Raw genomic sequence first — 72,089 nt, 5'->3', positions numbered from 1 at the left:
ATGGGGAAAGTGTGACTTCCTCATCTTGTACTTCAACAGTCTTGTCTGTACTACTCAAGGTTTAAAATGAGTGTGTTGATAGCTACAAAATAGCTTGGTGATGTTTTTATTGGGTTTGCACTGGATCTTTTCAACATTTTAAGAGAATTGACTACTTAATATTTTATTTTTGATCATGAACAAGTGATATATTTATTTTGTTTACATCAATTTCAAAATATATGAGTTTTTCATATATTTTGGTCCTCAGAGATGTGTAGTGTTTTCTTTGGGAGAGGAGGCAAATGGGAGACCGGTGAAGAAGGTGAAGGGGAATCCAGTCATTAATAGTTTGCAAGGTGACAAGTGAGTACTCGATTTGGTATGGTGATCCCTTGTAAGGTATGTAAATATTGGGTCACTATATTGTGGTTCTGAAACGAATGCAATATTATATATCAACTCTATTTAAATAAAATAAATGAATTTTTTTTTTTTTTTTGAAAAAAATCAGCTGCAATGAGAAAACTGTCTGATTTGAACTTCCTGTGATGCACCACTCGGCCATCAGGGGGCGCAGGCCAGTCATTTCAGTGGAGTGCATGTGTAGTTGTCTGCACAAGTCAGTATGGATCGGAAGGGATGACAGAGCGTCCTTTCCTCAGGGGAGGAGGTGCTGCCAGGGCTTCAGGCCGACTTGAGGCCACATGCACCTGAGCCCAGGGCCCTGAAGTCTGAGGGAGGGGGCTTTCCTGTGGCTTCTCCAGTATGTTCTGTATAGTGAGTGTAGAACTTTTTATTACCAAGAAACCTTCCTCCGGCTTCGTACTTCACGTTCTCATGTAATGTTGATGTACCGATTGATTGTTATTGTGATAAAATGGGCCTCTGAGATTTTACATATTCCATGCAGACAGCATTAGGATTCCGTTGTCCACACCACAGTGTGATGCCAGTTATATTCATCACCGTGAAATTGATCCCCTCACCCCTCTTGCTCTTTCAGCGTCCTTCTCATGGAATATTTTAGCAAGATTTTATTTGCAAATCAATCAATTTATGATGGTTTAAACATTAAATTCATAACATCCTGTATTATTTCTTTTGGATTAAGAATTGTTTATTGGGCCGGGCCAGTGTGGCTTACTGGTTGAGCGTCGACCCAGGCACCAAGAGGTCCCTGATTCGATTTCCCATCAGGGCACATGCCCAGGTTGTGGGCCTGATCCCCAGTGGGGGGCATGCAGGAAGGCAGCCAATCGATGTTCTTTCTCATTAATGTTTCTATCTCTCTCTCCCTCTACCTTCCTGTCTCTCTAAAATCAATAAAGAAAAAAAAAGAATTGTTTATTGGGACAAATCATAACACACTTTTAGACAGACAGAAACACACACACACACACACACACACACACATATATTGGAGAAGGTAAGATTAAAAATGGGTGCATGGCCCTCCCCAGTTGTGCTGTATCTTGGCCTGAAGCAGAGAAAGTGTAGCAGCTAGTCTATTCTTTGGCTCATCTGTATTCTTAATTTTATTATTTTTTTTATAAACTGAAAAATCTTTAAAAATAGAAAAGTGGGAAAAGTGTATTAAATACCACAACCTCATTTGTTTTCAATGTTTTATTTATATTAAATCAAAATTTATTATTTTTTTAACATCCTGGCTGTAAGGAAGCTAACTTATCTGTACTATTTTAATATTCCTTTTTTAATTTCTCTCATTTTAAATCAGATAATTACCATGTTTGACATATTTCCAGGAACCAGTGATGAATACTTTTATTTTAAAATTACTCTCAGCTTACTAATATGTTCTTTGCTGATCTTCTCTATGAATCAATTTAAATAAAATATAATAAAATAAAGGAAACTTCCCAATTTGTCATGTGATTTTAGTAAGCAGAATTCATGAATCAGGTTTAGAGGATGAAAATATCATGATGTATTTTTTTTTTATCCTCACTCGAGGACATTTTTCCATTTTTTGTTCAGATAGAGTGGGAGGGAGAGAGAGAAAGAGAGAAACATCGATGTGCAAGGGACACATCGAGTAGTTGCCACCCGCACGACCCAACCAGGGCCGGGGACAAATTGCAACCAAGGGATGTGGCCCTAGTGGGAATCGAACCCCGGTCTTTCTGGACCGCAGGCTGACACTCTAACCGCTGAGCCAAAACAGCCAGGGCTCATGATGTATTTTTTAATTGGAGGTTCATTGGTTAATAACACTGTATATTTCAGGTGCACAACTCTACAATACAGCATCAAATACTTTATTGTGTGCTCACCGCCCAAAGTCTAGTTTCCATATCTCACTGTATATATGATGCCCTTTACTTTCTTTGCCCTCCCCCCACACTCTCCTACTTCTCTGATAATCGCCATTCTCTTGTTTATAAACTTTTTAAAAATCCTCACTCGAGGACATGCTTTGAGACAAGAAGGGGGAGAGAGAGAGAGAAACATCAATGTGAAGGAGAAGCATCGATCAGTTGCCTTCCACAGGTGCCCTGATCAGGGATGGAACCCACAACCCAGGTATATGCCCTGACCAGGAATCGAACCGGCAACCTTTTCAGTGTATAGGACAATGCTCGACCAACTAAGCCACATCATTCTCTTATTCTTATCTACGAGTCTTTTTTGTTCGTTTATTTGTTGGTTTTGTTTTCCACCCCATGTCATTCATACCGTTCTTGCCCTTTTCAGTCTGACATTCTTCACTTAGCATATTAGGCAGGGGAATGGATGCAAAGCACCAGCTTCTCAGAATAATTAGAAGAGGTTTATGCCTAGTGAGTGGCAGAAGCTGGAGCTCCTGGCTTAAAGGAGCCCTGAACTTCTAGTGCTTGTCTGGTTACTTCCCATAGCCAGCCAAAGATCTGGTCTCTGGACCAGCCACACAGCTGAGGGCGGAAGTTTTTAGCATTAGGGCCAACAGAGCATGCAAGGGCGCCACCTCTTGGATGGAGACAGAGGTCCATGGAAGCTAGCTCAGGGCAGGCTCCCAGCAGCAGGCGTGAAAACCACATTTTCTGAGTACAATGTAATATGTATTTTTCATGATATAAAAAATACACTGAGTGGGGTTAATCCAGGTTAGACATTGCCAAGGAGAAACTAATAAATTGAATAACAGTAAAAGAAACTATTAAAATGAAAAAGAGAAAGTGTCTCAAAAAAGAAGAAAGAGCCCTGGCCAGTTTGGCTCAGCGGTTAGAGCGTCGGCCTGCGGTCCGGAGAGACCCAGGTTCGGTTCCTGCTAAGGGCACGTACCTCGGTTGCAGTTTGTCCCCGGCCCTGGTTGGTCGTGCGGGTGGCAGCCACTCGTGTCCCTTCACGTCGATGTTTCTCTCTCTCTCCCTCCCACTCTATCTGTACAAAAAATGGAAAAATATCCTCTGGTGAGGAAAAAAAAAAAAAAAAAAAAGAAGAAAGAATAAAGCATTAGGGAATGCGGCTAATATGCATGTGATTGGAGGTATTGGAAAGATAAAGGCACCAAAAATGGAACAAATCATAACCAAATTTCCCCCAAAATTTGATGGAAATTATATAATCCAAATCCAAGAAGCTCAAGTATTAGAAATATTAAGAAAACTAAAAGACATCACAATGGCCTTGGCCGGTTTGGCTCAGCAGTTAGAGCATTGGCCCACAAACCAGAGTTGTGGGTTTGATTCCGGTCAAGGGCACATACCTCAGTTGCTGTTTGGGGTCGTCAGAAGGCAGACAGTCAATGTGTCTCTCACATCAATGTTTCTCTCTCACCCTCTCTCCTCCTCCAATTCTGAGATAAATGGAAAAATATCCTTGGGTGAGGATTATATATATATATATATATGTATATATATACATAACAGTGTATCAATCGTGACAAATCATTGTTATAGAAATAATATTTTTTTTATCCTCACCCAGGGACATTTTTTGTGCATTCATCTTCAGATAGAATGGGAAGGAGAGAGGGAGGAAGCGAGAGAGAGAAACATTGATGTGAGAGAGACACATCGAGTGGCTGCCACCCACACGACCCCAACCAGGGCCGGGGACAGACTGCAACTGAGGTACATGCCCTTAGCGAGAACCGAACCCAGGACTCTCTGGTCTGCAAGCCAATGCTCTAACCACTGAGCAAAACTGGCCAGGGCAGAAATAATTTAAAAAATCTTAAAAGCCTTCAGGAAAAACGCAGAAACAATACAAATGAGGAAAGAAGAGTATAGCAGAGTCTACATCGAAACAATTCAAGAGTGATGACAGTGGATCAACATCTGTCAAGTAGTGAAAGAAGAAAACACTCAACCTAAAATTCTATACATGAAGAAAACACTTTTATTTTTTATATAATCTTTTTAAATTAACATTTTAGAGAGAGAGGAAAGGAGAGGGGGAGAGAGAGAGAGACATCGATGAGAGAGAACATCTATTGGCCTCCTCCTGCATGCCCCCCACTGGGGATCGGGCCCACAACCTGGGCATGTGCCCTGACTGGGAATTGAACTGGTGACCTCTTGGTGCATGGGTTAATGCTCAACCACTGAGACACACTGACTGGGCAAGAAAACACCTTTTAAAAATAAAATAAAGTATTTTTCAGAAACAGAAAAGCTTAAAAAATTTGACAGCAGACCTGCACTGCATGAAAGAAAAATGATACCAGGTAGAAATAGGGAGCTACACAGGATAATATACCACAACACATGCAGAATTTCTCCTAGTGCTGCAAGCTTAGTTTAAGATTTGAAAATTAATCAGTGTAATATACGATATTAGCAAATTAATAAAAAGCCCACATGATTATCTTAATAAAGAAAGAAAATGCATTTGACAAAATGCTCTAACTGCTGAACCAAACTGGCCAGGACCAGATTCAGTTTTAATAATTACTTTCCAGACTACTGTCCACTTCATTTGTCTAAAATTAACATAAATAACATTAAAATAATTCTCTACCATATTTGTAGTTTCATTTTCATTCCTAATATTGTTCACTCGTGTTTTTTCCTTTTTTAACATGTCTTGGAGAAGTTTGCCTAGTATATATTTTTTCAAACTCAGGTTTTTTATTGATAATTTCCAATCCTTAATTTCTGCTTTTAATCTTATTAATCTCTTCCCTCTGTATACTGTGAGATTGCTTTGTTTCTTAGGCTCAATGTTTTACATCTTTTTTTTTTTCTTCAGTCTTTTTGTTCTCTAACACATGTTTTTTAAGGCTACACAATTTTTTTTTTTTAATCCTCACCCGAGGACATTTTTGCATTTGTTCAGACAGAGCGGGAGGGAGAGAGGAAGAGAGAGAGAGAGAAACATTGATGTGAAGGGACACATCGAGTGGTTGCCACCCGCACGACCAACCAGGGCCGGGGACAAACTGCAACCGAGGTACGTGCCCTTAGTGGGAACCGAACCCGGGTCTCTCTGTACCGCAGGCCGACGCTCTAACCGCTGAGCCAAACTGGACAGGGCTTAAGGCTACACATTTTTGCTTAAGTAATTCTTCAGCTGCATTGTACAAGCATTTCAACTGACATACATGCGAACGAGTTGGCCGGCCACGTGTTCATGGGTGCTGGGAAAGGATTCGAGACTCAGCATCCAAATCTTTTGCCAGTTCCCCAAGCCCCAAATCCCACAGAGTGATGTGACAAATGCCAGGTAATAACCCCACACATGGAGGTTTTTGTTACAGAAAAGGGGTCCTGAGTTTAGCGAATTTGGATCTTTTACAATGGGCTAGTTACTGCAGGGAGGCAGTATCTCTTCCAAGGCTGCTCACTAGTGAACATCTTTGAGAAGATAGTCCAAACAGAGGGTCGTCAGGGCCTCATTCACAACACATGCAGAAACAGGAGCCACCCAGGAGAATTGTTGTCTAACAATCTACAGATCCAAGTTGAGGAGCAGTGCCATCTAAGCAATACTGGGTCTTCTAACTCGGGAATGTGGTGTATTTACCCTTCTTTGGAAGTGGTCTTTACCTTCACAGTCATATTTTGTAGTTTTCAATGGGAAAGTCTTGCATATCTTTCATTAAATGTATTCCTAGGAATTATTATTATTATTTTTTGCTAATGTAAATGGTATTTAAAACTTTTATTTTAAAATTATTTATTGCTAATATTTAGAAGTACAATTGATTTTTGTATATTGTAATTGTGACGTTGCTAAATTAACTTATTCTAGTAGTTTGTAGATGCTCTTGGATTTTTCCATGTACACAATCATGCCATCTGTGAATAAAGACTATTTTATTTTTTGCTTTCAGATTTTTAAATTCCCTTTTCTTCCCTCATTGAACTGGTTAGCACCTCCAGTGAAATGTTGAGTAGCTGTGGTTAGAATGTAAAATCGGTGATTTATTCCTACCCTGAGGGAGAAAGTACTATTTCACCATTATGTATCATTTTAGCTGTAATTTTCCATAAATGTCCTTTATCATTTCTAGTTTACTGAGAATATTTACCAAAAAAAGGCTGTTTAATTTTATCAAGGCTCTTTCTGATCTTTTGAAACAATGGAATGTGTTTTTTCTTCTTGATTCTGTTAATGCAATGAAATACTTGGATTGATTTTCAAACATTAAACCAGTCTTGCATTCCTAAGATCAACTCTACATGGTCATATTACATGTACATATACACACACGTATAATATTAATATATATTAATAAATTAATATAGTTATAATATATTACATATACAATTGTTTGTAATGTATAATAAAATATTGCAATTTTACAAAAAAAGAACATTACATAATGATAAAGGGGACAATCCAACAAGAGATATAACATTTATAAATTTTATGCATCCAACATAGGAGTACCTAAATACATCAAGCAAATATTAACACACCTAAAGGGAGAGAGAGCAATACAATAATAGGGGACTTTCATACCTCACTTATACCTATGGGTAGATCATTCAGACAAAAAAAAAATCAGTAAGGAAACATTGGCCTTAAATGAGACAATGGATTAGATGGACAACAGATTAGATAGATATCGTGTTACATTTAAAAGGAATGTTTTATTTCTATATATATGTATATATATAAAATATATTTATAGTTATATAAATATAAAATATATGTTTATATATATATAAAACATTCCATCCAAAAGTAATAGGACACACATTCTTCTCAAGGGCACATGGGACATTCTAGGATAGATCACATGTTAGGCCACCAAAAAAAAGTCTTAATAAGTTAAAGAAGACAGAAATCATCTTTTGCAACAAATGCTATGAAACTGGAAGTCAATTACAAGAAGAAAATGAGAAAATTCACAAATCTGTGATTAAACAACATGCCACTGAACAACCAATGGTTCAAAGAAGAAATCAAAAGAGAAATTTTAAAAATGCCTTGAGCCCTGGCCGGTTTGGCTTAGTGGTTAGAGGGTCGGCCTGTGGTCCAGAGAGACCCGGGTTCGGTTCCCGCTAGGGTCACGTACCTCGGTTGCAGTTTGTCCCCGGCCCTGGTTGGGTTGTGCGGGTGGCAGACACTCAATGTGTCCCTTTCATGTGGATGTTTCTCTCTCTCTCTCTCTCTTCCTCTCTCTCCCTCCTGCTCTGTCTGAATAAAAAATGGAAAAATGTCCTCAAGTGAGGATAAAAAAATAAAAATAGCCCTGGCCGGTTTGGGTCAGCAGTTGGAGCATCAGCCTGCGGTCCAGAGAGACCTGGGTTTGGTTCCCACTAGGGGCACGTACATTGGTTGCAGTTTGTCCCCGGCCCTGGTTGGTCATGTGGGTGGCAGCCACTCGATGTGTCCCTTTCATGTTGATGTTTCTCTCTCTCTCTCCCTCCCACTCTATCTGAACAAAAAATGTAAAAAAAATGTCCTCGGGTGAGGATTAAAAAAAAATAAAAATAAAAATAAAAATAAAAAGATAAAAAATGCCTTGAGACAAATGCAGAAGGAAATATAACATACCAAAACTTCTGAAATGCAGCAAAAGCAGTTCTAAGAGGGAAGTTCAGAGCAATAATAAATGCCTACATTAAGAAAGAAGAAAGATCTCAAATAACCTAACATTTTGCCTCAAAGAACTAGAAGAACATACGACGCCTAAAGTCAGCAGAAGGAAGAAAATAAAGATTAGAGCAGATATGCAAAATAGATACTAAAAGGACAACAGAAAATTTAAACTCAGAGCTACTTCTTTGGAAAGAGAAACAAATTGACAAACCTTTAGCTGGACTCAAGAAAAAAAAGAGAGAAGACTCAAAATCAGAAAAAAAAGAGAAGACATTACAACTGTTACTACAGAAATACAAAGAATCAGCCCTGGCCGGTTTGGGTCAGCGGTTAGAGCATCGGCCTGCGGTCCGGAGAGACCCGGGTTTGGTTCCCGCTAAGGGCACGTACTTCGGTTGCAGTTTGTCCCCGGCCCTGGTTGGTCGTGCGGTGGCAGCCACTCGATGTGTCCCTTTCACATCGATGTTTCTCTCTCTCTGTCTCTTCCTCTCTCTCCCTCCCACTCTATCTGTACAAAAAATGGAAAAATGTCCTCGGGTGAGGATAAAAAAAAAGAAAAGAAATACAAAGAATCATTACAGAGTACTATGAACAATTATATTGCCAACAAATTTTGACAACCTAGAATAAATGAATTTATTAAAATTTACAATCTAAGTAAGAAATCCTAACAGACCAATTACTAGTAAGGGAATTGAATCAGTAATCAAAAACCTACTAACAAACAAAAGCCCAGGACCAGACGCCTTCACTGGTGAATTCTAACAAACATTCGGAGAATTAATAGTAATTCTTCTCAAACTCTTGCCAAGAAACACTAACAAACTCACTCTATGAGGGCAGCATCACCCTGACACCAAAACCAGGAAAGGATTCCACAAGAAAAGAAATTATAGGTCAATATCTCTGATGATCTTGGATGCAAAAATTCTCAACAAAATATTAGCAAACAAAATTCAACAATACTTTAAAAGCATCATATACCATGAGCAAATGGGATTTATTCCAAGAAAGCAAGTGTGGTTCAACATCTGCAAAGCAATCAGTATGATACACCACACAAATATTAATCATATGATTGCCCTGGCTGGGTAGTTCATTGGTTAGAGCATTGTCCTATACACCAAGGTTATGGGCTCGATCCCCAATCAAGGCACATGCAAGAATCAACCAATGAGTGCACTAATAAGTGAAACAACAAGTCGATCTCTCTCTCTCCCCCTCCCTCTCCCTTCTTTCTCTTAAATCAATTTTAAAAGCCCAATCATATGATCATCTCAATAGAAGAGAAAACGCATTTGACAAACTTCAACATCCAGTTATGATGGAAAAAGCTCAACAAATTAGATATACAGGAAATGTACCTACGAGTGAAGTTGCTGGGTCATGTTAATTCTGTTCAACTTTTTTTTTTTTTTAAATATGTTTTTATTGATTTTTTTTTTTTTTTGATATTTTATTCAGATAGAGTGGGAGGGGGAGAGAGAGAGAGAAACATCGATGTGAAAGGGACACATCGAGAGGTTGCCACCCACACGACCCAACCAGGGCCGGGGACAAACTGCAACCGAAATATGTGCCCCTAGCGGGAGCAGAACCCGGGTCTCTCTGGACCGCAAACCAACGCTCTAACCGCTGAGCCAAACCGGCCAGGGCTAATTCTGTTCAACTTTTGAGCAGCTTTATCTAGCCTAGACTTTTTTTTTTTCCTTTATTGATTTTAGAGAGAGAGGAAGGGAGAGAAAAAGGGAGATAGAAACATCGATTGGCCGCCTCCTGCATGCCCCCCACTGGGGATCAGGCCCACAACCTGGGCATGTGTCCTGACTGGCAATCGAACCAGCAACCTCTTGGTGCATGGGTTGATGCTCAACCACTGAGCCACGCCGGCCAAACTAGCCTAGACTTCTAAAAATAATTGTTTCTACAGATGAATCTCAGAGGGAAGGGGAAGGTGGGAAGAGATTAATCAAATAATTTATATGCCTATATGCATAACCCATGGACACATAATAGTGTGGTGAAGACTGCGGGTGGGGGAGCGGGGTGGAGGAGGTCAATGGCAGAAAAAAAGAGGGGTATCTGTAAACAATACTTTCAACAATAAAGTAAAAATACTGTTTCATGCCACTTTTGTTTAGTTTTATCCAAGAGTTTACAATTTCCCTTGTGCACTGTTTTTTTCCTTGCATGATGTGGCATAATTTTCGTCCCTAAGCATGTCTTTAAAAGTTCCTTCAGCAAGGGCCTGAAAATATTTATCTTTTTGTCTAAAATTGTAAAGAACAGGGAAGAGAACTTTTCTGTGTCTAGACATTTGTTTTCAGCCATGTTGTGAACATATCTGAACATTAAGAATGGCTTCTAACCAGGCTGGCATGGGTCAGTGGATTGAGTGTTGTCCCATGACTGAGAGGTCCTGGTTCGATTCCTGGTCAGGGCACATGCCCAGGTTTCAGGCTCAATCCCCAGTAGGGGGCGTGCAGGAGGCAGCTCCCTTGTAGGTAACTAACTGCTTTTTCTCTTGCTGCATTTAAGATTCTCTCTTTGTCTTGAACCTTTTGCATTTTGATGATGATGTGTCTTGGTGTGGGCCTCTTGGGGTTCATCTTGTTTGGGACTCTCTGTGCTGCCTGGACTTGTATGTCTGTTTCTTTCACCAGGTTAGGGAAAGAAACTTGTTTCAAATAGGTTTTCAATTTCTTGTTCTCTCTCTTCTCCTTCTGGCACCACTATGATGCAAATGTTGGCACGTAGAAGTTGTCCCAGAGGCTCCTTACACTATCCTCATTTTTTTGGATTCTTTTTTCTGTTCTGATTGGGTGGTTTTTTTGTTTTGTTTTTTTCTTCCATATAATCCAAATAGATGGTTTGCTTCTTGGCTTTACCTACTCTACTATTGAATCTCTAAATTATTCTTTATTTCAGTTAGTGCCTCCTTCATTTCTGACTGGTTCCTTGTTATGCTCTTGAGGCCCCCACAAGGGCATTGAAGTTTTCACTAAGTTCATCAAGCATCCTTATAAGCAGTTTTTTGAACTCTGCATCTGTTAGATTGCTTATTTCCATTTTGTTTAGTTGTTTTCCTGGAGTTTTGTTTTGTTTTGTTCTTTCATTTGGGACATGTTTCTTTGTCTCCTCATCTTGGCTGCCTCCCTTTGTTTCTATGTGTTAGGTAGAGTTGCTATATCTCCTGGACTTCCGAGAGTGGCCTATTGTAGAAGGTGTCCTGTAGGGTCCAGTGGTACAGCCTCCCTGGTCTCCCATCTGGGCCCTCAAGGTGCACCTCTCATGTGGACTGTACACCCTCCTGTTGTAATCGAGTCTTGATTGCTGTTGGCACACCAGTGAGAGGGTTTTACTTAGGCTGATCAGCTGCAAGGACTGGCTGTGCCCACTATCCACTGCCCTCTGACTATCTTGGATAATCAGCTGTGCAGGGACCCACCACACAAAGCTAGACGTACTTCAGCAAGACTCTGGTACCTACTGAGTCCACTCCTTGAGTGTGTCATTTGGGGAGATGGTTGGATGGTGGTGCTTCACAGTGTTCTGAAGCTGTCCACTGGGTGTGCTGGCTCTGGGGCAAGGTTAGCCACCACCTGTGTTCTGCCCAGGGCCACCAGGCATAAGTTACAAAGTGATCTGAAGATGGCTGCTTCTTGTGCTGGGCTTGGAGGCGCCCAGGCAAAGCCAAGTTGTGAGCCAAGGCTGGCTGCTCCTAGTGCTGGGCCTGGGGCCACTTAATGAGAGGTATGGTGCTCGCTGAGACCAGATGCTGCTTGTATGAAAGAATTTAAGAAAACCTGAAGCAGGATCCAAGACAGACCAATCCCATGGTAAAGCAACTGGGAACAGCTTGGGTGGGCCTGAAAGTTGGGTGGGGCGGGGCCTCAGGGAATCACCAGGGCGGGGCAAACAGTGTGAGCCAGGTTGCTGGAGTCCCAGATATGGCAGCTGTCTGCCACCCCAGGGAAGGACTCACCAAAGGAACAAAGGCCTCTGACAGCACGTTTGTCCCGGAGAAAGCCCCTTCTCCAGCGCTCGCTCCAGTGCCAAACAGCTCAGTTCTTCCCTGTATGTCTCTGGTGCCTGTGGAGCTGCCTCCCCCATGCTGGAGCTCAGAGGGAGCAAGTCTGAGTAAGTCCATGCGCGGGCCCTTTAAGAGGAACTGCCTGGGGCTTCAGCAGCTTCAGCCTCCCTGAGCCTCAGTTCCACTGGTTTTACAGCCCGAAGTGATGGGGACTTCTCTTCCTGGCACTGGAACCCTGAGCTGGGTGCCTGGTGTGGGATGGGGACCCCTCACTCCTCAGGGAGGACTTTCCCAGCCTAGGGGACCCTCCTGATTGTTATCCGCTGCATGTGGGTGTGGGATCAGCCCCTCTGGGCCTCTGCTCCTCCTACCAGTCTCCATGTGGCTTTAATTCTGTAGTTGTGGGACTTCCATTCAGCTCGATGTCAGGTGGTTCTGAATGATGGTTGTTCTATAGTTGTAATTTTGATGTGGCTGTAGGAGGAGGAGATACTGCGTTTACCTATGCCTCCATCTTGACCGGAAGTCCTGTTGCTTTTTTTTGAAAATCATGTTTTCCCTGCCTCTGGCTGCTTTTAAGAACCTGTCTGTGTGAGGCATTCTTTAAATTTGTTATTATACATTGTGGATTTTAAAATTTATTTTGCTTCATTCATTCGTCTTGCTTGGGCTTCTTCAATCTGATGACATGTCATCAGTACCGCACGTTTGGTCTCTTTACATCAACCCCACCATTCTCTTGGCTCTGTCACTGGTTACCAAACGTTAATTTTTGTGTCTTGACTGTAAGGTAATATCTTTGTAGTTTCTGTTTTTCAATGCTGTATTGTGTATTTTTACCAGTCTTCCAGTTTATACAAGAACATTCTTATTTCTTTATTGATATTTTAGGAGAGGGAGTGATAGAGACATTGATCAGCTGCCTCCTGCACACCCCCTACTGGGGGTCGAGCCTGCAACCTGGGCCATGTGCCCTGACTGGGAATCAAACCAGGACCTCTCAGTCCAGGGGACGACACTCAATACAAGAACATTTTTCTGTTAATTCATCTGCTAAATTTTAACCATTATGCCAGCATTTCAATTTACAGAGTAAATTCTATTTGCCTTCCCAAATCTGATCATTTCTGATTCTTTCATATTTCCTATACTCTCATTTGTTTGAACATTAACATTTCAGAGTATAAAATTACTGGATTATTTCAGAATCTGCAAACTTTGCAAGTTTAATATGACAAATCTGAATGTCCTTTTGATTCTTGTTCATGGTGGCTTTGTTTTTGTTACAATGTATTTGATTATGAATAATAATCCCTGGATTTATATGACTCTTTTGAGGTCTGACTTGAAGGGGGTTTCCTCTAGAGGATCCAAGTTTTCCTCCTCTTTTGGCTTAGCGGGATTTCTAGGCAACAGTGCCAGTTCTAGCTGTAGACCAGTGTAGAGGGGCGTCAGTGCTACCACTGAACTGTATTCTTAAAAAGGAGGCTTTTCTTACAGTTAGGTAGATGTATCTACTTAATCTTTTCAGGAAATTTTATTTACATTTTTGAAAGTTCATTCATTAAAGGTTTTGGCTGAAAGGGGGCTGGCATTAGGTAGGAATATTTGACCTCCACTCTGAGCACATAGGTAAAAATCCAGGCTCTAAACCTTGTTTATACTACTTGGTTTCTATTTTCTTTCTTTTAGTACATACAGATATTGCTGTCTATGCGAATCTGTGAGCTGTAGGAAGGTGGATTCATGATTTTTGTCCATTCATAGAGATAATTATTTTAGGTAATATTGTTTTAAAACTGTTCTAATTTCATTTTTCTTTTTAAACTTTTACATTATGAAGGGCCAGAAGAGAGACCAAGTATTTCCATCTTTTTTATAGAACCATTTGACCAGTCATGATTTTTTGTTGTTAATTCCCACTTCTAAACTAATTTGTTGGTGGTATTTCTTTGCAAAATGGTGACAGGGTTACCACCTGGCTGGGGAGAAACTTATTTCCATGCTAACACTGTAAGAATCACTAGGAAATCACTATAGCATCTAATTTCTTTTTTAAATATTTTTTTTTCTTTATTGATTTTGAGAGAGAGAGGAAGGGAGAGATAGAAACATCGATGAGAGAGAACATTGACTGGCCGCCTCCTGCATGTCCCCCACTGGGGATCGGGCCCACAACCTGGGCATGTGCCCTGTCCAGGAATTGAACCAGCGACCTCTTGGTGCATGGGTCGACACTCAGCCACTGAGCCACACTGGCCGGGCTAATTTCTTTGCTTTTAAGATGAGTTCCTGGAGTAATGTCTTCTTAAAACTGTAACATTTCATGAAAGATGTTTGGAATTCACAACCAGACAATAATACCAATAAACAGAGACAAAATATTATACGAATATTTTAATGCAAAATGCTCAACATTTAAAATTAGCAAAGCTTCATTTAAATTAAAATTCCATTTCACTAAAGATGGTTAACCCCAAGAATTGTAAGTAGTTGATTTCGGCTATATAATGCCAGTCCTATGCAAAACGGTGAGAACGGCATCGTTAGCTGTCATTTCCTCCGTGGCTCTTCTAAACCCTAAAAGGGGCCGCGGGGGGGCACTCAGACAGACACAGAACAAAACACAACCCAAATAAACTGTGCAGTTATTCCTAACATTTTCACCCATTTTGACTGAGCTGTCTACCCAAACAGCGAGAGAATAACTGCAGTCTTGTTCCAGAGCTGAAAGGTTGTTTTATTTTTACAGCGTGGTAGAAGTCCGCACTAGGTAAGAAGTCACAGTTTAAGGATGCATGTTCTGTAAATAGTTACACTACATATACACATTTAGTGCCTGTAAACACTAGAAATATACATTAGACAGAGTACCCTCACCAGGTACAGTTTAAAAAAGAAGATGAGGTAACATGAATCTCAAAGTCCACAGGAACCCTGCCTGAAGAGTTTGGACAGCTGCCAGTATTCACTTCCAACATACAGAGGTCAAGGTGCCTCCAGGACCCTCAGGGTTTGCCCAAGCCGGATTCACTGGCTTTCAGCATAGCAACTGCATCTTTGACTGCATGGTAGATAACATTCTTCACCTAAAGGAATGATAGAAGATATGGTCAGTTCACTGTTAAAACGAAAATCTGTCACTAAAACAAACTTTCCCCTACCAGTTTTAATATCATTTTCTCAATCACTATAATGTCAGTACTTGCAAGGTCCCTGGGTTCTTTTGGAACAATATTTCATATACATTTTGAACTCACGCCTCCTTTGAAGAATTTAGAAGGCTCACTCTGTAACAGGCTTTAATGCCACAGGGCCCTACCCCTAGCAAGTGCAGGGAGAGGCAAGTCCAAAGGTAGTTTTATTTTTCAGAGTATATTTTCCCCTAGTTTTCAAACATGAAATTACGTTACTCGGTTGACTATTAAAAGCCTGTAAAAACCCCACCCTCTCAGGCCCTCTTAGGGTCCTAGATTCTGTTCTACTCTGGCCAAGGTTGAGAATACTGCAGCACTACAGGTCTGTGTTCAAGGGCCCCGTCTGGTAGCTGAGCCAGGATCAGAAGTCAGGTCTGTTCATTTTTAATACTAAAGACTTTCTCTTCAGACACAGTCCTTTACAGAATCTAACCAACAACATGTCAAGGTGAGATTTCCTGCTTGTTCCTCCTTTGCCTAAGTAGACAGTTCATCAACTCACTGGACCAAGTATTAGTTCACTGCCTCTTTACAAGGTAAGTAACACCAGGAACCAGTGCTATTTTTACCTGTAATTTATCTTCATGATTAGTATGAGTTTGCGACAGATAACGGAATTCCTGAGTAAGCCAGAAGCAGTGTTTAACATGTTCTGGGGAAACAAAATCTTCAGCCACTTTGATACAGCTATATAAGTTATGAACCTGAAAAACACACCAAGCCCCATTAGTAACAAACATGAAGTTCGTAGTAAAATGAGAATAAAGGACAAAGTAATGGTTCTTGCCTGATGTGGAGCTCCTGCTGGGATGAACACTACATCCCCAAGAAACTGTACGATAGCCCAGCCTTGAACTCCATATTCTTGATGAAGACGCTTCCTTAGGGATCGATCTAAATACCAGCTCTGATCATGAATGGGATCATGGTCAGCTGGGTTTTCTTGACCTTGCTCTTCTGATACCTAGAATATATTAAAAATCTATGAAACTAAACAACAACAGGCCCAGTAAGGGTGTTCCTCCCCTGCTCCCCAACAGTGTAGGCGGTCAGAAACTGTCAGGCCTTCTTTAACCCAAGTGCCTGTTGGCAGAGATGAGTGGTCCTCAAAGACATTAACTGAAGAACTAAGGAAAGACGGAAAGAAAACATGGCTTCCCTTCTGTCATTACCTATAAACTGACAATTTGGACAATATTTTGGTCTAGACTTTTAAATATAAGTTGGCACAAGCTCCAGTTGGCTTAAACACCTGAATTCACTTAATCTGAGTTACGGAACAGTCACAAAGATAGCTATAGATTAAACCTGTTTATTCAAGACCCAGTATCAGGCAGCACAGACTCAGGGTGACACTATCACAGAAACAACATGGTAACCAACAGGTTTTCTTGAAGTGTCAAATGATCCTTAGCCAGAAATATTTTGATTTAAAAAAAAATGCTGGTTAAGGGCTAGGAGTGTTCATATACATTACTCATGAACAAGTGGAGAATATCAACCACAGATATCTGAGCTGCAACCAGCAGCCTCATTGGCGACCAGGTTAAAAACAATACACTCGCCCTGGGCAGTATGGCTCAGTGGTCGGAGCGTGGGCCTGTGGACCAGAGAGTCCCAGGTTCAGTTCCCGCTAGGGGCACGTACCAAAAACAAAAAAACAAACTGAATACACTCATCTTTCCAGTTGCCCAAAACTTCCACATATAGCCCTTTGTGGATAACCTGCCAACTACAGGACTCTCTCAGAATGACCCTTCACAAGCTAGCAGCCACAGGCAGGGCCGGAAGCCTTACTGACCTGCTACTAGGTGAGGGTGGATAAAACCAACAGGGTCTTTTGTAACTCACTCAGAACATGGTAACCAAAGGCCAAGGATTGATACAGAACTTGTGAAGTGCTTAGATTTTCAAGGCAATAAAAACAAATAGCATGCTAAGAGATGATCACAGGAACTAATAGAGCACAAAAGACCTCCAAATGTACTATAATATAAAACACAGACGTAAGAAAAAAGACAAGGGCTCTTCTTTTCAGAGGTGTGAGCCTAGTCATTTAGCAATCCTTGTTCCTTAGCAATAACCCTATGCAATCTGACATGCACGGATTTAACATTTGAGGTTGTGGGAATTTCCCCAGTAGTAGCCAGCCACATTGTAGTAAATTGATGATGTAGCTATTCTTCATGCCCTCTTCAGATGCCACAGGGTAAGGAACACACCTTTTTAAGGAATTCTCGTATCTTCTCCGTGTCTTTAGCAGCATATATGTGCCACAGGGCCCCTGGTTTCTCTTTTCCTTCAATAAATCGCTTTATTGTGAGTTCATCAGAGTCTCCGTCTTGAATAGTTTTAAGGACTTCTGGAGTAAGGGAAAGCAAACATCAGACCCCGCCTCCAGCTTAGAGTAAGCCCCACTTTTATGCTCAGCACCCTACCTTCTTCTTGGTCACACTGTCCTTTGGGAATTCCCACATAGACCATGACATTAGCTGCATCAGAGACATCTAGGTGAAGATTTGTTGTTCCGTATTTCCGATCTTCTGGAGTAATTAATCCTGCAAACAGAAACTGCCTTAAATTTACTGAAGATAACACAGGCTGCCATGTCTTTCCCACTCCCTGGTCACAAAATTTAAAAGCTGCTTCTCTAATCACATAAAAGAGAACAATATTTAATATTAAATTATTTTATCCTTTCAACCATAGCACACTGCTGATGGGAATGCAGACTGGTGTGGCCACTATGAAAACAGTATGGTGTTTCCTCAGAAAAATTAAATATGTTAACTGCCATTTGACCTAGTGATCCCACTTCTTGGAATATATCCTAAAAGCCTGAAACATCAATTAGGAAGATTACATGCACCCCTATGTTCATAGCAGCACTATTTACACAATAGCTAAGATCTGGAAACAGCCCCAAGTGTCCATCAGTAGATGAGTAGATAAAAAAGCTGTGCTATATTCACACAATGGAGTACTATGCAGCTGTAAGAAAGAGAGCTCTCTTACCCTTTGAGATGACATGGAGAAACCTGGAAAGTATTATGCTAAGCAAAATAAGCCAATCAGGGAAAAACAAGCACCACATGATCTCACTTATTTGTGGAATACAATGAACAAAAGAAGCTGTCGACCAAAAGGGATCCAGAATCAAGGAAGTAGGGAACAGACTGACAAACCTCAGAGGGATGGGGGGGTGAAAGGGGAGGGAAGAGATAGACCAAAGAACTTATATGCATATGTGCGTAATCAACAGACATGGACACTAGGCTGGGTAAAGCAAGAGGGCAGTGGGAGCAGGTCAATGGGGAAAAAAGGGGGACATCTATAATGCTTTCAACAATAAAAAAAAAAAAGTAATAAAAAAAGGAAAATCATTTCTTATTAAATAGTCAATCATGAAAATAATAAAGGAACTCTTATTACTAAAACTTTGGTTTCTGGTGATAGAAAAATTAGGTTCCTTACAGACTCTCCTGCTGAGAACAACTAAAAATCCAAGATCAAACAGTTGAAAAAAAAATTTTTTTTAAATGAACAATACGTTAGCAAGAAAAGAAGAAATACTCAGAAGCCAGAACTAGAAAGCAGGACTCAGGAATGGTCAAGTGGACTAAGTGGATCACCCACGGTCGATGCTGATCGGGGCAAAGCTACAAGATCACACCGAGAAGTCACGGCTCAGACACACAATCTTTGACAAATGACCATTCTTTAATGATGTTTATGATAAGGCATAAGGTGTTTGAAAATGAATACATCTTTCTTACTTACTCTGGATGGAAACAAGTTTGTCACAGGAAAAGCTTTTACAGAATAAAACTGCTATCTACCTACTGGTATCTAGAGGGAAAAGATCGCTGCCAAACTAAAACAAGCAAAGAATGTATTTTGAAAACTCAGATGACTGCGTCTACCCTATAAAGCTTCATTTCAGTGAAACAGGGGTAATCACATTATGCAACACTACACCATTTACTTTAGTGGAAAAATGTTCCATTTACATAAATTCACTGTGAACAGAGTATGTCCTAAGATCCTGACCATCCAGCTACTTTGCAGGGCTTGAGGAAAGTGAACTCAATCAGGGAGCACAATACAGACCAACGGATATATTCAGGGTTCTCTCATCTGCCTGTCATGTCCTCTCTCCCACAGACCCATTTCTCACCTTACACTGGCAGAACTATCTTGGGTATCTAGTCTGTGGGAGTTTCCCCAACCCTGTTCCTGGTGGTGCCCTGGGCTGACTCCACTGTAACAGAATGGTGGTACTGAGGTCCAAGCACTTGCTCCCCACCCTTCCCCAAAAGTCTCTGAAGAACATGGCAAAGACACCAAAGACTCTGGAGTTGGGAGTAATAATGGGATGAAAAAATAAAAAATCAAAATAACTTATAAAAGGACTTGAAAAATGGGGGCCAAATAGTATAAAACACTAAATTAAGTGTACCAAATGATTCAAACAACTGAAACTTCAATTCAACAATAAATTCATAAATAACCCTTTCAAAATTGCCAACTATAATCCAGATCTGAACGAAGACCCTACATAAAAGCGGTCAATGTCATAACAATAATGACAGAAGCAGCTGGTAAGTATAGAAACCAATCTCTATCCTGAGCAATACTCCTTGTCGGACAGCTTATTGGGTCATGGCCAAACAATAAAACACCAATTCAAAGGGTACTTTAAATACTAACTTAAGTAACTAACTACTATCCACCAACACAGAACACTGCATGTAAGAGTGGATGCTACCAGCTAGAATGCTTGCAGAATGACCTAAATGCCCAGCAACATTGAAATGACTAATAAAATCCCATTAATTCAATAATGTACCATGCAACTATTAAATATTACCTTACTAATGATTGTTAAGTACTAATGATAGAATGAAGTCAACATCATGGCAGAGTAAGAAGACTCCTCTGTTTCTTCCCTTAAGTTTACAAGTAGGATGACTATAACTCAACAAAGGATACCCTCCCCTTCCTGCTCAACACACAAACATGCCTGCAAGATCCACCCACTGAAACATCTGAAAATGGACAAGATTGGAACAAGTAGGGGAGATGGGATGGGGGTAAGGATAGGAAGTGTGGCCACAGATAGAGTTGGGCACCCACCATGGCTCCAGTGAGCTCAATAGCCAAAAGAGTGGTGGGGACGGAGTCAGACTGAAGCCCTCACACTATGGCCTGGATTGTAAGAAAGGCAGGAGTAGTAGTCCCCCCAAGAAAAAGCATCTCATGGGACTATATCAAACTCAAAAGCTTCTGCACAGCGAAAGATACAATCATCAAAACGGAAAGGCTACCCACTGTATGGGAGAGCATAATTGCCAATGATATATCAGATAAGGGGTTAATTTCCAATACATATAGAGTGCTCATACAACCCCACAAAAGGAAGGCAAAGAATCCAATTAAAAAATGGGCAGAGGAACTAAATAGACACCTCTCCAAACAGGACATACAAATGGCTAAGAAACATATGAAGAAATGCTCATCATCACTAATCATCAGAGAGATGCAAATCAAAACAACAATGAGGTATCACCTCACACCTGTCAGAATGGCCGCCATCAACAAATCATCAAACAACAAGTGTTGGCCAGGGTGTGGAGAAAAGGGTGGGAATGCAGACTGGTGCAGCCACTATGGAAAACAATATGGTGTCACTTCAAAAAATTAAAAATTGATCTTCCATTTGACCCAGTGATCCCACTTCTAGGAATATACCCTAAGAAGCATAAAACACCAATCAGAAAGAATATATGTACCCCCATCTTTGTAGCAGCACTATTTACAATCGCTAAGATCTGGAAACAGCCCAAGTGTCCATCAGTAGACGAATGGATCAAAAAGCTGTGGTACATATACACAATGGAGTACTACGCAGCGGTAAGAAAGAAAGATCTCTTATCCTTTGAGACTACATGGAGGGACCTGGAAAGTATCATCCTAAGTGAAACAAGCCAAACAGAGAAAGACAAGTTTCATATGATCTCACTTATTTGTGGAATATAATGAACATAACAGTCTGAGGAATGGGGTAGTCCCAGAGACGCGGAAGCGGGGTACAGACTGACAATCCCCTAAGGAGCGGGGAGGTGGGAGAGGAATGAACCACAGAACTTATACGCATGTATGCATGAACAGTGGACATGGACAACAATCTGGGGAAGGGGCAGGGAGGGAGGGGGAGGGGGGAATCAGTGGGGGGAAAAGGAGAAACATCTGTAACAAAAATTAATCAATAAAAAAAAAAAAAGAAAAAGAAAAAGAAAAAGCATCTCCCTTCTGCCTTCCCCATTGTAGCAGACCCTGGTAGAGGTGGCCGGGAGGCTTAAAACAACACAGAACTGCCAACAGCCATTATTGGTTAGGGGGGCAGAGCCATGAATGTTCAACTTGCCTTCATAGCCCCACCCATCCAGGCAGAGACTGCTAAAGAAAGATGAGAAGCCCAGACAGCGTGGGACTACCCACGGCTGATGCTGGCAGGGGGGCAGAGCCACAAATTCAGAAACTTGTACCCCCATGGCTCATTCATCCTGCAGAGCCCAGTTGAGGCAGTGGAGACACCTCCAAAAGACACATCAGGGTCAGCGATCATTAGTAAAAAGGTAGTGCTGGGAGCTCACTAAACCAGTTCTACACTGCCTGCCATATACCCCCCACTAGTGGTAGTGTCCCATAACTAAAGTGAGCTGGTCACAAAAGAGACACCCATTATTCCAGTAGGTATGCAATATTTTCCTTAACCAAAGTGATGATGCTTCACCTCTATCCCAAAGGCACAAAGAGTTCAGGAGGTAAGTAAAAATCAAACGAACTGTAACACCATCAACCAGAAAAAAACAAAGTACCCTATCAGTCTGCTAAACTGTTGAGAATAAAACAGCATCTAAACAACAAAAGAACTCACACCTCAAATGCATAGGCAGAGAAATAATCCATCAAATACCACGGACAACTATGGCAACATGGGAGCACAGAAGAAAAACGAAGTCTCCAGGCACTAAACTCAAAGTCATAGAAGGATGTGACTTAAATGACAGATTTTTTTTTTTTTTTTTATCCTCACCCGAGGACATTTTTCCATTTTTTGTTCAGGTAGAGTGGGAGGGAGAGAGAGGAACAGAGAAAGAGAGAGAAACATCGATGTGAAAGGAACACATCGAGTGGCTGCCACCCACACAACCGACCAGGGCCGGGGACAAACTGCAACCGAGATACGCACCCTTAGCGGGAACTGAACCCGGGTCTCTGTGGACCACAGGCCGACGCTCTAACCGCTGAACCAAACCGGCCAGGGCTTAAATGACAGATTTTTTAAGATTGCAGTTGTGGGGAAAAAAAAGATTGCAGTTCTGCCCTGGCCGGTTTGGCTCAGTGATTAGAGCGTTGGCTCATGGACCAATGAGTCACGGGTTCGATTCTGGTCAAAGGGCATGTACCTTGGTTGCGGTTTATCCCCGGCCCTGGTCGGGGTCGTGTGGAGGCAACGGGTCGATGTGTCTCTCTCACATCTCTCTCTTTCTCTCTCCCCCCTCCCTCCCACTCTATCTAAAGATAAATGGAAAAATGTCCTTGGGTGAGGATTAAAAAAAAGATAAAAGATTGCAGCTACAAAAAGCTCAACAAGATACAAGAGAACTCTGAAATAAAATGAATGAACAAAAGAAGTACCAAAAATATTTAAACCATAAGAAAGAACCAAACAGCCCTGGCCAGATTGGCTCATGGGTTCAATCCCTGATCAATGGCATGTACCTGGGTTGCAAGTTCGATCTCTGGCCCCAGTCCAAATTCTGTGGGAGGCAACAAGTCGATGTATCTCTCCTACCCTGATGTCTGTCTGTCTGTCTGTCTGTCTCCCTTCCTGTCTAAAAACCAATGGAAAGCCCTGGCCGGTTTGGCTCAGTGGTTGGAGCATCGGCCTGCAGACTAGAGTCCTGGGTTTGGTTCCCACTAGGGGCACATACCAAAAAAACCAATGGAAAAATATGCTCAAACAGAAAAACTCAATAAATGAGATGAAGAATGCATTAAAGAGCACTAAAAACAAAGCAGACCAGATGGAAAAGAAAATTAGTGAGCTCAAAGATAGAAACCTAAACATGACCCAGGGAGAAGAGAAGAGCTAAAAGTTAAAAAAACTAAAGAAAGAACTCTATAGAACTATCTGATTTCATTAGAAAAAGCAACATAAGGATAATGGGCATACCAGAAGGAGAAGAGAAGGAGAAAAGAACACAGAGCCTACTCAAAGAAATAATTAGAGAACTTTCTAAGCCTTGGGCATCAGATGCCAAACAGCAAAAGTAATCTTGAGAAAGACAACGAAATTGGAGGTATTACACTACCTGATATCAAACTACAGTAAAAGTCAGAGAAAGACAAGTATCATATAGTTGCACTTAAATGTAGAATAAAAAAACCAAAATAAATGAACACAGAAAACAAAAACAAACCCATAGATAAATGTAGTACACACTGATGGTCGCCATTCCATACTTTAGAAAGCAAACAAAAAATGTTTTTTCATGAATAGGAGGAGGACTGGAGGGCTGGATAAAAAAGGTGAATGGGAATTAAGAAGTACGAATAGTCACAGGGATATACAGCACAGCACAGGGAATATAATGAGTAATATTGTAGTAAGTATGTATGGTGTCAGGTGGGTAGTCAACTTATCGGGAGGATCACTTTGTAAGTTATATAAATGTCTAACTTACGATGTATAACTTATGCAGTACACCTAAAATTTATGCTTTTAACCAATGTTACCACAATAAATTTAATACTAAAAAAGTTTGGAAAGGACTATAAGCAACATGTAAAGATTTCCAATGTAAAATTAGGTGTAGAACAGAGAAAAATCAAGAATTGCATGTGCCCAACAACTACAACTATGAAAAGAAAATGCACATACAAGTGGCCAAGGAATGAAAAAAAATATACAAAAATGAAGCATAGTACTGTGTTAAGTGTTAGGATTATAGATGTTTTTCATCTCTCCCTCCCCCAATAGCAATTTTCCAAACATTTCGATTTGCTTTATTTCCATTATAATTTTTTCAAGTTAGTAATTTCCTCCTTACCGTAAGCATTATACATCTTGGGACCCAGATCGGGCCTAACAAAGTAGTTTGGCAGCCTCGAGGCCAAGTTCAGTTTGCCATCTCTCCGTGTGTACTCAGGTAGTGGAATGTTGGCCATCAGGTCATCAAACCTGGTACAAAACAAAGAATTTGAAAAGGCTGCCTTTCTAATTTATTATTGTGTGATTTGTTTTGTTCCTTCTACGCAAAAGGAACAAACAAAAATACTGTGTTCATGAAGTTGGAGACAACTGAACATTAACAATATTTAAAATCAGAATTATAGAGGTTATGAATAAGGACGGCTAATCCCGTCCTTCACCACAGAAATGTATCAAAATGATTTGGAATTTCTCATACGAAAGACCTGAGCAACGAATTCTGGATGCTCAGATTTATTTATTTGTTAGTTCTAAGGAACCTTTTCAAGGTTCAAGCTCAAATCAGGCAAATGCGTCTACCACTGAGCTGTCTTGACATCTAACACAGACGTGACTGTATCACACTGACCCCGGTGTTCTGACCCCACTGCTACCTCCAGTTTGGCCCCTGTGCACCTGAGCCAAACACACCGAGCTTTCACGAGTCAGCCAGATCTACAAGTCAGTCACTCCATGTCACTTAGAAATACTCATCTTCAAAGTTTGTAAGAGTAGAAATGAAAAATCAGCCTCAGTAAAACCATGGAAACTCATTATTTCCCTGAGAACTATTTTCTCACCATCTCGAAAAAAGAATTTATTCTACCAAGCCAAGGACTGAACCATCTACCCCCAAATTTTAATCATACCTGGAAGGCATCATATCTCTAAAATCTTCTCCTGGTGGCCAGTCCTTAAGTTTCAACACCATTGGTTCTTTATCACTTTTCAATCGGTCTGAAAAATAACCAGAATAACTGAATTGTTCCCCTTCTTAACTCAGAAATAGACCAAAATAAACGGCAAATTAGCATTTTATGCTTAACAATGCAAACAAAATTCATCTCTGCAAAATCTTCACAGTCTGATACATTTTGTATAGAAATGTTGTTTTTCTTTAATATGAAACCACATCGACTCGTGACCGTTTTCTCCAGTGCCAAGAAATTCTTTCATACCCTGGAGGCAGCAAGGGGGAGGAAAATAACGATCACAGACTCATCTATATAAGAACCTTGTCTTATCTAGATGCTTATTAAACTGCTACTCATTCTTTGAGATTTCAGACACTCCCTTTTGCCCTGACATCCAGGTGGGGTTTGACAGTGTCTCTCTCACTCAGAGCCAGTCTCCTCCTACAGAAAGAGAAGTGAGCAGCTCCCCAACTAATAAACAGCAGTGCAATTTAACTATCAAAGGCCACAGGAGGGTAAAAAATTTTCTCAGACTAGCATGAAATAAAAATGACTTGTTCTACTTGGAGAAAGAAACCAACTGATGTTCTGTCCAAGGAGAACTAGGGCCAGCTGGGCCCACTCTCTGGCTCCCCCTCCCCCCATCTTCTGGATGATACACACAGGGTTTCTCTTTCCTTGTAACAGTCAGAACTACTACCGGTCTCAGGTAATGCCAAGGAACCAAGACCCAAGGAGCTCTGATCAGAAATGATACACTGATAATTATGATTAACAGCAATGACAACCAACCAATGTTTCACTACTTGCTGTGTTCTAGTCTCTGCTAAGTGTATTAATGATTTAATCCTTAGAATTAAACCCAATATCCCAATGAGATTAAGAACTATTTATTTTTTATATTTATCTTTATTGTTAAATGTATTAGATGTTCCTCATTTTTCCCCCATTGACCCCCCTCCCCCCTCCCACCTTTTCCCACACTATTGTCTGTGTCCATTGGTTATGCATATAAGTTCTTTGGTGTATTTCTTCCCACCCCCCAACCCCCTTCTCCCTTTGAGGTTTGTCAGTCTAGCAATGAATTTGTACTTCTTAATCCCTTCACCTTTTTCACCCATTTCCCCAACCCACCTCCCATCTGGCAACCAACAAAATGTTCTCTATCTATGAGAATGTTTCTGTTCTGCCTGTTCATTTTGTTTGTAGATTCAATTGTTGAAAGATATGTATTCATTGCCATTTTGTTTGTTCATATTTTTTATCTTTTTCTTCAAAAAGACCCTTCAACATTTCATATAATAACATTTTGGTGGTGATGAACTCCTTTAACTTTTTCTTGTCTGGGAAACTCGTTATATGGCCATCGATTCTAAATGACAGCTTTGCAGGATAGAGTAATCTTGGTTGTAGGTTCTTGCCTTTCATCATTCTGAATATTTCTTGCCACTTCCTTCTGGCCTGCAAAATTTCTTTTGAGAAATCAGCTGACAGTCTTATGGGAACTCCCTTGTAGGTAACTAACTGCTTTTCTCTTGCTGCTTGTAAGATTCTCTCTTTGTCTTGAACCTTTTGCATTTTGATGATGTGTCTTGGTGTGGACCTCTTGGGGTTCATCTTGTTTGGGACTCTGTGTGCTTCCTGGACTTGTATGTCTGTTTCCTTCACCAAGTTAGGGAAGTTTTCTGCCATTATTGTTTCAAACAGGTTTTCAATTTCTTGTTCTCTCTCTTATCCTTCTGGCACCCCCAAGATGCGAATGTTGGCACGCTTGATGTTGTCCCAGAGGCTCCTTACACTATCCTCATCTTTTTTTGGATTCTTTTTTCTTTTTGCTCTTCTGATTGTTTTTTGCTTCCTTTTATTCTAAATCGATGGTTTGCTTCTTGGCCCTACCTACTCAACTATTGAATCTGTGTAAATTATTCTTTATTTCAGTTAGTGCCTCCTTCATTTCTGACTGGTCCTTTTTTATGCTCTTGAGGCCCTCGCTAAGTTCACTGGGGTTTATTGAGCATCCTTATAAGCAGTGTTCTGAATGCAGCATCTGTTAGGTTGCTTATTTCCATTTTGCTTAGTTCTTTTATTGGGGTTTTGTTCTGTTCTTTCATTTGTGACCTGTTTCTTTGTCTCCTCATTTTGGCTGCCTCCCTGTGTTTGTTTCCATGTATTACTTAACGAGAGGTATGGGGCTAGCTGAGACCAGATGCTGCTTGTTTGAAAGAACTTAAGAAAACCTGAAGCAGGATCCAAGACAGGCCAATCCTATGGTTAAGCAAGTGGCAACAGCTTGGGTGGGCCTGAAAGTTGGGTGGGGCGGGGCCTCAGGGAGTCACCAGGGCGGGGCTACCAGTGTGAGCCAGGTTGCTGGAGTCCCAGATATGGTGGCTGTTTGCTGCCCCAGGGAAGGGCTCACCAAAGGAACAAAGACCTCTGACAGCACATTTGTCCCGGAGAAAGCCCCCTCTCCAGCCCTCGCTCCAGTGCCAAACAGCTCAGTTCTTCCCCATATGTTTCTGGCGCCCCTCGAGCTGCTTCCCCTCTAAGCCCAGAGGGAGTGAGTCCGGTAAGTCGTGTGCGGGCTCTTTAAGGAGCTTCCTGGGCTCCAGCTGCCTCAGCCTCCCTGAGCCTCAGTTCCTGCTGGTTTTTCCAGCCAGAAGTTATGGGGACTTCTCTTCCTGGCACTGGAACCCCGAGCGGGGTGCCTGGTGTGGGACGGGGACCCCTCAGTCCTCAGGGAGGACCTTCCCAGCTGAGGTGTCCTCCTGATTTTTATCCGCCACACGTGGGTGTGGGACCATCCTGTCTGCCTCTGCCCCTCCTGCCAGTCTCGATGTGGCTGCTTCTTTAATTCCGTAGTTGTAGGACTTCCATTCAGCTCGATGTCAGGCGGTTTCGAAAGATGGTTGTTCTGTAGTTCAGTTGTAACTTTGATGTGATTGTGGGAGGACGTGATACTGCGTTTACCTACCCACCATCTTGACCGGAAGATCTTAAGCACTTTAATATTCTCAATTTTAAAAGAGAAAATGGATAGACACCCAAGTTCATCAGCAGAATTGGAACTGCAACCCAGGTTTGACTTCAGAGCTTGTACTCTTGAGGACTAACATTTGTATAATGTTTTACAGTCAACCAAGCACTGCTCCATAACCTAGTTAAACAGGTACACACTCAGGGGGCAACAGATAGGAAATCACAGGGAGCAGGGTGTGTTCAGAACACCAGCAGCACTTCGGTGTGGGTGGCACGCTGGGGGTGTGCAGCTGGATCATCAGTATGGAAAAGGCAAGTAAGCTGCGGTTGACTCTGGAACATTTGAGCCCCAGGAAAATGAAATCACAAGCTCACGTAACAGCAAGTACATATCAACGGTCAGGATTTGAACCCAGGCTTCACTGGATAGCACTGTGGCAGCTGTGCCATCAGATCCCCTTCAAAGGACTTGCTGCCCAGATGCAGCTGTAGGGTCTGCCTCAGCTGCAGAGAGCTGCCTCCCCGGGTCATGTCCTTCCCAGGGCACCCGTATCCAGACACTGAGGGAAACGGGGTAAAGGCCCTAACACCTCTCCCTTCAGCCCAATCTGAGACAACGAGGGGCAGTACTTGCTCCGGGACTCCCTGCCACACTGGCTGAGGCTTTGTTGAGTCTGCCCTGAAGCTGACCACTGTTCATACCCAGTCCCGATTCCCACCGCTGTCTTCACTTCACAGATGTTGATCCCTAGGTAAATACCTTACATCTGAACTCAGTCTTAGCATCTATCTGTGGAAAACCCATTACAAGAGTTAGCTATAACTTTATTATAAAGTTTGTGAAAAGTATGGGCCATAATCTAGAAATGTGGGTAACAAGAAATAAGGAAACAGGATGTTAAAAGGCAAAAAGTATGTCCAAAAGGATTGAGTGATGAATGAGCAATCTTGAATTACCAAGTCTGAAGAATGAACTGGCCAAACCATCCAGCAGGGATGGGGGTGCTGTGACCCATGCTGTGCTGATGTGAACACAGCCTAGTGTGCTTTCAATACGTATTCTCGGAAACAGTTTACTGATTGGCCAATCACAGAAACACCCAACCTCAGGCCAGGCCATATAAACCTTCTTACTGCTACAATGCCCACTCACCCACATGAAGTAGACAGTGACCAGGAGACCCTGTATTGAATGAATTCACATTCCCTGGCACCTTTGGCTCTATTTGCCTTGTTAAACAATAAACATTTTAAAGAAAGGATAGATGAAGGTGAGATACAGTACCACCAGCCTCGAGTCATAAGCCCTGGCTTTGTGGTGCCCTCTGCTGGACAGACCTCAGCTCTCTAAGAAACTACAGAATGATTCTGTCTCAGTTCAGAAGCATAAACTTTGTAAAAAGAAAGGGGAAGAGTGACACTAATTTTAAACTCCAAAATCGTGGAAAATGCTGGTGTTGCCACCAAGGTGTCTCAATTCTGGTTACCCCTTTCACATCCTCAACACCCCTGAAACGTCTTTAATACATACTTGGAACATCTTCAAATCCATCCCAGAAGTCTCCTACTGTGGCTCCTGTGATGATTTCATTGGTCCTGCAATTAACCAGGTCGACTTCCTGACCTCCAAACTCTTTCCTGAAGGACTCAGGTTTCCAAAGTTCAGTGTTCAGTTTGTGATGCACTCCTGATACCATCACTGGCTAAACGAGAGAACAAAGACTTTAGTTTGAACTCCCCCCGCTCTGACCTCCCTCCTGTGACAGCCACTGGTTTCTCTGTAGGTCACCTTGTCTCAGATCCCAAAGTGCCAGCGTAGACCTCTGAGCTCCCAGAGCGTGTCCTGTCCGCACCACTCATCTGTTGCACACACTCCTTGCTCTCAAACTGCATTAGTAAGCTCCTAGGAGCAAGGATCACACCTTCTTACTCCGCCCCCATCATTCACAGAATCCAGCCAGGGCTCAGGGCCAGGCAGAAGATGTGGTATGGCAGAGGCCAGCAGGAGAGTCCTGACCAAACAGGGCACTGCCACAGGCCTCCACCTGTTGTTGCTAGGCAGGATACGGACCTGAGGATGCCAAGTCCTTTGGTTTTATCTAAGGTAAGCCAGAAATCCTGAACTTTGTGAAATAGTCTGACTAAAATATAGAAAAATAAGTTCAATTTGTAAGAAACATTATATTATCCACACTAGTGATCTAAATTTAGCCTGCCGTTGTCCTCATGAGCAAATCTTATTAGTACAAAGAGCTGAAAAAATTTTTTTAGATATTTTTTTGGTTAAAGTCCAAGAGGAAAGTATTCCTTTAGTAAGAAAGACCCCACTTAGCCCAGAAGACAAGCCAAAAATATTCAGAAAACAAAAACTAAAGAAAGCAGAGAAGTAGGCATACAAAGCCATTCACCTCCTCAACTTTTAACCAAAACTTAAGATGGAGCCATGCTGCCCTGTAAAGCAGACCCTTTGGAGACTACCCATCCATTACAAGATGAACCATTTGGCTCTGGACCACCTAAAACTGCCTTCAGCACAAGGTTTTATCTCATGGAGGAGGGACGCATGATGGTCATATTCTGTCTAATCCCCCCAATCCCACCCGCCTCCTAGTCATGTTCCACTTCTCCTGTTGAGGTTTATCACAAAGAATAACTGAGCCCAGAAGCTCTCATCAAAGATCCAATGACCGGTCAGAAGCAATCAAAACCTCAAAGCCACACCCTGCCTAAATTATATTCACCCTAAACAATCAAGTACAAAAGTAGGAGATAAAAGTATATATGCCCTACAAATGCAGGAAGGGCAAGGGTATGGTGGAAGGGAGCATGTCAGTCTGCCAAGGGTACCTAGAAGAGGACCCCCTTACCTGCCCTTGTTTCCAGCACTCCCTAAACACATTCCAGTTGCTCTTGTTGTTGGGATCTTGCAGGCACAGCAAGCGATTGTCACATAGCCAATAGTGAGGAGTGTCAAAGCCCAGAATGCTGGGCTTGATCGTCAGTCCTTGAGGTCTCTTAGATATATCAGAGGAAGTCTTATTTTGCACCAAAGAGGCAAAGATGTCATCAAGGATTTTTGGTGTATTCTTGAGTCCATTTTCTGTCTGAATTTGAAAAGAATGCAAGTCTTAAGTATGTCACTCCCTACCATTAAAACCCATTCCTATAATGGTAGGACAGGTATACATTACATATCCAGCCAGGACCCTGAAGCAAAGACGTAAGTCTCCTACCCTCACTTGACATCACAGCTCACAGAAGTGGGTCCAGGAGAAAGTGTAACAGGAGAAACTGCCCAGTCCAGTACTCCGACCCTGTGAAGCCCACCTCCCAATGACACAGCCCTCTATACCCATGAAGGAAAGCCTAAGGTTCGCAGGATTCATTCCTGCTTTCTGTTTCAACATCTCCAGTCTTATCTATTCACCTTTACTAAGCAGAGTTCAAACAGTAAAACAAATGCATACCTTTCCTGTAGAGGAATTCAAGAGATTTCGCAGGAAACCAGAGCTGTTGTTGCTTACAGGTGTCAAAATTGTGCTATTGAAGGTATGGAGGACTGTGCTGGATTTGCTCAAAGGGGGCAGGGGTGGGAGGCATTTGATTTCATTTTTTAAAATTGGCATTGTTGGTTGTTTTTCTAAAAATAAAATAAAAAATATCCAGATAGAAAAGCATCCTGAAAGGCAAATCCTTTACTAGTCTTCTATTGACAGTATTACTTTGGAACCGGTTTCCATTTATTGGAACCAACAAACTTAACAGCATAAATACTAACGACATGATTTAGACAAGAATTTCCAATTGGTATTAAAATAAAAAATATCCAATATCCAGGTGATACTATGGGAAATGGTATTTTTTAAACTTTTGTTTTCTATTTGTTTGTTCTTGGTATACAAAACACAATTGATTTCTATAAATTAACACTAACTAGCAACCTTGATAGATATGTTTATTAAATATATATTCTTTTAGATTTTTCACATGCATAATTACACTGCCTACAAATATCAACAATTTTATCTTTTGTTCCAATTCTAATATCTTCTTGTTTGTTTGCCTTAATGTAGTAGCCAGGACTTCAGGTATAATGTTTCATGAAACAGTGGTAACAGATACACTTGTCTCTTTCCTGACCACAGAGGGACACTGTAAAAAAAACTATTCAACCAATTAAAAATTTCAGTCACTACTTATGATGTGTGCTGTCAGTTTTACTGTAGAAGCTTATCAGATTAAGAATATTCCCTTCTGTTCCAATTTTAATATTTAAAAAAATCACGGATAGTGAAATTACTACTTTTCTGTGTCTCACCCCATGATTTTCTGCTCCTTTCTAAATGTTCAACTACACTTTTACTTCTGCAGCCATCTCATCCATGCTGTGCAATTCCTTTATTGAAAGTGCTGAATTCTATCCACTGACATTTTGTTTAGGATCTTTGCATGAAAGAAGTTGACCTACAATTTCCCTTTCTTTTAACATAACCAGAAAGCAGAATCATGTAAAGCCTAATCTAACTAGCAATAGTTCTCACTGGGTCTGCCTTTTGACAATACTTGCATTTATGTCAGGACTCAGGGGTGACTCTAGGAAACCACTTTCCACTCTACACAACCTCTAATACTCTGTTCTCACAGCAACTGAGGTTGCCCAGTCTCTCCCCAAATGGACTTAAGTTACCAGGAACCCACAGGGAAGCAGGAAACGCTTACCCTTGTTTTCCTTGTTGACATTCCCACTGGTCAGGTCTGCCAGCCAGTTTAAAGGAGATGTGCTGGCTGCACAGGCTGGCTTGGTGCTGCTGGCCGGCTTGGAAGCAGTTCCCCCACCCATGGTCACCGGCTCCAGCAAGGAGGGGTTCTGTTGAAGTGTGGTTCCAAGAGTTGTTTTTTCTCCAGCTAAGGAAATCTGAGTATAAAAGGAGAATTTGACACAAGCTGAAAAATTACATTTTCCTTTTCTTACTTTCTCCCTAACAACTCACCAGTGAGAGACAAATATCCAAAACAAAACCAGCTAATAGCTCTGGACATCACCACAGCTGTAACAATCTTGCAATAATAGAGCAAGCTATGTTAAGAATTTAAATAAAGCAAAATATTCCGCCCCGACCCCTTTGTCACCCATCTCATGCTTGTACATATCCTTATCGCTCCATATACGGTGTTGCTTTAAAATGACCAGTGTGTGCCTGTCTCCTCTGTAAACTCACCCTAGTATCCTAAATAGGCCCTCACACAGGGTAGCTGAATGAATGAATAAAGGAGGCAGGGTAGGAGAGGTACAGCTGTGATTTCAGAAGGAAACAGCATAGCGAAGTGGGCTTTAAAATGTAATGAACATCTCTTAAAAGAAGTCACAAACTGAAAAGAGAAAAAAAGAACTAGAAACAGCACACCACTTATCTTTCTGTTACTTAAAAAACCGCCTTGACAACTCAACTGGTGAGGTTATTAATAAACTAAGTAAAAAGAGAGTCAAATTCCTGTTTGATCCTGGCCCTCCCTGCACATGTGATGCTCAGCTATCAGTGGTGTGCACTCCTCCTCCATCACTGATGAGGAAGCTGGAGAACATATACATCAGTTAATCTGAGCCAAAGTTATACAACTAGCAAGTGGGAGAAAAATAATTCAAATTCGGGTGAGGGAGAGGAAGGGAGACTCTGTGTGTGTATGTGCACGTACCGACGCACGTGATGGTAGAGACGAAGGGGAATCCTCCAGAAAGATCATGAGTACCAAGGAAATGTACAGTTTTTATGTTGAGTGATAGATACGCGAAGATTCATTTCAATATTATTTCCTTCATCTCTTCACACATATTTACTAATTTAAAAAATTTTAGATTTTATCTGAATCATTTTAACTCTATACAATACGAGACGTTTTTAAAAATTCATATAAATTTGAAAGCAATTATTAGGTAGAATATAATAGAAGAGGTAAATCTAGCATAAACAGTAATACCTGTTTCATGTCTTCCTTTGAGACTGGCTTGGAAAAGAGTTTGAACTGCCTGTTTGAACAGGGACAATTTGCCTTTATTCCCCATTTTGCTCTTACAGAATGAACAATGTCTCCAACGTCATAGAGGGCTGAAAAAAGGGCACAGGCAAACAAACATCTTAACAGAATATTAGGTACTTTCAATTTCAACATTACAAAGCAGAAGCTGACATTTCCAACAAAAATACTTTATTTTAGCAGCATGGTGCTTTCACGCCCTCCTTTCACCCTGCTAAGTATGTCTTCCCCCAAATGTATCATTTTCTTTCCTTCCACAAAACTATTTACAAGACCTTAATCAAAAAGTATGGGGGCACTATTTTACACATTTCTGGACAATTTATGGTATATACTAAAATAAAGTTAGAGCATAGTTTATACTATACAAAGTAAAATTAAATCACCAGTCCCTTCCAGCTAACCAAAACAAGGTGGAAAAATAATAATAATCGCATCATGTGAATTACCTTTTCCAGGGATGATCTGTGTAGGCATTAGGTTCTCTGGTTCATGGATCTGACTCTTCACACACCTTATCCAAGAGAAAGTCTTGTAGGCAGCACCTGCAAGTAACTGATTTGGAATAACTTTGTTCTTCATGGACTCTAGCCCCAAATACCACAGGAACCCATCACCACAGGCAATAAAAGCCTTAGTTTAAGTGTTTAAGGGGAATCAAGTCAGTTCTCACCCTGCTGGCAATTTTTCCTCTTCATCCGGTAGCAATCTACACACACACCAAACCCACACCGAGGACACACCCAGTGCAGGTTGAAGATGGTCGTGTCACATACATCACACATTTCTCGGACACCTTTTACAGCTCGCTTCCAAGCCACCTGTCCTACAAAAATTAACAAGTCACTTAGCCTTGGGAGGAGGCGACTTCTGCAAGAACACGTGTGTGTGTGTGTGTGTGGGGGGGCTGATGTCACTCCTCCCTCTGACCGGAGTTCCAATGAACTCTGTTCAGCATCCAGAGCCCATCACAGTCCACCCACCCTTAGACTTCTTCACACCGAACAGTTGGGTGCAGTTTTACCCTCTCCAGGAGATGCTTTGGCTCTGCTCCCCGCCTCTCCCACCCTCCAAGGACCCTGCACACCACTGTGCAAGGTTGGTAAGTACTGCTGAATACATCAGTGAAGCAGCAGCAGGGGTTACGCGGGAGTTCAGACACAGGTATCACACAGCAGTGGTTCTTCACCTGTGGGGCCAGGGGCCCCTTTGAGAATCTGAAGGCAGCATGGACCATGCTTTCTCCAAAGGAAAAAAAAAAAATGACTCAGATACACAAGCTAACATTCAGTGTAGATTCAGGTTATTCACAGATGCCCTGAATCCACTCAGACTGCCCATTAAAAACCTCAGGGCTTTTATAGAAATGGGAGGGAGCTGCACATTAACTTAGTGGGGGCACAATCGCCCATAGTTGGTTCTTCCATGGGACAGTGAGAAACTCAATTTTGTTAGTGACAGGAGTGTTGTGGGTACCCAGGACTGACTCATACTAACCAAATATCAAACCAATTAAGGCATAATCCAGAATTCTATAAAGCAGCATTTTCCATTTCAGTTATCAAGCCCTGATAATTTGGGGGGAGGGGACTTCCAGAACTGGGCAGGACATATAACACCCTACCCTACCCCCAACCCAGACCTGTGTCGAATTGCCAGATCACGTGACCAAATCAGGTACCAGAAAGCTTCAAGGAGTCTGAGCAGAAGGAGGACATTTTCCGAGTACAGGAAAGCCCAATGTCTGCTGATGAGAACACTCCTTTCTGTGTCTCTCTCCTGAACAAGACTGATCAACACTGCCACGTTTTTGTTCTATGAACATTTTCCCCAATCCAGTTTGTGGTTAATTCATTCATTCTTCAGACTGACCACAATACAAATGACCAACTTAATTTTGCATTCAATTAATCCAATTGCAGAGTGAACTTCTGTCCTTTCGATATAATGTAATAGGTCATTGCATAATACACAGAGCTTTAAGCATTTTGCAAGTGAGATTTTATGAAATTCACTTGGTCACTTGGATTAGACTGTTTTCATAGAAAATTCTTAGATCTCTGAGTCACCATTTAATAAATTTTTGTCACTGAAAAGACTAAGTGAAAGTATAAAGGTTGAGATCTGCTTCATTATCTCAGAATGAGGAATCCCTCTAGGAACACCTTGTGACATCTTTCAATATCAAAGTCAGTTCCTCTCTCCAACTGATGAGCTAGTTAGAGGAAGTAAGAAGGAAAGAGTAATCAAACAGGCAAGGAGGAAAGGTTATTCACATATAAGTCTTCAAGGACAAAGTTTCTTAATTATGCCTATTTCTATATGGGAAAAATGCATTTTTCACATGACTCACCAACAGTAAAGAGAAAAACATCAGTTGCTTAAAACAGCCTTGCTGATTCAGAAATGAAACTACTAATATATTCCAATCATTTATATGTGTTCTAGACGAGTTAAACATTTTTCTTGAAATCTACAACTTTTACTTAAGTGCACATAATAAAGAAACCGTATCTTTACTGAAAAGAGAAAACCAGTGTCACTTGCCCTAAACAGAAGATTGCAGGAAAAACAACATTAATAAGATTCTTGACTTTATTAGAGTCTCTGCTACCCTAACAGATGGAGTGACTCTGAAGCTGCTCTTCTCAGCACTTCAGCTGCCCCAGAGCTCACGATCCCACCTCCCCACCTGCTCTGAAATCCTGCTCCTGGGAATGCCCCAATTCCCACTCCTTGGACTCTAGGATGTAATAGTACCCTTATCTGACCAACAAATTAGTTTTGTTCTTAAGCTAGCTTCATGTAGTTTCTGTTACCTACAACCAAAATTCTTAAGACTGGTATGTGCAGATGCATGTATTGAAACATCATTTGCCTATGCTAAGTCCGAAAAGCTATCTACCAGAGGAATGGTAGGGCTTCAATTGTTAACTCTCAACCACTTGGGAAAGAAAAAAATGAGACACTTAAAAGACAGATGCTAAAAAAAAAGACAGATGCCCCTTGGTGCTCCTGGCTGGATATCTCACTTTACAGGAGACAAGGACAGAGGTGTGCTGTCCTCCAGACGTCATGTCCTGCGGTGTCATGAAGGAGCTCTGGTTCGACTGCATCACGCACCCTGCTAGAACCCCTGGGTTCACTGGGCTGCAGATCAGTGTGAGAGGAGGACACCTGCACTCACCCGGTGGGAACCTCCACCTGTTCCCATCAAACCTTGACTCCAACAGAACCCTTTTCACCGGAGGTTGTTCCATCTGCATTCCTGGGACCCAGCCCCCAGACAGGTCCAGGGTACAGCCTGTCCATTCTAGTTTTCTTTGAAATGTATTTCTAATTAAGAACCTTTGCCTTAAAATAAACCAACCTGAGGCCTCCTCCCCTTCTGGGGAGCCCACAATGCTGGTAAGGCTGTGCCAATTCCACTGCCACCTCACCTGTACCTTTCTTAACAAAAAGGACTTTTTATTCCTTTGGTAATAGCCCTGACAATCGACTGACACTGATGAAACCAACAGGTAGATTCTGTTACAAAAGGAAAAATGCAACCTCACTATACCAGTCATCTACACTTTGGGGTGAAAATGAAATCCATGCAATTAGAACTTTGGTGTCATACAGGAACAAAAATCATATTGGACTCAAAAATCCTACCCCCTAAGAGATGCTCTTACTGTGTGGCTCAATAGTTGACATAGCTTCCTTTTCAGAAATCACCATTTGACAGAAGTGGTCTCCAATGTTGGCCAGGATATACTTTGCAGTGTCCAAATCAGTTCCCACAATGTTTTTAGTTAATGGCAACCACAAACCAATTGCTTCACTGTCATACTTGTTTGGTGTTAAGAAGCCTTCTACCCGCAACACACCATGTTTGTTGAATTGTAACCTAGAGAAAGTAGAAAAAAAACAAGTACATTTCATGCTCAAAAAAATTAATTTACAACTTATAGCTACTATTTAAGTCAACAAATGCCTTCCCAATTTTCTATAATCTCCATGGTTAATGCAGGCAATTGTTATTGGGTAATGTCAGTAGAAAAATAAGAAAAAAAATTCCAAAAAGACATGGTGGGTAACACTTCCTGTAGTTGAGGGCAAGAACCACCACAAGTCACCACAGAAGTAAAATGATAAGAAGAAGGTGGTAAATAATCTGATAAGATCTGAATACATATGCTGCTTCAAGAATAATGCTCAGCAAGGGAAGGTTGACCCTGGACAGTCACTGAAGCCATGACCATGTATCTCCGTAAGGTATTTAGACACATATGAATGCTAGCTACAAATTAGGGTGCAAGCTTCTGGAATGACAGGCAGTGTTAACGTGGGCCTAAGAAAGTGGACTAAAAGGCAGAACACTTTCAGTTTTTTCTTTCAGTATTTTTGACACTTGAATGTTCTAAACTGTGTGTTAGTTTTTATTTAAAAAAATATTTTTCTTTATTGATTTTAGAGAGAGAGAGAGAAAGGGAAAGGGAGAGAGAAAGAGAGAAACATTGAGAAGGAACATCACTGGCCGCCTCCTGCATGCCCACACTGGGGATCCAGCCCACAACTTGGGCATGTGCCCTGACCAGGAATTGAACCAGTGACCTCTTGGTGCATGGGTCGATGCTCAACCACTGAGCCACACCGGCCGGGCTAGTTTTTATTTTAAATACATTATATGTCAGTCTAGTTGGAGACACACAGAAGTAAACAGAAAACACACAGTGAAGCAGGATATGATAGGTATAACAGTCATTAAGTTTTATAAGAACCAGAGGAGGAGGTGTTTATTATGAGGTTTGTGAGCTACTGTAAAGATAGAAATAACTGCCCTGGCCAGTTTGGCTCAGCAGTTAAGAGCACTGGCCTTCAGACCAAAGGGTTGAGGGTTCTATTCAAGTCAAGGGCACGTACATAGGTTGCAGGTTCAATCCCTGGCCCTGGTACAGGCTGTGCAGGAGGTAACCAATAGATGTGTTTCTCTCTCATCCAAGTTTCTATCTCTTTCTCTCTCTCCCTCTAAAATCAATAAAAACATATTTTAAAAAATTATTATATTCTTTTTATCCAAAGAAATGAGTTTGTTTTAGTTTCTCGTAGACTGGCTTCTACAATGCAACATTAAGCAAAGGCATTTTCTCCTTCAAAGAGATGAAAAATGGAAAACAGCTAAGTCATAAAACAAATAATTTTTAGACAGTTACAAATAGTGGCTTAAAAAAAAACACCTCTAATAATATTCAAAAGAAAGAAAAAATTACCCCTCCCTAAAATGCCTCTTCACCTTAAATCAAAACCAAACAATCCCTCATGCAGTCCAGGTACACCTTCCACAGCAGAGGAACCACATGACCTGAAATCAGGTCGACAACAGGAAAAGCAGTCTGCACACAGAGGTACTATTTTGTCCTTTCTTCAAAATGGATTAAGTACCCATAAATACATGTACATGTTAACACATTTACCTGTGTTAAAAAAAAAAAAAAATTATCCAGGGAGGAGATAGAGTAGAACTAACATTTACTGAGAACTCACTCTGGGCCAGGCATTATTCAAATACATACTGATATATATGTATGTTAACATGTTAGCAGTTATCACAGCTCTAAAGGCTACATAACACAATTTGACATGGTACTTTGGAAACTGATTCAGGAGTGGATGGGGCAAGCGACTCCCTAAAAAAGTCTAGTTCAGCAAGCCACAATCTAAAAGTTACCAGCACGAGAATAATTAATTATCCAAACTGCCTATGCATTTAATTCAGGTCATCAGCAACCTTTAATCTTGATAAAACTAAAGGGGAGAAGGAAATGGGAAAAATTAAAGTCAACACTTCAGTTTATGATTAGAACCAGTTAAACCTAAAAGTATCTAGATTTCTGAGGAAATGAATCACTTCTAAAGTTCATCTGTAGCCAGAACAAACTGCTTGTTTATATATCAAACCAAAAACCAAAATATGGCTGCCTTTCTTGACTCAGGATAAAAAATTTGGAGAAAATTTCTCTCTCTCCCTACCTCTCTCTCTAAAAAAATCAATAAAAACTAAAATATATATATGCATGCCCTGGCTGGTTTGGCTCAGCAGTTGGAGTGTTGGCCCTGAAACCAAGGAATCTCAGGTTCGATTCCAGTCAAGGGCATATATCTTGGTTGCACTTCAGTCCCCAGCCCTGGTTAGGGTCCTGCGGGAGGCGACCAATCGATGTTGCTCTCTCACATTGATGTTTCTCTATCTCGCTCCCTCCCCCTTTCCTCCTACTCTATCTGAAGATAAATGGAAAAATAGCCTCAGGTAAGAATTTAAAATAATAAATAAATAAAAATAACATTGCCCCCCTCTGTTTACCCAGGTCTTTCCTCCAACCCACCCCCAACCTTCCCCTAAAAAAAAAAAAATGCCTCGCCCTGGCAGGTTTGGCTCAGTGGTTGGAGCATCGGCTCATGGACCGAAGGGTCCTGGGTTCAATTGCTGGTCAAAGGCATATACCTGGGTTGTAGGTTTGATCCCTGGCACCAGTCAACCAGGTCATGTGAGAGGCAACCAATCGATGCGTCTCTTCTATCATCAATGTTTCTCTCTCCCCCTTCCTCCCTTCCATTCTACCGAAAAATCAATGGAAAAATATCTTTGGGTGAGGAGTAACAAAAAAAAAAAAAAGAAGAAAGAAAAAGAAGCCTTTTTTTGCCGGCATTGGTACACAGAGACAGGAATGCTCAAACCCTACCAGTGGGCATGGATACAGGGGCAGCCTTCCTGCAGGGCAATGTGGCAGAACACATGTATCAAAGCTGTAAAACATGCACACCTGGCCCAGTATTTCCACTTGCAATAATTCTTCTAAAGTAAATAATCAGAGATGTGAACAAGGAAATGATCACTTCTACATTATTTTTTGTGACAAAAAATACAAAATAATCTTAATATCTGGAAAGAAACTGGTTAAGTGGATTAGCAAACAATGTTATTATGGATTCTTACAGCGTTATTCAAAAGTATTTGCAGAAGATGACATGATATTATACATAGAAAACTCTAAAGACTCCATCAAAAATCTACTAGACTTAATAAATGAATTTGGCAAAGTAGCAGGATACAAAATTAACGTCAAGAAATCGACGGCATTCTTGTACACCAATGATGAACTCACAGAAAAAGAAACTGAAAAAACAATCCCATTTACCATCGTGCCAAAAAAATTACGATACCTAGGAATAAACTTAACCAAAGAAGCAAAGGACCTATTTGCAGAAAACTACAGGTCATTGAAAAAAGAAATAGAGGAAGATATAAAAAAGTGGAAGCACATACCCTGTTCATGGATTGGAAGAATTAACATCATTAAAATGTCCATACTACCCAAAGCAATCTATAGATTTAATGCAATCCCCATCAAAATACCAACGACATATTTCATAGAACTAGAACAAATACTTCAAAAGTTCATATGGAACCAAAAAAGACCCCAAATAGCCACAGCAATCTTGGAAAAAAAGAACAAAGTAGGTGGGATCACAATACCAGATATCAGGTTATACTACAAAGCGACTGTAACCAAAACAGCCTGGTACTGGCACAAGAACAGGCATATAGACCAGTGGAACAGAACTGAAAACCCAGAAATGGACCCAAGGCAATACGCTCAATTAATATTTGACAAAGGTGGCAAGAGTAAAGACAGCCTCTTTAATAAATGGTGTTGGGAAAATTGGACAGCTACATGCAAAAAAATGAAACTAGACCATCAACTTACACCATACACAAAAATAAACTCAAAATGGATAAAAGACTTAAATGTGACCCATGAATCCATAAAAATTCTAGAAGAAAATGTAGGCAACAAAATTTCGGACATCATACGGAGCAGAATTTTCACTGATATATCACCTAAGGCAACAGAAATAAAGGAGAAAATGAACACATGGGACTACATCAAACTCAAAAGCTTCTGCACAGCAAAAGAAACAATCATCAAAATGGAAAGGCAACCCACTGTATGGGAGAACATCATTGCCAGTGATGTATCAGATAAGGGGTTAATTTCCAATATATATAGAGTGCTCCTACAACTCAACAAAAGGAAGACAAAGAACCCAATTAAAAAAAGGGCAGAGGAGCTGAATAGACACCTCTCCAAACAGGACATACAAATGGCCAAAAGACATATGAAGAAATGCTCAACATCACTAATCATTAGAGAGATGCAAATTAAAACAACGAGGTATCACCTCACACCTGTCAGAATGGCCGCCATCAACAAATCATCAAACAACAAGAGTCGGCGAGAGTGTGGAGAAAAGGGGACTCTAGTGCACTGCTGGTGGGAATGCAGACTGGTGCAGCTGCTATGGAAAACAATATGGTGCTACCTCAAAAAATTAAAAATTGAACTTCCATTTGATCCAGTGATCCCACTGCTGGGAATATACCCTAAGAAGCCTGAAACACCAATCAGGAAGAATATATGTACCCCCATGTTCATAGCAGCACTATTTACAATAGCTAAGATCTGGAAACAGCCCAAGTGTCCACCAGTAGACGAATGGATCAAAAAGCTGTGGTACATATACACAATGGAGTACTATGCAGCGGTAAGAAAGAAAGATCTCTTATCCTTTGAGACGACATGGAGGGACCTGGAAAGTATTATCCTAAGTGAAAGAAGCCAAGCAGAGAAAGACAAATACCACATGATCTCACTTATATACGGAATATAATGAACATAACAGTCTGAGGAATACAGTAGACCCAGAAACATGGAAGTACGGTACAGACTGACATCCCTCAGAAGAGGGGGTGGGGAGGTGGGGGGTGGGAAGAGATAAACCACAGAACTTATATGCATGTATGCATGACCAATGGACATGGACAACTAAGCCGGGGATGGGGCGGGGGTGGGGTCGGGTGGAGTGTGCCAATGGGGTAAAAAGGTAAAATATCTGTAACAAAAAAATAAATAAAAAATTCATAAAAAAAAAAAAAGTATTTGCAGAAAAAAGTTAACATGATCAAGTGATTCCTACTATGAACTGAGAAAGTATTGAAAACAAGATTCAATACAGTATATACAAACATACCTTAGAGATATTGTGGGTTCCATTCCAGAACACCACAGTAAAGCAAATATTGCAATAAAGCAAGTCACACAAAATTTTTGTTTTCCAGTGCAAATAAAAGTTATATTTACATTATACTGTAATCTATTAAGTGTGCAATAGCGTTTTGTCTAAAATATATGCACCCCTATGTCCACAGCATCATTATTTATAATAGCTAAGATCTGAAAACAGCCCAAGTGCCCATCAGTAGATGAGTGGATAAAAAAAGCTGTGGTACATTTATACAATGGAGTACTATGTGGCTGTAAAAAAGGAGGAGCTCTTACCCTCTGAGACAGCATAGAGTGACCTAGAGAGTATTATGCTAATTTAAATAAGCCGGTCAGAGAAAGACAAGTATCACATGATCTCACTTACATGTGGAATTTAATGAACATAATAAACTGACAAAGAACACAGGTCCAGAGGCATGGATGCATGGAATAGACTGACAGATCTCATGAGAGAGGAGTGGGTGTGAGGGGAAGAGATTAACCAAATAATTTATATGCATAGCCCATGACACAGACAATAGTGTGGTGAAGGCCTGGGGTGGAATGGGGGATGAGTGGAAGGGGACAAAGGGAGAAAAATGGGGGACATCCATAATACTGTCAACAATAAAAAAAATATTTTATTTCTAAAAATACTATCATCTGACCTTGTTGAAAAATGGCCCCAATATACTTGTTAGATTTAGGGTTACCACAAACCTTCAATTTGTGTAATAAAAAAGCAGTATCTGCATACCACAATAAAGTGAATGGTATGACAGTACAACACACAAAGCAGGTATTCTTGAATATATTATATGACCAAATAAACATTAAAATGCACTGAAAAGTTAACAGTAGTTATTTGTAGTGGTTTCCCAGAATCTTTAGCATTTTTCTGTTTGTTACTTTTAGAAATAGAAAGTTTGTATTTTTAGGCTTCTTTGCTTTAAAAAAATTAAAAGGGAGAATGTGAAGGAAAGAATATGAAATAAGCTCTAGATTCCAAAAGCAGAGATTAAATATAGTATCTCTATTCTTTTTAGTTCTAGATTTACTATTGACAGAAGAGGAAGGGGAGGATATGCTATAGGGCCCAGATTATCTGAATTTATCCCCAAATGACTTACCTTCTAAAGTGAAAAAAGCGACAAAACACAGGTGAATCTTTCTGTTGTTCCTTATCCTTGCGGAGACTGTCCAAGCGACACTCCCGGCACTTGGGCAACTGTGCAACAATGTTCACGCAAGAGTCATCCTGTACAAAGGCCTCACCACTCTGCTGCAGCTTCTTGAGTTTGGCTGGGTCTGTCAAAACCGACTTCCGAGATGGGGCTAGAAACAAAAGATTAATGAAATGGGACTTCAAATTTTAATGAAAATCACATCAATGTGTTACTAAATTCTATTCAAAATGCCAGTTTTCCCAAAGAGAGAACTTCTCAATAATTGGTTCAATTGTCATTTGACAATTGGCTAAAAATGGCTTAACAAAGACAACTATCAGAACAATTAGAAAAGTTTTACTCTCTGTATAATTCTCATTTGGTGAACCCATTTGGCAACTTAAAACCCCAAATTCAACAACCAGACTCACAATTACAAATAGTGTAGACTTCTATTTACAAACCTAGGTAAGAGAAATATTTCAGGAAGATATTTCCAAATCAGATACTTAATTTAAACTCATTGCAACATTAGCAATGCACAGAGATAGGTTCACCTTAACACACACAACACTGTATGGAAGAGAAGTTTGAAGTGTGTTCTCTGCAAAAGCTATCCAGTCTAATGAAAACCAAATAGCTCTCCTGCACAGGCCTCTTGGTCTACAAAATAAGAACTATCTTCTAAATGCTTCCATGAGATGTCACTTGACCTTTACATGCCTTAAATTTCTTTCACAGGTATATTCCATTCAGGATTAAGAGCACTGACTAAAGACAGGATTATGATTCTAAGTAAATGTCTGTTTGAAGTTTTAACTTGTAATGGGCAGGAGAACTGAAAAGGAAATGTTAGCATGGTTTCTAAAGAAAAAGAGGGGAAAAAAAAGTAGAGATGTAACAGTAAATAGCAATCACTATGTCAGCCTAAATAACACAGAAAGGAATCTATTTATAAGTCAAGAGCCTTAAAGAACATTTCAGATAAAATTGACAGAAAAGGGAGGTTGGTTCTTAGGCAAACAAACAAGTGAAAAACAAAAACTTCTCTTAGGGAATCAGTCCAGAGAAGGGTGGGAGAAACAAGAAGTCTTGGAGGAAATTGAAAGATGATCTCAAACCAAAGAAGGCTTTAAATAAATAAGCATCTTTAATAATTACCCTAGGGGTGATCTAAACTTACCTCACTTTTAAAGCAGGATGAGAGCACACTGTAAAATGCTAAATGGATGCTTGATTCCTTAAACATTATTATTCAGTTACAGTGAATGAGAAGATAAAGCAAGAAAGAAGAGAAAATAAAAAGATCAGCATTTCAACAATGGAATGTTAGCCCTGGCCAAACAGTGGTTTGTCTGAGTGGTTTGTCTGAGTGGTTAGAGCATCGCCCCGCTGACTGACTGAGGGGTCAAGGGCTTAATTCCTGGTCATGGGCACGTACCTGGGTTGCAGGTTCAATTCCCGGCCCTGGTCCGGGTCATGCTGGAGGCAACCAATTGATGTGTCTTTCTCACATTGTTGTTATTCTCTCTATTCCTCCCCCCATTCCGCTCTATCTAAAAATCAATGGAAAAATATCCTCGGGTGAGAATTAGCAACAACAAAAAAGAATGGAATTTTAATTACTCAGGTATTGAAAAGGCATCATCCTTTGAGTTGAACTAGGTTTTTCGAAAACCATGGGCAAAGAGCCCAAAGGTTATCTTATCTGTTCTAGTTTCAAAGAGGAAATATCTAGAAATAAGCAACTTGAACTATCTAAATCTAGCTCTCTAGTGAGGAGAGCAATAGTTGATCCTATCAGTGATTCTCAATTCAAAGCAGAGCCAAGGAAAAAAAAAAGCAATGCCAGCTTCTGAGTAGCCACACATCTGACAGAAAAGGCAGCTGTTCACCCCAAGCTTGCTTTCGCTCCTACGCAGAGCAAAGGTGCAAGAGAGGAAGTTTCTAAATGCGTCTTTCCATACCCACAAACAATACAAATGAAAACAACACAGATGTTGGTAGGCTTCTGATCACACTCTCTCAGGCCTCAGTCAAACATCCCAGTAGATAGATGCACCAGGATGTGACTAGGTTACCCATTCTCTTAAGATCACTTTAGATGGGGCATAGTTGCACAAAATACTGAGTGAGACAAAGCTGGATTCCTAGTTCACTTATGTACCTATAATGTGCTTATCAATGCACAATTTTTACTGTTTGTTCACAATATTAAAATACTTTGCCTCAGTCTGGCTGGTGTGGCTCAGTGGTTGAGTGTTGACCTATGCAGAAAGAAGTTGCTGGTCTGATTCCCGGACAGGGCACATGCCCAAATTATCGGCATGATCCCCATTGTGGGGCATGTAGGAGGCAGCCAATCCATGTTCTCTCTCATTGATGTTTCTATCTCTCTCCCCCTCCCTCTCCTTTACTCTCTCTCTAAAATCAATAAAGAAAAATTATAAAAAACAAACAAAAAAATTTGGCCTCAAAAACTATCTGAATGTGAGAGCTGGTGACTCAAAAAACAAAAAAACAAAAAAAGAATAGAATAGGGATATGGTTATTTATGAACAGTAACTTTCTTTTGGGAGTTACACAACCCCTGAGAACAGTATACTCTTATGCAATTAATTTTATGCAAATTAACAGCTCTATCAACTTCCACCTCAAGAATGAAGCTGGATTAGAAGCACCACTGGGCAAAGAAAAGTTCTTTTTCTATTCCTCCAATTCTATATCAAAAAGACCCACCGTTCAATCCATCCATCTTGCCCACACTTGCTGTACAAGCTAGTGTGGATATATTCATTTCTTTCATATCCAAATGAATAGCGTTTTTTAAAAGTTAACAAATCCCACACTAATTTTCCCACACAGCTGACAATTGTCAAAGGTATTTTTAAATTGTAATAGCTTTGAACCTGACATACTGAAGCCATTTAGCTCTCCTAATTCTAGTAAGAGTCTGATAACTACCATCATTAAAATGTATTCTCAAACTTAATATAAGTAAATGAAATACAGTATGCCGCCTGGCCAGTGTAGCTCAATGCTCAGTGGTTGAGCATTGATCCATGCACCAGGTCACCGGTTCGATTCCCAGTCAGGGCACATGCCCAGGTTGTGGGACAAATCCCCAGTTCAGGAGGCGGGCAATCAATGTTCTTTCTCATCAATGTTTCTATATCTCTCTCCCTGTCTCTAAAATCAATAAAGAAAAAATTTTTTTTAAGAAATACAGCGTACCATTTTCTTTATAATAAGAGTATTCAGTTTTCATGTGTGGGTGCAGCAGGACATTGCTCTTAAGCAAACAGACTCTGCAGGGTGTTTCAGCCCTGTCCTTAAAAATATTTAACCAAACAGTCCTTTTTTAGAGGTGGTGATGTAATTCTCTATCTTTTAAAAAAATTTCAGATCTGAACTACCTATGTGAACATAAAGTATCAATCACTTCACTTCAACCTAGATGTCACAGAAAGATGCGTTAAACTGAAGATAAAGCCATTATCAGATTACTTTAGATTTTGTTCCAAACTATTTTCTTACAACCAAAAATTGGAAATCACCTAATTACTGATATAAAAGGAACTAGTTGTCATACATATAATGGAATCCTTATAGCCTTTAAAGTGTTGAAAGACACCTACACTAATCCACAGGGTAAAATTATTGGTATGAACCCATGTAATACATTTATCTTGTATTTCTATATACATGGAACCAGGTCCAGCAAAATATTAACAGTAATCATTTCTGAGATTTTAGAATTTCACTTTCTTCTTTGAACTTTTCTGATTTTATAAACCTTTTCTACAATTATTTTCATTTTTTTTTTCCTAAGGTCTGATTGAACTATATATGTACCCATACCATTCCCTTACTTTCTATCAATAAAGACATGGAGAAACACTCACCATTCTGGGTTTTATTGTTGCTTCTTGTACAGTAGCTCTCATTGTTTACTTCTACTGAAGATTCCTTTAAATTCTGTGACTGGCAACCTAAAGTTGACGGTTCTACCTTTTTCTCCACACAACTATTAGGGCTATCACCATTGACACCTGCATTCTCTTCTAACTTATTTGAAAGGAAATCAGATGTGGAAGGGGCATGTTCTAAGTGCTTCTGCAGTTCCGGAGTCCTGGCGATTTCCATCTCTGTCACAGAAGCAGTTTTTGTCGGTAAGCACGCCTTTGGAAGGCCAGTCGATGGTTGCAGAACAGAGTCTAGTCTGTGTTCTTGATCAGTGTTGGTCTTGAGCTGGGTACAGCTATCTTTCGGTTTGCTCAGGGTTTCCAAGTCTCCAGTTCCAACCAGAGAGGATTGTGAAGAGAGCAGCCCTACTGTGCAAACATCTGGTTTTGTTTTCAATGCTTCCGGCTTTGTATTTAGACAGGAAGAAAGTTCTTCTGGCAAACTCTGTTTAAGACACCTGAAAAGATAATATGGAAAACAAACATCTTAGGGCTCTTTTATCTCTCCCCTACCAAAAACAATGGTTTGGCCCTGGCCGGTTTGGCTCAGCGGTTAGAGCGTTGGCCTGCGGTCTAGAGAGACCCTGGTTCGGTTCCCGCTAAGGGCATGTACCTTGCGCCCCGGCCCTGACTGGGTGGCAACCAGTTGATGTCTCTCTCTCTCTTCCTTCTTCTCTCCCTCCAGCTCTATCTGAAGATGAATGCAAAAAGTGTCCTTGGGTGAGGATAAAACAAACAAACAAACAATTGTTTGGTTCTCTAAGGCAACCAAATGAAAGAGAAAGAAAACTACTTATATTAGAGAATTCAGGATAGGTTTCTGTGATCTAGAGTTAAAAGTAATCAATGGCTATGCAAAAATATTTTAAAGAAAAATACAACCTTAAATGCTATCTGCATGTTCTCATGAAACCTGAACTACTTCAAGTTAATTCTACTTCTTACAGTCTAGTGAACCTTAGTTTTCCCTCAAAACAAACCAGGTGTCATATGGAACCACAACCACTAGCAGCACAAAACCCCATCCTATGCACAACATTTAACCAGCCCCAACACTGGATAGTTTCATTGTTGTTTGATCTGTGATCAGGACCCAGAGTGAACAGAAGAGCTGACTGATTACATGCTTGTTCACAGAATAATTTGGCAATCCCCTAACCCCCATCTTAATAGGGGTACCTTTAAAGAATTTCTTCTCTGAAATTCACCCTAAAGTTCTTTCCCCAACAAAACACAAAGTCCTCTTTCCTGTTACATATTTTTTCCTGCCTCTAACAAAGGATTTCATCCAGAGGGGACTTTCTCATTTAAACGCTCGTACTGGACACCTTTGCTTGGATACAACCGAACTTCTTACTGTTCCCTCCTCCTACTCAGAAGACTGCTCCCCCTTCCATCTAACTGTTATGTGGTCAATTTCCAAGCTCTATCTCACAAAACCCACTTTCCTCTCAGTGAATTCATGTGCTCAAACACTCTCCCACCTTTTTGCAGTGGTCTTCTAAACTTACTTTTCTATACCAGTCTCTCTGATCCATACCTTAAGTCTTTATCAACTGCCTGTACTCCACCACCCTTCCTAAAAGAGATCCTTCCTTTAAAACTCTCCTGTTAACCTATTGCCACATCTCTTACCTATACCTGGGATCTGGACTGATAACAACCATTTGCTGTAACCATGTCTTCTTCTTCTCCACATTAACCCATTTTCCATTTACAACCAATCTGCTCCCTTTTCCTTGAAAGCAGACATCTAGTCTACAACTACCTGTACTATTTCAATTTACCATTCTCACTATATCAAGTCAAGAACGTTGCTCTTTCTTCATACCCCCTTAATTTCTTTTTTATTAATTAATTTATTTTTGTTACAGATGTTTCTCCTTTTCCTCCCACTGATTCTCCCCTCCCTCTTACCCCCTTAATTTCTGTAATGTTTTCTATGTTGTTCTGCATGCATACTACACTTTTCACTTCTGAAGGCATCTGACCAATTTGGAAACTCTAATGAAAAACCTCCCTGGATAATCTGAAATATAATGAATGGCAGGTCATTTCACCAAATTTTAGTTATGCTAATTATTTGTCTATGAAGCACTGAATGTAGAAAAGGCTTGCCACCTGAGCAATGTAAGCTCAGATAGGAAGAACTATGGCTAAAATAGTTTTCCTTCTTATGATTAAACATCTTTAATAAATAACAGATAACTCACTTTGGAGGAAGTTTTGCTCCAAGGTTAGGTGGAGAATTGGCAGCCTGGGGAGCACTCTGCTGTCTTGGGTCCTTACTAGATGGAGTTGCTGCAGTACAACCGGGTAGGATATCCTTAAAAACTGTTGTGCGAACAGACTGTACAGGACACATACTGGGAGAAGCCTAAAAGATATCAAACCAACAGATATTAAAAGGAAAAGTCCTTAGTTGGGGAAATACAAAGTGCTAGCAAAATTCAAATTTATTTGTTTGGTTTAGTACTAACCAAGCATAATACCTTCACCAAATAAAAGGAACAGGACAGGAGAACAAGTGATAAATCACAAATTAAGGACTTATATCTGAAGGCTGTTAATTAAATCACTCTGGCTTTTCACAAAACTTGAGTCTTCCTATAAAACATTACAGCAGATCTTTTTTCACAGACCTCTGAATCATTATGCCAGGAAAAGGCAGCCATGTGGCAATTACTTTCATAATGCACTGTACAGAAGTGAGCCTTTTTAACAGTCTTCAAATGGTGGCAGCTTTACATGCATTTAGTTTAACATTTGAGTGCCCACCACGCACTTACTGTGTAGACTGGCAGCAGACCAGACCACATAGGACTCTTGTAGGCAGTGGTGCCTACTGGATACCAATATAAGCCTTTACAATGCAGTAAAGGTTGAGGACACGTTTCTTGTTCTTATGTGGCTCATCAAGTCACAAAGGTCATCCCATGCTGCAAAAAATATCAAGTCAGGGCTGTGGGACAAAACTGGGACACCCATTCCCTTCCCTTTTCATGTAGTTTTTTATCTTTACAAAACTATAAGGAATGGACCCATTTCTTCCTAGTTTGTACTATTCACAAAAATAAACTTCCCACATGGGAAGAGAAGGAAGAGATTTAACTCAACTCCAGACAACTTAATAGTCTATGGCTAAACCAGATGAAACCCATTCATCATCTTCACCAGCCTCAAATCATATGCCTTTCTCAATCCTCTCTCTTTCCACCAGTGTTTACATTTACCTTACCACCAAAACTTGAAGAATCTTCAAAGTTTCTTCATCTTCTAGACATTAACTTCTAAAATTTGATGTAGAACAACTTTCCTTAGTAAGTTTTTAAAAGCTTACAATCCTGAATGTATTTATATGTAGTCTACTTATGAACATTTTTCTCAGACTCTGGAGACTTAAAAAGACTGTCTACTGCCCGGCTGGTGTGGCTCAGTGGAATGAGCAACGTCCCATGGGCTGAGAGGTCCTGGCTTGATTCCCGGTCAGGGCACATGCTCAAGCTGCAGGCTCAATCTCCAGTAGGGGGCATGCAAGAGGCAGCTGACTGATGTTCTCTCTCTCATATCTATGTTTCTATTTCTCTCCCTTCCTCTCACTCTAAAAAAATCAATGAAAACATTTTTTTTTTAAAAAAAAGGACTGTTTAGCCCTGGCCAGTTTGGCTCAGCGGTTAGAGCGTCAACCTGCGGTCCTGAGAGACCCGAGTTTAGTTCCCGCTAAGGGAGCATACCTCGGTTGCAGTTTGTCCCCGGCCCTGGTCGGTCGTGCGGGTGGCAGCCAATCGATGTGTTCCTTCTCTGTTCCTCTCTCTCCCTCCCACTCTACCTGAACAAAAAAATGGGAAAATGTCCTCGGGTGAGGATTAAAAAAAAAAAGGACTGTTTCGTATATGCTAAATAGGAATATCTAAAAAATAAGAATTTACATCAAAGTTTTGGAATAGCTTCAAACTATTTTAAAGTACTAAATTATCTGATTATATACAATACTATTTTAGTCAAGTCAATTTTGGTTAACTATTAGTGTAATGTTCCTCAGAAGGATTTTTTCGGGGAGGTTTTGACTATTGTAAGAATATCCTTGGGACAGTCAACTTTACCTCTTTGAGCCTCAGTTTCCTAATCTTTAAAATAAGGAAATTAGGTAAGTTTATTTCCAAAGTTCTTTTCAACTCTATTTTATAATTCTCCCATTAAAGATTAACCTCCCAAAGTTTAACTGCCAAGTCATTTCAAAATGCTTATTCAAGGCTCACTTTTACTAAACATCTTCCCTCCTATCATCGGGCCACCTTCCTTATTCTGAATTATGTTTGAGTTGATGCACTAATACCTTTTCTTAAATTACTCTCCTGAGAATAACGAATGTACTTAAGAAATTTAGATTACAAACCTAGGCATACATTTTTATTTTGTATAATATCCATTGAATTGCTCTAGTCAAAAATCCCTTCATCTCTCATTTTCCATATCCAATCAATGAACCAATAAACACTGCCTCTATTCTAAAATATTTGTGGAATCTTTCCATTCCTTTCCATACCACCACTACCACCATCTTTTCCCTAGACTATGTCTCCTAACTGGCCTGACTTCCCTCCATTTTTGCCTGAATCTTCTGCTCAAAATTTACTCTACTACAGAGCAATCTTTACAAAATATGCATCAATCAGATTATCGCCCTCCACTGCCTACAAGAATTCTATGTGGTCTGGTCTCCATCAACCGCCTCTACTCATCTCATTCCACTTGTTCACACTGCTCCAAGTACACCACCTTATCCCCTGGTTTTCAAATGTTCTTGCCTGTGCCTTTGTACTTGCGATTCCACCTGTCTGGATAGTTTTCATGTGGCTGGCTGGTTCCATCCCTTCCCCCTCACCTCTGACCAACTGTCACCTCCTCAGAATCTCTGATCACTCTTTCCAAAGCAGGGCCCCACAAGCCACCCCCTTACTTTGTAACTTACTGCCATGTTTGTGTCTCCTTGCATTATTACACTGTGAAAATACCTTTACTTAAATTACTTTTTTACTGTCAGTCTCCTTGCAATGTAATGTACACGCTTGTGGGCAGAAACCCTGCTTATACCCACTATTATACCTCATAAAGCCGGCCACACAGCAGATGCTCAATAAATAAGACTGGTGGAATGCATGAATGAAGGCAGGCTGTCAGCACCTAGTATTTTAAAATAGCTATAAATAATTCTTATGAGTTACCTCAAGAACCAGGCAGTAACACTCACCAATGTTTAGCACATAAGTGTTAAATAAATATTTGTTGCAAAGAGGGATGGAGGGAAGGAGGAATCTACTGCTTTTATGGTGATGACTCACCACACCAAGGAATAGATTTGGAGAGGAGTGGCAACCACAGCACAGTGGTAAAGAGCACTGTGTTTTGGCATTGGACCTCAGTTTGAATCCAGTCTCTGACACTTCCTGGCACATTATTTAACCTAAGTTTCAGTTCCCTCAGTTGGAAAATGAGAGCAATGAAGCATACTTTTATAGGGCTGTGCTTTACCACAGTGTCTGGCACATAGATTAGCTATCTAAAAGCAAAAAAATCATAAAAATTTTCTCAGTTCAGTCACCATGGGTTAGAGTTTGCATAACTTAGGATGTTTTTCCTTTAAGAAACTGAAGCATGTACTACAACTTTCCTAAGGGTTAGTTCAACAGGGATAGGGCTTCAATTCCAAAGCCCATCTTCACATGCACACTGCTACACTGGCCTCTGACTTGACAAGGGTCAAAGTTTCTTCTTACCTGAAGAGTTTTCCCTGAAGGTCTTCTATACCAGTCATGGCAATAGTTCCTCCCTGCCAGCAGATGGAGATAATATAATTGAGTGTATGATGGTATTCTAAAAAGAACACTGCTGGCTCACATTCCTTAGCAGACTCTCCCAATTAACCAAGCAACAACCTAACTCTGAGGAACAGTGTGCTAGGCAGAGAAGACCTTCAAGGAGCCAGATGTTACTGGCAAATGAGTATATCTTATCCAGAAATATTCATCAAAGCAATCAAGAGTCTCCTCTATCCACAAAATCCTGTCATCCAAAGACTACCTTAAAAGTAACCTCTATGCCAACCCACACATCTGGGAGGTACAAACACAGTGAGATGTCTGCCACGTGTGTTACTGTACTCATGTTTCATTCACACATCTAAATGAACTCTTTCCCCACTTCTAGTACTATCTCTCAGCTTTCTTAAAATCTCGACCAGGCCAGGTTTCCAAAACTTGTTTGATTACAAGAATCACCCAGGATAAAAAAGAATATTTACTGATATTCACAATATACTGTAAAAGTATCAAAGAGACTTAAAAAAAAGTGTGATTTTTTTGTTTTGTTTTGGGGGGGGGGGCATGAATATAAAGAAAAAAAATAAAGACAGGTATCCCAAAATGTAAATAATGAGAGTCTCTGTGATTACAAGTGATGTTTCGTTTCTTTACTATGCTTTTCTAGGTTAACCAAAACATTTTTAATGAGAATAACTTTTTAAATGTGACAATCTTTATTGTAATAATTAAGTGCAGTATAAAAGAGAATAACAGCTTTAATTTAAAAGTTTTCTGAAAATGTCAATACCCAAGTAAAAATCTACCTTTTCCACACTTCCTTTAGAATGAGAAGGGCTTAACAGCTGAAACAGATGTTTTTAAAACATCAAATTTAGTTTCTTATTTTAGATGCAGAAGTTAAAGCTCAAATAGGTTAAGGGACAACTTAGTTCAGCCAAAGTTCAGGCTCTAAAAAAAAACCTAAACACATAAACGCTGCTATGGTGCCCAACAGTTAGTTTAGTAGCACACAAACCTACTGAGCTGAAAACTATGCCAAGAGTGATAAAAAAGACATGCTCCCTGTCCTTAAGAATGTGAATCAGGCAGAGAGGACTGCTTATCATGCATATATTACCACACTTCACAAGTACTTCCTCGAAGGTTATAGACTGACTAGCTCAATCACCTATTCTATCACTGAGGAATCTGACACTTAGAAGAACTGGTACCTCCCCCAAAGGAGGTCCCCACTGACCCCAGTTCTGCCTGTATCCCAGGTTGACTCCTTCAGGATCCATCAGGATGCTATTTCCTATTCCTTAGCCCCCCCCCCCCCAAAACATATGGCTCTCCTTTTCATCATGCCAACGATTTATACTGATGCATTCTCTATGACAGGCAATGCTCAAATCAACTTCTTTAAACTGGCCTGCATTAGCTCTATCCAAGGTCACTAACAACTTATCCAGTGTCAAAACCTGAAGAAAAAAGAGACACCCTGTTTCTCTTTCTGCTTCTAATACTGTGGATTACTTGACAACATCCTTTAGGAGCTTAATTCTAAGATGCAATAATCACTTGCTTGACATCCTTACTATAGTAAGTAGTTCCCTTTATCCACTGTTTCACTTTCCATGGTTTATTTCAGTTACCCATGGTCAACCACAGTCCAAAAATAGTAAATGAAAAATTCCAGAAATAATTCATAAATTTAAATTGTGCACTGTTCTGAGAAGTGTAATGAAGTCTTGCTCTATCCCGCTTAGGATGTGAAGCATCCCTTTGTCCAGTGTATCTACGCTATACAGGCTACCCAAATGCTAGTCTCTTAGGAGCGAGGTAGGTTATCAGATCTATTGCTATACTGCAGTGTTTCTGTTCAAGTAACCCTATTTTACTTACTAATGGCCCCAACGTGCAAGAGTAGTGATGCTGGCAATTTAGTTATGCCAAAGAGAAACCGTAAACTTTATTATAAGTATGTCTGTAGAAGAAAAAATAATATATATATGGTTTAATACCATCTGTGGTTTCAGGCATCCACTGGGGGGTCTTAGAATGTATCCCCACCATGGATAGGGGCATGACTACTATACATTACATCACCCTTATAAACTTTAAGGCAAAATTAAAGGTTGTTGTACTAATTTCCATAATTACCCCTTCATTCTTTCCTGAACAATCTGATCAGACACACACACTTGGAAGGAAGATAGTGGTAGTTAGGTACCTTGATTTACAAAGTTGTTGGTCAAGTATCCAAGTTCCTGTTGCCTGTATAAAGGCTTAAGTTCAGGAAAGCCAATCATTCTCAGATGCACTGGTTCTTAAGTATTTGTGTAACAGGAATATGTTCTAATTATTTCAGAACAAAATTAAATCCAATACTTAAACTCACAGTGGCATTTATAGAAGCCTATACTTTACAGGGCAAGAATTAGTAATGACAAACCAACCATTTCCTTTAAAAAACAAGTATATTTGTTTACCTAATCATAAATAACCAATTAAACCTTGCTAATATTGAGGAGGTAGGAGTCCTATTTCAACAACAAATCTCAGAATTCTAAGTTTCTTGCCTTCTTTTCATTCTAGTTCTTGCAATTTGATACACACAATTCAATCTACCTTCAAAAACACCTACATATCGTGAATAATCATATCTATTGAGAATTTTCAGAAAACATAAAAAAAAAATATTTTTTACACACAAATAGTAAACCAGAAACTTTTATTATCTCTATCTGCTTGAGTGTAGAAATTATGGCCAAGATCTGGAACTAGCAAAGAACAGCAGACAAGACAGCTTTTAACTACTAAACAAATTGGCCACGCACTGTTAGAGTTAAGGAAAGCTTCAGGCAAGTGACAAAATAAATCCAAGTTACCTCAGAGCAAGATTTTGCTTGTTTGGAAATCAGGCTTCCATTATTCTCAGAAGACTTGCGTTTTACAGCTCCAGTTCTTGTAGAATTACCTAAAATATTTAAAAATAGTTAAGTTTGCTTCCCTGTTTCCCCTAACATAAGGAGAAAGGGGAAAGAAAGGAAGAAAAAGAAAGATTTTAATTAAACAATATATCTTACCACATGTCACAAAGTTATCATGTACAACTTCAACATGAATCAGTGAAGGATCGACAATTTTCAGTGCTGGAATCTTAAAAATAAATAATAAAACAAATATACTGGAAAATGAAAAAATGCTCTGAAAAATACCACAAATTAGCCCTATTAACATAATAGGGGCTTCCTACAAATAATTTATTTTAAGATAATTGTGATATTTCCCTTTCTAATCTAATATTTTAACATAATCAAGTTGTTTAGCTCCTATAAGATTATCTTCCCCTGTCATATTACATGCAGTTATCATCATCTTTACCTCCTCACAGGTGACCTGAAGAGTTTTTGATGTTGGGTTTCCATTCACAATGGTTGCAGAAAACCACTGAGTTGATGGGTCCAAGCTATAAATTTTTACTTCAGAACCAACTAAGTTTTTGTCACCTTAAAAGAAAGAAAATTTATTAGAGCAATTTGGATTATCTTTCAATAGCATCATCATCCGGGATAATCTTTTCCCAAGTCTTTTAAAAATGTAGTAGACAAAAGTAAATATTAAAAGATATTTCTACAAACAAGAGAAGGTCACCATTTCTGCAAAGCTAAGAGAAAATTTAAACTTTTAATTTTAAAACTCCATTTTCCTATTGATTTATCTTAGAGTGGCAATATATTTATTCTAGCATTTGTATCAGATCAAATAGTGTCAGGAAAATCACTGGGAGACCTAACTCACTGTCCTGGGAAGAGTTTTAGAAGATACAAATTCAGTAACTCCAACAGAACTGCTAAGTCTGATAAAAGACTTTGATTGTGAAACTGACAAAGAGATGCGATAACAGTAAATGGGAAGCTCAGGATTACCAAATGAATGTTTTATTAGTTTTATAAGATTGAAATTCCAAACATCAAATTCCATGTCCAAATATAGCTGAACTTTTAAAATACCTAGTTTACTTTTAGTTTTCACATAATCCCTGAACAGTCCAAATTTCAGAGGCTTCAGAATATATTATAGAATACAGAAAGTCCCTCAACTATCTAGTCATATGGAAGAAAGCAGCAAAGGAATTTCTAAAAAATTAGAAATTTCAACAATAGATCAAGTGAGAAGAGCTAAAACATAGCTTCTTAGAAGCTAATCATCGGTCAACTCATGAACTATCCACATACCTTGTAAAAGATGGCTTTCATCCAAATGTTTCACAATCAAAGCTTGAAATTCTTTACTGACGTCATGGTTATCCATAAGGGAAAGTCGAAGATTATTTACATCCTGAGAAATGGAAGATCATTACATTTTAAGATAACAAACAAGAAGAGCTGTTGAAATTTCAGTGGATTTTTCAATCAGTTTAATCCGAGGGGTTAAAATAGTGTCAATTAGCCAATTAATGCCATCAATGAACCAGACAGATCATAGTACAAAACCATCAAATGAGCATAGGTATAAGGCAGACTGAAGTGAAGTCAACCCAAGATAAGAGCATGACAAATACTAAGAGTGGCTCAAAGCATAATTTAAAATATGACATAACTTTGGCTATGCGAAAAATAACAAGCAAACAAGCTGGTGAATCCATGTGCAAAACACTGTATCCCAAACATCAGGGATTAGGTACATCAAAGATCAAAATCCCAGGGGCAAAAGACATAGAAACACAGAGATCCATTCTGTCAACTCACAGAAATTGCTTTTTATTTATTTTTTATTTTTTAATTTTTTTATCCTCACCCAAGGACACTTTTGCATTTATCCTCAGATGGAGTGGGAGGGAGAGAGGAAGAGAGAGAGAAACATCTATGTGAGAGAGACACACTGAGAGGCTGACACCCACACGACCGGGGACAAACTGCAACCGACATACGTGCTCTTAGCAGGAACTGAACCCAGGGCTCTCTTGGTCTGCGGGCCGATGCTCTAACTGCTGAGCAAAACTGGGCAGGGCACTGAAATTGCTTTTTAACAAATCATTTCACACAGATTCATCTAGAATTCCAAATGCATTCCTCAATGGTAAAGGGGTGGAGGGTGGTGGTGACAAAATCTGAATGAACAGCTTAAGTCTTCAGTGAGCCAGTTTGAAACACTCAATTCTTGGCAGCAGCTCCATTTTGGGCACTATTCCATAGTCTTCTGGCTTTGTGCATACATTCGGTTATGATCAATGTATACAGAAACTGTCTATAAGAATAACCTGCCAACCCAAATTATGTGACCCTTCCAGTATCAGGCATTCATACTTTTCCACCACTGTGAAATGCATACATAGAAGCCAAAAATAACTCATCCATTTTTGCCATTAGAAAGGGTAATTAGTCTTTTAGAGGTCATTCTGGGAAAATGCAAGTAACTTTAGACTTAACCTAAGATCTACATAACAGCTCAACATTAATTACCAGAATGAGCCATGTATGCCCCCCCTCCCCCCCCCCCGGAGCTACTGCAATTTCAAAAAATCTAAATGTGTTCCTACTATGAGACAAAACAGCAAATTAATGAGGAATCCCACAAAGGGCTCTCAAATAAGGTAAAATAATCCTACTCTGCCTAGGAGAGTTTTAGAGCTCATAAAAAATACCAGAGTACTGACCTAGATACTCTTTTTTCTTAACCACAGATAATTGAGCCAAACTCAATTTAAAAGGCATAACTTAAGTTTCAATTCCAACTTTTGCATATGCCAAATGATTTTCAGGTTCTCTGTGCATTACTCAGAGCAAACATCCTACTCCAGTAATCACATAACCCAACATAGAGTTTTACACAGTAGAAGCCTGATGTGACCACTCATATCGACAAGGGAATGCCTTGAAGCACCAAATGTTAACCATTATTATCATCGATAAAAGTCAAGAGCACACATCATAGTCCCCCACTCAATTAATATTATATTAATAACAACATGCACACTGAAAGCCCAGAGTGCATCTCCTTGAGAATAAGGTTACTCATCAAGATTTTTCTTTTTCAATTATCAATAACAAAATTATGAGCTCTATTTAACTGAAACGGCTTGAACACATGCAATTAGTAAAAAAGAACTGTTTAGCAGAAAATGCTATTCTATCACTTAGTAAAGAAAGATATCCACAGCCCCTCCTATATTATTCCTTGGTCCTCAAGAATAAGTCATTCTTTTAAGGCAGGAAAAATATCAAGATGCCTTATCTGAAATATGAAGGTAACTTGCATCTGAAATTAAGTAAAAGCATCTTCCTCTGTTCCATTTAAACATTATAAAACAAGGCTCAGAATATGAACCTTGTTTTCACTCAATTCCAGGATATGGAAATAAAAGTGAGACTTTAGAGGAAAAATCCAGTGCTTTGGGTTTTCCAATACAGAACCAGCAATGGCAATGCCCATTGGCCCTAAACTGCCTTTAAGCAAATAAACAGGGTTAATTGTTCTACAGGTCACAGTACAGAAACAAGCACAGGTTTACAAAGCTTTATAAATGACATCTAAAAGACGAATGTTATTATAAGACCAACATCATTCCTAAGGTAGTGATCTGTGGAGACAAATTCATTTGTGTGTTCTTCCCCTCCCTTCCCAACGTTTTCATAATAAAGAAAATAATCACATATGAACAAGATCCAGGATCCTAAATGTTGTGACAGAAAAGGTGGGAGTTTTACAAGCTAATTGGAAAGCATGTATGCACGCACGCGCACACACACACACACATACTTGGTTTGTCATTATTCATGGTAGTTAGGTTCTATTAAGTCACCACAAACAATGAACTAGTGAAAACTAAACCACTGCTCCTATGGGAAACACAGGGTTAGGTTCTTTCAAGCTTCTGGTCACATTTTCATCAATTAATCAATACATAACCTTGTTTTATGTGTGTTTCTGTTGAAAGACACATTATTTATTATTTTTACTGCATTATTAACCTTGAACTCATTTTTAACATATATATTTTTACAGCTTACTTAACACATGTATTTTCTCCCTAAGACAAGTCACAGCCTTCTTGCACTTAGAAACACTAAACAACACTTCAGCACTACTTTTTTCTTAATCCTCACTTGAACATATGTTTTTTGACTTTAGAGAGAGAAGGAGGGGGGGAGAGAGAGGAGGGAGAGGGAGAAAGAAAAAGAGAGAAACATCAAGGTAAGAGAGAAACATTGATCAGTTACTTCCCGTACATGCCTCAACTGGGGACCAAACCTCCAACCTAGGTATGTGCCCTGACTGGGAATTGAACCCACAACCCTTTGGTGTACTGGACAATGCTCCAACCAACTGAGATACCTGGGCAGGGCCAGCACTACTTTTGAGGACCATTTTAAACAGTGAAATCATCAACAAAAAGCACTAAAATCACGCCTTGGCCGGTTTGGCTCAGTGGTTGGGGCGTTGGCATGCGGACCAAAGAGTCACCGGTTCGATTCTGGTCAAGGGGACAGACCTCAGTTGTGGTTTGGTCCTCAGCCCTGGTCTGGTTCGTGCGGGAGGCAGCCGATCGATGTGTCTCTCTTGCATCAATGTTTCTCTCTCTCTCCTCCTCTCCCACTCTGGAGATACATGGAAAAATATCCTTGGGTGAGGATTTAAAAAAAAAGATCACTAAAATTCAGCACTAAGTATGTCACAAAAATCGATTTTACAATATGAGAGATGAAACAAGGTGGCAGAATGTCACCTTATTTGACCTCAACTGGAAACATGTGTCAGACAACTCACATTTTTTGCCACTCTGTACATGTTTGTGAAAGCACCAAAGTATTAATTTGGAGGATTACATGTATTTTAGGAAGTAGACAAATTCACAAATATAGAACTCATGTATGTCAGTCCTGAATTCATTAATTCAGGACTGACATATATGTGTGTATATATTTATATAGATATATGTATTCATAGGTATGAATGATAGTCTTTTAAAAATTATTTTCATATCACCTAGGTGTTTCCATACATACACCATTAACTATAGTACCTTTGCCTTTCCAACTTCATATGGACTGCACCAACCCAATGACTAACACTGATGGATAAATGTCTGATAACTAACTTCTGATGGAATGGGTTCTTTTTTGTTAAGACATCTGAATTAGAATAATTAACATCAATATTTTAATTCTCATGTTAAAGGAAGGTTTTTTTAAATTCTATTTTTAGGGTTCAATATTGTTTGTGTTATACCTGTATAGGCTTCAAAAGGTCTTTAGAAAGAAATATTCTCTGTTGATCTCCTAGAAAGCGAATAGAAGTTATAGATCCCAAACCAGCTTTGTCCAACAGAGATTTGTATACCTAAAACAAAATAAGAGAGAGTATTTTGGCATCATAACTGCTAACAGCATAATTCTGAAATTGAGGACTGGTAATATTCCACACATGCAGGAAGAGAGAAAGCCATTAAGTTTTTTATTCACTGCAAATATCTCATTTACAACTATTTATGCAAGCACAATAAGAGCACACAATTTTTATCCAATCAATAATTTAAACCAGATACACATTTGGGAGGCATTAACATACAAGTCTGGGCCCAGAGATGCATGGCTTCCCCAAAATCCATGCAAAAAATTATTTGTATGTACATCTTCCTAGAGAGACAGGACCATATTTTTAGCAAATTCTTACTAGTTGGGAGAAAAAATATAAAGAGCAAAATACAACTTTAACCAAAATCCTACATCTCTCAAAAACCTCTAGAAGTTCTTCTTACCCATATGCAATATCTTCAATTTGCCAGCACAGCACACAAGGCCGTTCACAATCTGGTCAGCCTTTCAATTATCCTCCCCACCTTTCCAACTATCCAAATCTTGTCCTTACACCTTCAAGCCCCAGATCATATCTCAAAACGCCTCAAATGTTCTCTTCAGACATAGTGATAACTCTTTTCTTCTAACTGTACCAGACTTAACGATGTGGAAATGGCACAATCATATCCTGAATGCCAGTTTCTTTAGAGCCGGAGGAAAACTCAGAGACCAAGACTGGAAACCCTTGCAAGAGCCAGACAACAGACATTATTCAGTTCTAGGCTACTGTTGTGATAAAGAACTGCCACAGGGTTCCAGTGTTGCCATATCTTAGTTTTTTCAAGACAAACTGGAAATGTAGATTTTTAAATATACTCTCCACATTCTTAAAAGAAGACAACTAATTTAAATTTTCTTAAAACACTGCGAGGGTCAAACCAAACAGATGTGTATATTTGTATATGTCTAATTGTTTCTGACCTCTTAGACATTTCCCACATTACTTTCATCATTTTCAAGTGAAGAAAGTGAGGCCCAACAAAGTTAAGGGACCAGAGTTCCTACCATGGCTGACAGAAGATTCAGGGTGCTCTTCTGACTCATCTACATTGTCATATGTCTGTATTATTGTTTTCCAGAGGGCTGACTATAAGCATTACATAAATGTTTTTCTTGTTTCACTCATAGATAAAATATTCTCTTCACACTGAGTTCAATAAGCCTGAGTTTTACTTACTATCGCAGGCCACTGTACAATTCGTTCAGAAATTTCAGGACACTTTCGTTCAGCCAAAACCAAGTTATGCTCTACTAAAAATGCTCTCCTTAGAAGGCCATAGACTTCTATCCATCTTCTCTTCCTCCAAGATTCCCCATCAAATTCCACACACACCTAGACAAACAGAAAAAGTAGATTTGATTAACAAAATAAACAGGAAAAAATGCCCAAGTTCAATTATACCCTACTATTCTATTCAATTATTGAATATGTTGTTCCCCTTTCCTGCTCTCTTATTTCTCAATTGATACAATAAACTAACCAGACACAGATCAAGCTTTGGCTCCCAAACCACTTTGGGAAGCAGAAGTCAAGGGCTTTGAGGGCCAGTCTCTGCCTCCAAAGTTACCTCTCAGAGCCCACAAAGCACAGAACCCCCGGGTAGAAGGCTTTTATATATGTTAATGAGACATCAGCGCTTAGAGAACTGAAAACTAGAAATTTAAAAGAAGTACTAATTGCTTGGCACTATAACTCTATGTTGACATTGTTTGTGGGCTTAAGATGACTCCCCAGGTGACCACAATCCACCACTTGCTTTTGAATTCCTCTGGTATCAGCAGCACTTAGCAAAAGCCTAATAGATGGCATATCCTCAAAAATCCCTTTTAACTGAATAAACTGGGAAATTTACCTGAGTCTAAGACTACTTTGCTAAATAGACAAATAAGTAACTGATAAATGACCCCAGAGTTTTCCAGAACTAGTTCTAGCTTCTTATATGACAGTTAAACTACATTGGAAACATAATTTTCCAAATAATTGTCAAGTTTTCTGCTTCTGACGTGCAAAAATATGTTTTAACCCCAATGCTAGAACCCTTACAATTTGTATATTTTAAGACATAAAAAAAAAGAATTCAGTCCAAAAGTGGGTCTCTGACCCAGAAGTAGAAACCATTCACAAAACCTTGAAGATCATATAAATGCATCACAACACCCTAGTTTACTCAACCCTTTCTGAACATACCACCCCTTAATTTATTTTAAAACTTTTTAAATGGGTGGTGGTAGTTGTAGTCGTGTGTGTGTGTGTATTTTAACTGATATACAATAAACTTCCTCAATATCTGGTGTAATAATCACTATTTCAATTTGATTTAAAATTCTTCCTCTCACTAAAGAGGCCTCTCATTTTTGGTTTCAAATAATTAGTTAATAAATCTATCAACACTGTTTATAATTTCATAGACAATATCTCCCTTTTCAACTTTTAACAAAAAAAGTTAACTGTTAACTTCCATTTACCTGTCAGAACCAAATTCAAAAATCCTTTTCTCAAAGTCCAAGAAAGGTTTCCTCGCTAAATGTATTCAAAACACTCCTCTTCCTTCCCAGCACTTGTCCACATTTTGAATTATTTATTTGTGGTTACCTGATTGACATATTATAAATTCTAATAGGTCAAAGTCTGTGTCTGCTTTTTACTTATCACTGTGTTTCCAGTCCTAAGCCAGTACTCAAATACTTGTTGAATACATTTCTCTCTGAATTAAGCTCTTACCTTCTATTTCTCTCATCCATTTAAAAGGGAGGAAGTTCCTGATATATCTCTAGTCCCTATCCCAAACCTCCTCCAGTTTTATGGCTATTGATGAAATTTAAGACCTACTTTACCCTCCCCCCAACAACAAAATGTGCATCCCTCACTTCCCAAGCAACTTCCTCCAAGAAGAAGCATATCTTCTTGGTATGGCAGGCATTAAGTGCAAATATGTGAACACCTACTATATGACAAGTACTCTCTCTTTGGTTCTATGTATTCCACCCATCATTATAACCTGCCAAATGGTCCTTCACAGAGGTGTTCAAAGACTGCCTGTCTTCCTTTATTTCTATTTCCCCAAGTCACAGACTCCAGATCCTCTGATATCTCCTCTTCTGCCCGACTTCATGTCAACCTAAAACCTAAGCTAGCTTTGGGACAACAGTTTTCCCTCAAAGTGGTATAAGAGGAATGAGCATACTGCATACAGATTTCAGAATCAGAGGGATCTGGTTGGGATTCCAGCTATTACTGAAGTTTTCCTATAATGAATTTAGATGCATAAAATACATAGGATTACAAAGGAAACCAATTAACCTACATCCCAGGTTAAGAACACTGGCTTAAATCTAAGCTCTCTGAATCATGTTTTGCTAGCTTCAAAATGGAAGTACTAATTGTTTGGTAGATTTTAAAGACAATGTACATAAAGTATCTGGCAAAGAGATTAGGTAGTTTTAAGACCTCTGTGGTAATTTAAATCTTAATTTATCAAGGTATGACTCCTTTAGTTAGGAATGGAGGAGAGAGGATCTTCAATATAATTATCTAAAATCTATTTAGAAAAAATAAAGAATTAAGATCTTAAAGGTTTTCACAGAACTTAAGCAACATCACAATTCTTCTTTTTTTTAATCCTCACCCGAGGACATTTCCATTTTTGTTCAGATAGAGTGGGAGGGAGAGAGAGGAAGAGAGAGAAACATGGAAGTGAAAGGGACACATTGAGTAGTTGCCACCCACACGGCCCAATCAGGGCTGGGGGCAAACTGCAACCGAGGTAGTGCCCTTAGCAGGAACCGAACCGGGGTCTCTCTGGACCGCAGGTCGATGCTCTAACTGCGAAGCCAAACCGGTCAGGGCGCAACATCACAATTCTTATCAGATAGCTATGTATAAAGTTTATGATCAATGCTAAACCAAAATTTAGACAGTCTCCCTTTACATTTCCATTTTTGAGTGATTTGAAAATCAAGTTTAGCTTCTTAAAAATAATTTAGTTTATGACTTTGGAGTATTAGGTTGTACTGGTTAAAAATTCAAATGAACTCTGGTTTGAAAAAAGAAACTTAAAAAATATACAATGAAACCAACAGGTTGTGAGTTTTCTTTAGCATTCTTTCAAAAATTTCCTATCAAAACCACTGTATGTCTTTTGTGTCTGAGATTTGAAGTTCTATATATAAGGATACTATCCCTCTCCCCCAAAATGCCTCTTCTGCAGGTATTTCTATGAAATGACATACCAGTAAGTATTCAAATCCAGGGGGAACTAAAGTGACTCAAGCTCCTGCAAGTTGACAGATGTAACTAGGTCTCATTACAAATTGTGTTCTTTCCCCCATGCTCCCTTGGTCTACCTACAAAAATGTTCCTTATGCTGTCTGACTCCAAATGCCAAAAGAGGCCTATCAATTATGATTCACTACCTATCATTTCCAAGTTTGTTATTCTAGGTAAAGAGAATGTCACTGTGCCATTACTAGATCATTTCTCTTAATTGCTTTTCCATGTAAAGATAATAATTTTATGATTCTTTCATTTATTCATTCAAATATTTTGGCAACCACTACATGCCTAGCAGTGTTCTAGGTGCTAAGGATATAGAGGCTAGTAAAATAAAGTGTTCTGACCTCACTCTACCTGAATATTAAAATCTACTGTTAAGCACTGGCCGGTGTTGCTCAATGGTTAGAGCATCGGCCCTCACATGGAAAGGTCTCAGGTTCGATAACTGATCAAGGGCACATACCTGGGTTGCAGGTTCAATCCCAACCCTGGTTGGGACACATGGAGGAGGCAACCAATAGATATCTCTCACATCTATATTTCTCTCTCCCCCACCCTACCCATTCTCTTTCCCTTCCACTCTCTCTAAAAATAAATAAGTAAATAAATAAATAAATGGAAAAAATATCCTGGGGTAAGGATTAACAAAAAATAAATAAATAAAATAAAATCTAGTGGCTAAAGTCTGGAGATAAACTTGGGCAAGTTAACTTCTTTAAGAATCAATTTCTAAAGTGATCATGTCTTCACCTGAACTTCTTTGTAATCAACTAGATATATTATAAGTGACAGTGTTACAGTCTCTCTCAAGGTGAAACAGTATTAATAAGCCTTGACCTCAGTAATATCATCCTCAAATAACTAAGCTAATCAGTCTAGACAGACCTGTACTTCGACTAATACTAAAAAGTTAGTGCTTGAATTTTATTCATCTCAGCCTCCAGTCCCCACCTCAATGAAGTATCCCTAAACCCAGGTGTAAGTAGGGATGGTTAGTTACTTAGTTTATTCCTGCATTTCACCAAGCACAATTTGGTTCTATTGTTTTAAAATTTTGTTTTTACTGATACAACATGTCTCTAAACTTATGCCAATTATTTCATATTCTACTCAAGAAAGATAGCAGTAAGTCATGATTAAAAAAAGAAATTGAGTAGATCTATACCTTACATGAGACTGAGTTGTGAGGTCTGCAGGTAAAGCAAAAATCCAATATAAGTACAAATTGTTATTGAATTAAAATTCCCTGTTGTCTCCAGGTCAGGCACATTAGTTCAGTGGAAAAGACACAGCAAAACCTAGATTCAAATCCTCCTCCCTCCATCACTTAGTAGTAACTCGAATGCAAGTCTAAACAAGACTTCTTTTCCTAATTCTATTTCCTCATTCTGAAAATGAAGATATCATCACCTCAAAGGTTGGGGATTAGGGAGATGTGGAGAAGAAAAAGTTTACACATAAAGGACCTCCTAGATTGCCTTCCTAACCTAAAAGGTCCTCAATCATTGTTGGGAAAGAGAACACCTAGTCTTTCATCATCTTTAGAAAGAACTAAAAACGTGAGGTTTAAATCAAATCCTGTGTCCATTCAAATCAGAGAACAACAAATATACAAGATAAAATTTTATTTGGTAGGTAAAATAAACCATAATAGCTATGATTGAAATCTAGTTCAAAGCCCATTTTATGGAGAAATGTTATTAAAGCAGACAGGTTGATCATCTCTGCACCACACTACATTCTTTCTAGAACATCAAAACCTGGTTTGCTGGGAGGAATGAGAGAGAGGAGAAAATCAGCGAGTATGATAATTAAGAGGGTGAGCTCAGAAGGCAAAACTTCCTGGGTTAGAACACAGGCTATGCCAATTCCTATGTTTGTGACCTTAGACAAGATACTTAATCTCCCCTAGCCCTGAGATTTTTATCTGTAAAATGGAGAAGTATTAGTAGCTACCCCCAAAGAAATAAAATCATGGCTGTGAAGTGCTCAGTATGATTCCTTGCATGTGGTTAAGTCACTTCTCCTTTTCAACGTGAGACAAGGCACACTACATAAGCTTTAAAAAATAGATAACCACACATCCTTTTCCCACAACCCTTTGCAGAGTAATACAGGTTTGGGCACGCATGGTCACCTTGAAAGTATTCGGATGAACAGTTTTAGAAGTCAAAACATATTCAACTGTCAATGCTAAAACTTGCTTCCCTCGTTTGAGCATAGTTTTCAAGAGTAAGCAAAGATGCTGACCAAGATACTGAAACACCCTTACCCAAGTTTAGAAATCTCTCCTGTTCTGACATTGCTTCTCTCATCTTATCATCACTTGGAGTCTTTGTTAGGGACCTTTCTTCAGTTATTTTTGCACAAAGGAGTCTTTGTTGGTACAAAGTATTCACACCAATACTTCTATTAGAGAGTACAATCAGAATTCATCTTTTTGAAAAGATCTAACTGAAAAAGGTTCTTAGTGTTGTTCTGATTAAAAATCCCTGGCCGCACTTGTTCTCATTTATTTTCCTCCCCCTAAACACCAAGGTGGAATATTTCGAAACCATTCCTCCAACACACCATATAAGGAGCAGCTAGCTCCACCCCACCCCTCCATATATGGTCCTATCCCACACCCACCCACGGGCTAATCATGCACAACCAGGAACCCACTCCGGCCCTAATCCACCATATATGGACAAATACCCACCCTAATATGCATAATAGACCAACCTCCTCCCCCTACACATACTTCATTTCTAGCAGGACTAAAAGTTGAAGAAGTTGGGTGAAGAAATTAAGAGGAACAAATAAACAAACAACTGAAAGCACTTCCAAACACTAGCCTTAAATTCTTAACGATTCCAAATGTCACCCACTAGCCCAACCTAATATTAACAACAATATTCCCCCTCCGGAGAAATAATCATACAGTCCTAATGGGGCACGGCGCCGGCAATGCCGAAACAAGTCTGAACAACCTCTAAAGCCCATTTTTAGACACAAGCAACTGTAGCCCAAACACACCTCGGTTCTACACAGCCATTTCAAAAACTTTTAACGTCTAGTTTTCTGCACCTTCCGATGCCAACTTTCTGATCGCCCTTTTCACAAAAGGGGAGCAGGGTGCTGGCTGTCTCGTGACCAGGGTAACTACGAAACATTCCACTGCCGCCGAAGTCTGGTTTTACCTTCAGGTCCTTCTTGGTAACGTCAGTGTGGGAAACAGCTCGAATGGTCCCGGAGAGCCAGGGCCACTCGGCGACGCGCTCCACGTCCCAGCCGTCGTGGCCGCCGTCGCTGCGGTCGGCTGCGGACAGACTGAGGAATCGCTTCCCCACCAAGACTGGCCAACTTTCTCCGAGCGTGAGCACCATGGTTTCCACGCCGGCAGGAAGGGCTCCTCCCTGCAAAAACACAAAAACAAAATGCACCGGGGGTGGCAGGTGGTAGGGGGCTGCCGAGAAGTGGGCGGGGGAGGCGGAGGCAGAAGGAGGGGTCCTAACCCCACTCGGAGGACCAGACCCCAGACGGCGGCGGCCGGTGCGAAGGAGGACCCCTCACCCGACCCCTCCAACCGCACCCTCTCCGCCCCCATCCCTCCCCCACGGCAAACACGGGCCCAAGCGCCGCGTGACCCTCGCTCTCCCAAGTTTCGCTTTTCCAGAACCTTAAACCTAAACGCAGAGAGAGTAAGGGGAGAATTACCTGCGGCTTAAGTGGGTCTTTTAAAGTGTTCGCCCCTCACCCCAGAAAGGGAAAGGCCCGATGCAGAGAGCCTGTCCCAGGCGGCCGAGTCCCCCACAGTTCGCGCTTGCCCCGCCCCGACACCCCGCTCCCCGGACGCCTATCCCCGGACGCCCCTCGCCTTCGCCCCCGCCTGCGGCGCACGGGTGGCGGGCCGAGGGTTCGGCTCCCTCACCTTTCTTCCTTCTCTCCCCGCAGCCGAGGCCGCGGCGCTCTCACCCCGCCTCCCTGAGTCACCCGCGGCGGGCGCTGTTTCCAACCAGCCAGCCGACTCAGGCTCTGACTTGGTTCAAGAGCTCTCACAAGACACGCACTGCCTCCCCGGCCCGCCCCCTCGGAGCCGCTTCCGCCGCTCATTGGCTCAGTCCGAGGAGCTGAGCGAGGCTCATGGGGACATAGCCCATCGCTATTGGCCGGTCTGGCCAGGGCGGGGCGAAAGGAAAAACAATTCCTTAGCTGCCTCCTCCCTCTGCCCTCCCCCTTCCGACTCCCGAACGACCCCCATTAGGTTAAAGTACACACAACGTAAGCGAAAGATCCCTCCGCTACAGCCATTCTTTTCATTTGTTGCCTCACGGAATGCAAAAAAGTCCATCGAAATCGGTTATCAACTTTAGGTCTCCAAGGAAAACTGCCGTGGGCACAGATAAGACAGAATGGCGAACCCCAGGGCTGGAAGCGCCTATTGGATTTGCTCCTCAAGTGCATGGGCTGTCGACCGAAGATGGGCTTTCTACTTGGCGGAAGAATCTCATAGGAGAGGGGTGAAAGCGGTACAGAGTCCGCGGGGGAGGAAAGGGACTGGAACGTGCGGTTTCAGGCGTACTCAACTGGAGGGTGGAGCGACAGTGCTTCGGAGGCTCGTGCGCAGGCGCTTCGCGGAACAGAGGCTAGAGCTTGGGCTGCTGGGCGAAATGGCCGCGGGAGGCGCAGGCGCACGTGGTGCTGATCATGGAATGCCTAAAGTCCGCCATTTTGAAAGAAAAATGAAGAAAGGCTTGGAGTCCCTGTACAATGACGTTCATTAAATGTAGAGCACTGGAGGTCATTCAGTACAATGCAGAATGGGATTTTTTTTTTTTTTCATGTGAAGGAAGAAGGAGAAGATAGTCTAAGATTCAAAAACTGAAAGACTAGATGAAGTCCATATGATGTAAGAGATAGGAAGAGGTTGTGAATTTGAAGGACAAAGGAGGTAGGAGGTGATTGTGTGATTTGGAACTTAAGTTCTTTGGTTGAATGAAGAAGAAATGCAATGAAGGAATTGAAGACCTCTTACTTTAAAAAGGCTGAGACTTTGATACGGTATCACATTTAATCCTTAAACTAAAGAGGGAAGAATTTATGCTCCTAATTCTACAAGTGTGAAAACTGAGAATCAGAAAAACTTCAGAAAGCATTCAAGGGATTATAAATGCAAGTTAACTCCAAGTATTGCTTTTAAACAGATAAGTTCTAAGTAGATGACACTTATTTTTAAATGAAGAATAAACATGGAAGAATTAAGTTGGATTTATAATTTGC

General features: G+C 40.2%; 1 protein-coding gene across 1 annotated transcript; it reads right to left on the bottom strand.

The window, feature by feature from the left end:
* Positions 1 to 14,392: 14,392 nt before the first annotated feature.
* On the bottom strand, positions 14,393 to 70,854 carry KDM3A (lysine demethylase 3A). Its single transcript, XM_036262274.1, has 26 exons — positions 70,741 to 70,854; positions 70,010 to 70,225; positions 63,732 to 63,887; positions 62,427 to 62,537; positions 58,433 to 58,535; positions 57,579 to 57,703; positions 57,281 to 57,353; positions 57,083 to 57,171; positions 50,604 to 50,767; positions 48,331 to 48,848; positions 44,390 to 44,594; positions 37,848 to 38,062; positions 34,844 to 34,996; positions 34,620 to 34,715; positions 34,114 to 34,241; positions 32,857 to 33,052; positions 31,605 to 31,777; positions 31,005 to 31,241; positions 29,669 to 29,840; positions 25,117 to 25,204; positions 24,327 to 24,457; positions 17,646 to 17,765; positions 17,430 to 17,569; positions 15,995 to 16,171; positions 15,777 to 15,911; positions 14,393 to 15,099 (listed from the first exon to the last, which is right to left on the bottom strand). The coding sequence occupies exons 2-26, from the start codon at positions 70,193 to 70,195 to the stop codon at positions 15,019 to 15,021; spliced, it is 3,972 nt and encodes a 1,323-aa protein (XP_036118167.1). The 5' UTR covers positions 70,196 to 70,225; positions 70,741 to 70,854; the 3' UTR covers positions 14,393 to 15,018.
* Between the last annotated feature and the right edge of the window lie 1,235 nt (positions 70,855 to 72,089).

The sequence above is a fragment of the Molossus molossus genome, unplaced genomic scaffold (assembly GCF_014108415.1).
Source record: "Molossus molossus isolate mMolMol1 unplaced genomic scaffold, mMolMol1.p scaffold_m16_p_15, whole genome shotgun sequence".
NCBI classification, from domain to species: domain Eukaryota; kingdom Metazoa; phylum Chordata; class Mammalia; order Chiroptera; family Molossidae; genus Molossus; species Molossus molossus.
The sequence above is the reverse complement of the archived record's forward strand: the minus strand, read 5'-3'. Positions and strand labels throughout refer to the sequence as shown.

Excerpts from the sequence above, each read along its gene's own strand:
- KDM3A (XM_036262274.1), bottom strand. The coding sequence starts at position 70,195 with ATGGTGCTCACGCTCGGAGAAAGTTGGCCAGTCTTGGTGGGGAAGCGA. Across the intron at positions 58,536-62,426 it reads ACCTTTTGAAGCCTATACAG|GATGTAAATAATCTTCGACT; the intron begins GTATAACACAAA and ends TCCATTTCTCAG. Across the intron at positions 44,595-48,330 it reads CAACAATAAAACCCAGAATG|CCCCATCTCGGAAGTCGGTT; the intron begins GTGAGTGTTTCT and ends TTTTGTTTCTAG.